Raw genomic sequence first — 72,089 nt, 5'->3', positions numbered from 1 at the left:
CTAAAGGGAAAAAGATTTTAGCTGATTGAGGAAGAACTTTCTAATGGTCCAGCTCTCCGTGATGGAAAGATTGCCTCTGAAGAGTGTAAGCTCTCTGTCTCTGGAGGGAAACTCATCAAGACTGGTCAACTTTTATTGAAAATGCTGTAGAAAAGTTGAGAAAGAGGACAGACCCTTTCCACTTTTAGCATTATGATTCTGAATCACTTTACTCCAGGCCTCATCTTTAAAATAATTCCTGAGGTCCATTGCTGCTCTGTAATAATGATAGATCTTTAAAAATGTTGCCACATTAAACAAAGGCAGAATTATCTAATATTGTAATGATGATACATAAATCACTTTCAACTAGTATAAAGTTAAAAAAGCATTAAAATAACTATAACTATAATAATTTGTTTTTCATACACAACATAAAAAGATATAAACTGTAACATTAATAACCTAAAATTTGAAGGGACAGAGAAATAAAAGTATAGAGTTTTTCTATGCAAATTCAAGTTGTTCTCCACTTAAAACAGGATAACTATTAGGTATTTTATGTAATTCTCATGGTAACCAGAAAGGAAAAACTGTAATAAATACATAAAAGATTAAGAGTGAAGAATCAAAGCATACCACTACAAAAAGTCATCAAATCACAAAGGAAAACATCAAGAGAAGTGGAAAGAAACTACAAGACAGTCAGAAAACAATGAACAAAATGGCAATCATAGGTCCTACCTATCATTAATAATTTTAAACATAAGTGGTCTAAGTTCTTCAATTAAAAGACACAGGATAACCAAATGGGTTAAAAAAAAATGATATGTTATCTATAATAAAAACTCACTGTAGCTTTAAGGACACATACAGGCTGAAAGTGAAGGGATAGAAAAGATACTCCAAGCAAGTGTCTACCAAAAGAGGTCAAAAGTGGATATACTTATATCAGACAAAATAGTCTGATATAAAATAGTCAAAATAGTTAAAAATGGTCATGAAGGGGCTTCCCTGGTGGCTCAGTGGTAAAGAATCCACCAGCCAGTGTAGGAGACAGAAGTTTAATCCCTGATCTGGGAAGATCCCACATGCTGCGAGGCAACTAAGCCCGTGCACCACAACTACTGAGCCTGTGCTCTAGAGCCTGGGAACTGTAGCTCCTGAGCCCATGTGTCAAAACTGCTGAAGCCCACTTGCCCTAGATCCTGTGCTCCACAACAAGAGAAGCCACTGCAGTGAGAGGCCTGAGCACTGCAACTACAGAGTGGCCCTGGCTTCCCTGCAATCAAAATAAAGCCCACACAGCAACAAAGACCCAGCACAGCCAAAAATAAAGACATAAATAAAAATTCTTTTTTAAAACGGTTATGAGAAATATCTATTTCTGCTTTGTTGACTACGCAAAAGCCTTTGACTGTGTGGATCACAATAAACTGTGGAAAATTCTGAAAGAGATGGGAATACCAGACCACCTGACCTGCCTCTTGAGAAATCTGTATGCACGTCAGGAAGCAACAGTTAGAACTGGACATGGAACAACAGACTGGTTCCAAATAGGAAAAGGAGTACGTCAAGGCTGTATATTGTCACCCTGCTTATTTAACTTATATGCAGAGTACAGCGTGAGAAATGCTGGACTGGAAGAAGCACAAGCTGGAATCAAGATTGCCGGGAGAAATATCAATAACCTCAGATATGCAAATGACACCACCCTTATGGCAGAAAGTGAAGAGGAACTAAAAAGCCTCCTGATGAAAGTGAAAGTGGAGAGTGAAAAAGTTGGCTTAAAGCTCAACATTCAGAAAACGAAGATCATGGCATCCGGTCCCATCACTTCATGGGAAATAGATGGGGAAACAGTGGAAACAGTGTCAGACTTAATTTTTTTGGGCTCCAAGATCACTGCAGATGGTGACTGCAGCCATGAAATTAAAAGACGCTTACTCCTTGGAAGGAAAGTTATGACCAACCTAGATAGCATATTCAAAAGCAGAGACATTACTTTGCCAACAAAGGTCCGTCTAGTCAAGGCTATGGTTTTTCCAGTAGTCATGTATGGATGTGACAGTTGGACTGTGAAGAAGGCTGAGCGCCGAAGAATTGATGCTTTTGAACTGTGGTGTTGGAGAAGACTCTTGAGAGTCCCTTGGACTGCAAGGAGATCCAACCAGTCCATTCTGAAGGAGATGAGCCCTGGGTATTTCTTTGGAAGGAATGATACTAAAGCTGAAACTCCAGTACTTTGGCCACCTCATGTGAAGAGTTGACTCATTGGAAAAGACTCTGATGCTGGGAGGGATTGGGGGCAGGAGGAGAAGGGGAGGACAGAGGATGAGATGGCTGGATGGCATCACTGACTCGATGGATGTGAGTCTGGGTGAACTCCGGGAGTTGGTGATGGACAGGGAGGCCTGGCGTGCTGCGATTCATGGGGTCCCAAAGAGTCGGACACGACTGAGGGACTGAACTGAACTGAACTGAACTGATGAGATTTTTAAAAAGTCATTATACGGTTGACCTTTGAACAATGTGGATTTGGATTGAATGAGTCCACTAACATGTGAATTTCTTTCACCAAATGCACTACAGTACTACATGATCCACAGTTGGTTAAATCCAGTGGATGCAGAACTGCAAATATGGAGGACTGCCTATAAAGCTATATGCAGACTTTCAAGGCTACAAAAGGTTAGTGCCCCTAACACTTGCATATTTTAAGGATCAATTATATAATAAAAAAGGGCCAATTCATGGAGAGGATATAACAATTTAAAACATTTGTTACCCAACATTCAGAGCACCTAAATATATGAAGCAATATTAAAAGAACTAAAAGGAGAAATAAACAACAATACAGTGATAGTAGGAGACTTTATTATCCCACTAACAACAAGGGGTAAAACTAATAAGAAAGCAGCAGATTTATACAACACTATAGACCAATCCTAAAGGAGATCAATCCTGAATATTCATCGGAGGGACTGATGCTGAGGCAGAAGCTCTAATACTTTGGCCACTTGATGCAAAGAGCCAACTCATTGGAATAGACCCTGATGCTGGGAAGGATTGAAGGCAGGAGGAGAAGGGATGACAGAGAACAAAATGGTTGGATGGGATCACTGACTCAATGCTTATGAGTTTGATCAAGCTCCGGGAGATGGTGAAGGACAGGGAAGCCTGGCATGCTGCAATGAAGGGGGTCGCAAAGAGCTGGACATGCCTGGGCAACTGATCAACAACATAGACTAGTTACAGGCCACACTGAACATTCTCCAGGAAAGATTACATGTTAGGCTACAGAATAAGTGGTTACAACTTCAAGAAGGCTGATTTCACATCATATATCTTTTTCAATCGCAATGGTATGAATCAATAACAGGTGGAAACTTGGAAAGTTTGCAATACATGGAAATTAAACACATACTGCTAAACAACCAATGGGTTAAAGATGAAATCAAACAGAAATCAAAAATATCTTGAGGCAAACAATGGAAATACAGCATACCAATATTTATGGGATGCAGCAAACACACTTCTAAAAGGAAAATTCATAGCTATAAACACCTATGTTAAGAAAAAAGAATAATCTCAAATAAATAACTTTACATTTCAAGAAAGTAGAAAAAGAAGACCAAATTAAGCCCAAAGTTAATAGAAGGAAGGAAATAATAAAAGACTTGAGCAGAAATAAGTGAAATGGACAATAGAAAAACAGTAGAAAAGATCCATGAAATTGTTTGTTTTTGAAAAACAACTAAAATTACCAAACCTTTACCTAAACTAAGAAAAATAAGGGTCATCCAAATAAATAAAATGATAAAAAGAAGACATTACAACTGATACCACAGGTGCAGAAGGATCGTAAGAGATTGCTATAAACAATTATACAGCAACAAATCAGATAGTCTAGAAGAAATGTTTAAATTCCTAGAAATGTGAAACCTACAAAGACTGAATTATGAAGAAATAGAAAATCTGAACAGGCCAATAGTAAGTAAAGGGATTGAATTAGTAATCAGAAACCTCTCAACCTCCCGGTAGAAACCAGACAGCCTCACTGGTGAATTATATCAAACATTTAAAGAAGAATTAATGCCAATCTTCCTCAAACTCATCCAAACTTGAAGAGGAGGGTACGCTTCCAAGCTCATTTTATGAGGCTAGTATCATTCTGATACCAAAGCCAGATAAAGACTCTAAAAGAAAATAAAATTACAAACTAGTAAACCTGATGAACTTGATATAAAAATTCTCAACCAAACTCTAGCAAAACTGAATTCAACAACACATTAAAAGAATCATGATCAAATGAAATTTATCCCTAGGGTATAAAAACAGTTCAACATACACAAAGTCATATGTATGACACATCACGTTAACAAAAATGAATGGTAAAATCATATGATCATCTCAAAAGATGCAGAAAAAGCATTTGCCAGAATTCAACATTCTTTCATGATAAAAACTTTCAACAAATTAGGTATAGAAGTAACATATTCAACATGATAAAGGCTATATATGACAAGCCACTGGTTAACATCATATTCAGCAGTGAAAAGCTGAAAGTATTTTCTCTAAGATCAGGAACTAAACAAGTGTTTTATCCAAGATCTCACCACTTCTATTCAACCCGCTACTGAAAGCCCTAGCCAGAGCAGTTAGGCAAGAAAAAGAAGTAAAAATATCCACGTTGAACAGGAAGAAGTAAAATTGTCTGTATGCATATACAATGGAATATAATCCAGGCTTTTTTAAAAAAGGAAGGAAATCCTATTTGCAACAACATGGATGAACCTTGAGGGTATTATGCTAAGTGAAATAAGTCAGACAAAGGACAACAAATGCTATACGATCTCACTTATATGTGGAATCTTAAATAAAAGTTGAACTCCTAGAATCAGAGTAGAAAGGTTGTTGCCAGGATTGGGAGGATGGGAAAAATGGAGAGATCCTTGTCACAGGGAACAAACTTTCAATTATAAAGAAGTTCTGAGGATCTAATGTACTGTATGGTGACTGTAAGTAACAATACCATATTTTGCAAACTTGAAATTTTCTGAGTAGGTCTTAAATCTTCTCACCACAAAAAAAAAAAAAAAGAAACTATCTGAGGTGATGGATGTGTTAACTTTATTGTGGTAATCATCACACTACATATAATATATTAATATATAATTTTTCATGTTGATATTCCATTTTAAGGAAAACCATTGGATTTCCATTAAGGGAAAGGGAAGAGAGGCCAGTAGGGAAAATTATAGGAAAAAGTAAAATAGCAGACTGCATTGTCATTATTAGAGATAAATAAGAGGTCATTATTATTATTATAAATAATAATGTATCTGCATGTATCATTCATTTTGTCTAATGTTTTATCTATTCATGCTTCTCCCTCCAGAAATAATTTGCCTTCACATGGTATATAATCCAGTTTCCCAAGCCGCTTTAGGAGATGCCAAATATTTAATGACACCCCATCTAGAAACAATAAATACATTTGAGTCAGTCAGACTCCTGGGGAAAGGGATACTGAAAATTTGATGAAAGGGATTAATAAATTATAACCAGGCTATTAAGATGTGAATCACTAAAGACTCCTGACACTCTTTTCCTTTTTCTAATTAGAATTAAGAAACAAATAAACAGACTCACTTCCCTGTGCTTAGATTTCCTCCCCTTCCTTTCCGAGGCCAGTTGGTTGGTCTAGTTCATGAACTTTCATTTAGATGTTAGGATGGCTTTAATCAGTCTGCAGTAAGGGTCTGGACTGCTCAGAGGCAGTACACGGGTGCTTTAAATCAGATGCTGTGACCATATTGGTGAGATGCCAGTCACACAGCTGGGAACAGGGAAGAGCCAATTTGTAGGCCATGGGGTTTCTTCCCAATCAAAGTGCTCCTACCAATGGATCTCAGGGCCTGCTTCAAGCTGGCATAGACCCAGGCTTCCTAAAAGGAACCTTAAGATTGTCTCATCCACCCCTTTTTTGTATAAGCAGAAATTTACAAAAGTTTGAAACTTCTCTCAAAGGAGAGGGAGCAGGTTGCCCAAAGTTACACAACTTTTGATAGCAAGGCTCACTAAAGAACCTGGGTCTCCCGACCCCTGGACCGCTGCTGCTCTCTCTCCATCTATTTCTATACCTATTGCAGGGGCCCAAAACCAACAGCTCTGAACTCCCCCATCCAGTCACTGGACCACCTCTAGGACACAGCATCAGAGGACAGCTGTAGGATCTCACTTACATGTGGACTCTTAAAAGGCTGAACTCATAGAATCAGAAGACAGCTAAAGCCTCAGGTAATGGAAGACTATCCTTGCGCCCCACTGTGGGTGAAAGATCCATGGCTCCTCCCTCTGAATACCTCATGTGGAGCCCTGACATCACACTCATTTGGTATGAGTGCCTACACTCTGTCACTCACCTTTGCATCCTAGAGCTGGACCAGTGCCCAGGAAAGGAGTCCATGGGGTAAAAATCACTTAAATGAAAGAATCATGAGAGTTTATCTAATTTCAGAATAATTTCTTTTTTTTTTTTTTTTTTTTTAGTGCACAGTGTTGCAATGTCAAGATTGGTTAAAAATCTGTTTTCCTCCAATATTTCATGGATTCTCCTTCAAGACAAGTTTTCAATAAACTTTTGCTCAGGTTTACTATATTGATGCTAGGTAAAAAGGAAAGTAAACACAGGAGCCATCATCCTCAGGGGCTCACAGTCTAGTGAAGGAAACCCATGTCCAGATGGTTGTGATCTGGGGTGAAGGTACACCATGAGAGGGTAAATCATTGAGGGATGTGCAGATCAGAGGCATGGCAGAAGTGACACTGAGCTGAGGGTTGACGGATAAGTCAGTGATGACAAGGTGATGACAAGGAAAGGTGTTTCAGACAGAAGGAACAACATGTACAAAACCATGAAATGAGATGGCATGAGAAAGCATGCCCAAAGATGTAGGGAAGAAGGAAATTGGCAAATCTTATACAAAAGAAATCCCATTTGTTTGTTTCTCTGCTTGTTTGCTTTCCCAGAAGAGGTCATTGTTGAATAGAGGAAGAAGGATTGGATTTGGAAATTGAATAGCTCAAAACAATAATGAGTCTGTTTATAGTAGCTGAGTTTATATTGTACATGCCAGGCTCAGTTACACAGCTACCACATGCTGGAGAATATATATAACCCCTCACCATTTAGAGCTGGGGAAACTGATGCTCAGTGAGTACTAGCAGGACTGTTTTGCTTCTTGCTCCTGTTTGTTGAGACCCTGGGATGTAGCGTAATCCACCACTTAAGACACAGTACAAGGCTATGTGATCCCGATCCTGGTAGATGTTTTCTTCTGTCATAAAAAGCTGCAGTCTCTCCTTCTTCCCTGAATGTCCACGATGACTTCTGCCAGAGGATACAGGAATATCGCAGAGCCTTCCAAAGCATGGGAGAACACTGCTCCACCCACTCTCCTGCTCACGCGCCTCTCAGCAAACTTTCCTCATAGGCCTGGAAGTGTGCCCCTTGGGGTGTGGGGGAGCTGGGATTGCCCTGCCTCTCCCATTTTCCCAAGTACTTGTTCCCCCTGTCCCATCCACTTGTGTCCTCTTCAGATACTCCCATTCACTCAGCACTTCCAGCTCCTCAGATTCACAGTTACTGCGTCAAACTTAGAGCCTCTCACCTTTTCCGAGGAGGCCCCATCCCCTTGCACACAGAATCACTCCTTCCTCTGGGCACTCCCTGCCCTTGGGGGCTTCCCTAAGAGTTGTCAGAGCTCAGTTTATTCTGCATCCACAGAAGACTGAGACTCATAGAAGGCAAGGACTCTTTGGACTCTTTTGCACCAGTTGAGTAAACAGTTGGCCTCTGGGCCATCAATGGGCTGAATCCAGAGGAGATTCAAGCCCTGACTCTGTCCCTTCTTGGTGCCAGGAACAGCCTGCATTAGAAGCTAGTGAAACAGGGTCCTTGCCGGTCACCATGCAGGTGGAATGAGGCAGGCAGGTGCACCTGGGTAGACTTCTTGCTCTGATATACTTCTGGAAGTTCCATGGCCCATCCTCACCTCCAACCCAGCATGGAGCCAGGAGACGGTAATGGAATGTGACCAGTGTTCTTGAGCAGCCCCACTGGCCTGCTTGGTCCAATGCATGTATGTCCCCAGTGCATCCTGCCTGAAGCATTTGTCCTTTCTAGAAAGTAGAAAGAACTGCTCCCTATTTCCTGTGTATGTATTTTCTCCCTCCTAATTGTATTCCTTTGGTCCTTTTAATGATACTTTGCATGAAAGTGGTATAAAACATGTGTTCATATGTCTTTCTTGCATCCTACTGAAGCTTTTAAATAGGTAGATTTCTTCTAAGAAACATTTTTCTTTTCTGAAATAATTTTTCTATTTCTTTATTTTTGGAGGTTGTGGCAGGGGAAGGCACGCCATGCAGCATGTGGGATCTTCCTCTCCCAACCAGGGATGAATTCCGTGCCCCCTACAGCAGAAACTTCGAGTCTTAACCACTGGACTGCCAGGTAAGTCCCTCAGGAAACATTTCTAATGGAGGAATGCTCAGTACTATGACCCTTTCAGTGCTAATTGGCTCATTCTGTCATCACTGAATTTGAAAGTCAGCTCCTCCAGGTACCATCTGATTTTGAACCAATGACAACCTGAGTCAGTTTTCTCATCTGTAAAATGGGAGTAATGACACCTTTTCCACATTGTGTTCAGTTGCTCAGTCGTGTTCGACTCTGGGACCCCATGGACTGCAGCATGCCAGACTTCCTGGTCCTTCACCATCGCCTGGAGCTTGCTCAAATTCATGTCCATTGAGTTGGTGATCCCATCCAACCATCTCATCCTCTGTCATCCCCTTCTCCTCCTGCCTTCAATCTCTCCCAGCATCAGGGTCTTTTCCAATGAGTTAGCTCTTCCCATCAGGAGGCCAAATTATTGGAGCTTCAGCTTCACCATCAGTCCTTCCAGTGAATATTCAGGGTTGATTTCCCTTAGGTTTGATTGGTTTGATCTCCTTGCTGTCTCAAGAGTCTTCACACCACAGTTCGAAGGCACCAATTCTTTGGCATTCAACCTTTTTTATTATCCAGCTCTCACATCCATACATGAGCACTGGAAAAACCATACCTTTTACTATACAGACCTTTGTAGGCAAAGTAATGTCTCTGCTTTTTAACATGCTGTCTAGATTTGTCGATTATTTTCTTCCAAGGAGCAAGCATTCCATAGCGTGGTTGTAAACTTGAGAAATAATTACAAATTGCACTTAATAAATCACTGTCCTACTGTGTTCAGGAAAGGTTTAAAGTGTAATCTACATAGACACTTCCTTCTACATTAGCTTTCTAATCCTCTGGAAAAAATGGTTCAAACCCCACATATTCCAGAAATAAGTCAAGTAAATATTAAAAGTGCCTATTATATCAGAAACTGGAATTCTTTATTTATAAATATTTGTTGACATGTTCTATATGACAAACATAGAAAAACACCAGTTTGCAACTCTGTGGACCTCAGCAACATGTTTGTCAGTGTCGATGCTATAAAGTGAAATTTATTCTTAGAAAATATTTCCCTATTTGGCTGCTCCGAGTCTTAGCTTCAGCAAGGGAGACCTTTGATCCTCATTGTGGCATGTGGGATCTTTGCTGTGGCCTGCAAACTCTTAGTTGCAGCATGCAGGATTTAGTTCCCTGACCAAGAATGGAACCTGGGCCCCCTGCATTGGGAGTGCAGAGTCCCAGCCACTGGACCACCTATGACTGGTGGTGCCTGGAGACCCCTGGACTTTTCTTTTTAACCTTAGTAAATTAGTTTCACTGAAAAGATGGACAGCAAGCCACAATGAGTTGTGATGTAAAGTTGCCATGACTTACACATCCCCTCCATGCTCTACACGAGTGTGTCCACATCAAATCTCCAAATACAAATATCAGATAGTGGTTTCCAGGCAAATACATCAGGCAGAGCTCATATCTCCCAAGTCTCAACCACCACTAGGCCAGAAATGATAATCATTTAAGAATGTTAATTGAATGCTATAATTACAGTCAGTGCATAATAGGCATTTTGCACTGATGTTGTGCACCGCCAAGAAAATATTTACTTGGCTAACTCAAGTCCATGACCAAGTCTATTTTTTTTTTTCACAACAGAAATAATGCTTTAATTTGTCATCACCAGACACACCAGAGTGAAGTCTCTTTGATATTTCAAGCATAATCAAGATGTCTCTTAGCTTTTGCCTCTTTTGTAAGTCATATGCTTCCTTTCTTTGTAGGTTCTATACCTAAGTCTTATGTGGATTCTTTTGTATTCCTTACTGGCTTTTAACGAGATTAGCTCTTTACTGAAGTTTTGTTTGGGGGCAAGGCAGGAGAGGTTAGCTGCGGAGGAGATGGGGGGCATGAAACTTTGGTTCAACTTTCTTGTTTCAACGTCCCTTTCATCAAATTCACTATTTCCCTTGCATGCAGATGCTTATTTTCCTTCATATTTTTAGCCAACACTGTTCACAGCAAAGCCTTTTAAATCACAGGCTCTCTCGCAAACAGCAAAGGCTGCCTCCTCAGCCTCCTTCCACCCATCCCACCTTGGGCTTGACCAGCAGTTGGCCTCAGGTTGTAGAAATGGTAGACCCATATGATTTGCCTTCAGCACCAACTTCCCAGTCATCTCCAGGGATGCACTGTTCCTCTCCAGGGTCACTCCTATTCATCTGTGACCCATGCAGCCCTGGACCAGGTCATTCTCACCAAAGGCTCCTTTTGGGGTAGGAATTCTCATATTTAGGAAATTTCTCTCTTGCTCAAGCCCTGAGGCAGTCTCCGTGCCTCTCTTACTTTCCTCCAGATTTCACAGTATTTGGTAGGTATGCTTCATAGTTTGTGGCCTTTTCCTCTTTCATTGAAGATAAAGGGCTTCCCCCCCCCCTTTTTTTTAAATTTGTTTTTGGTGGGTTTGTAAGAAGAGCGAGAACTAAAAATGCCCTTGTGCTACAGTCTTCACTTAGAGTCCTAATTGCCTTTTAAAACCCAAACCCTTCACTTATTTTTTATCCTTTTTGTATTGTGTGTACTTCTGCAAATTGCTTCAAAGCACGCTATGGAATAAGGTGGCGGTGCATGTACATACATTTTTACATGCCACATTCATCCATTTGCCTCTCCCTAAGCAGATGACACTACCCTTATGGCAGAAAGTGAAGAGGGACTAAAAAGCCTCTTGATGAAAGTGAAAGAGGACAGTGAAAAAGTTGGCTTAAAGCTCAACATTCAGAAAACGAAGATCATGGCATCCGGTCCCGTCACTTCATGGGAAATAGATGGGGAAACAGTGTCAGACTTTATTTTTTGGGGGGCTCCAAAATCACTGCAGATGGTGACTGCAGCCATGAAATTAAAAGACTCCTTGGAAGGAAAGTTATGACCAACCTAGATAGCATATTCAAAAGCAGAGACATTACTTTGCCAACAAAGGTCCGTCTAGTCAAGGCTATGGTTTTTCCAGTGATCATGTATGGATGTGAGAGTTGGACTGTGAAGAAGGCTGAGCGCCGAAGAATTGATGCTTTTGAACTGTGGTGTTGGAGAAGACTCTTGAGAGTCCCTTGGACTGCAAGGAGATCCAACCAGTCCATTCTGAAGGAGATCAGCTCTGGGATTTCTTTGGAAGGAATGATGCTAAAACTGAAACTCCAGTACTTTGGCCACCTCATGTGAAGAGTTGACTCATTGGAAAAGACTCTGATGCTGGGAGGGATTGGGGGCAGGAGGAGAAGGGGACGACAGAGGATGAGATGGCTGGATGGCATCACTGACTCGATGGATGTGAGTCTGGGTGAACTCCAGGAGTTGGTGATGGACAGGGAGGTCTGGCATGCTGTGATTCATGGGGTCCCAAAGAGTCGGACACGACTGAGTGACTGAACTGAACTGAACTGAACTGAAACTTTGATTTATGTTCTTGTTTTTTTTCTTTTGGAAGCCTTTTCATTCTTTATTTCCTTTTCTCTCATTTCTCTCATCCAATCTGGAAACTCTCCTATTCTCTAAAAAAGCTCAAAGAGATATTCTTTGAGCCTCTCTTCTCCTCTAGCCAGAAGAGCAAACTGCACTTGTCAGAGACACAATTAGTTCTCTCCCTTCACGGCCAAACCGTGCGCCCTAAATCTCTAAAGATTGGTTCCCTCATTGTCCGTGCATCCTGACTCTCCACACAAACCACCAGTGACGTGGCTCCACTCACAACTCTCAGTCACTGCCATGGAAACTGCCTCTTGCTGGTCTTGATTGAAAGGGCTTCTGGGAAAACTGCTTGTAGGCACTCCACACCACTCCCCTTCTCTGTAGACCTGCTGCATATTAGAGACGAGCCCCTCGTTACCTGAAGGGCCCCTCATTTCTTCCACCCACATCCCTGTGGGGCTGTTGAGCAATATAAGCATGGCATAGCAGCATCCTGCTCACCAGAGTTCCCACCTGCTTCCTGCACCTGTTTTCTTAGGTTCCTGATCCAAGGAGAAAGAAAAGATGAGTCAACCTTGCATGTATGTTTATCCTGCTGGTGGGATGTCATTAAATATGGAAAATCATGCAAATAGAGTTCCCAAAAAATGGATCTCTGGATAGTAAATTCCCCCTGGATTTACTGTGTTCACAGCTGGGAAACCTGGCTCCTCAAAAAAGACACTTTCAAGATCCAGAATAAAGGAGGGAGGATAAAGCCTCGGCCTCTCAGTGGTGTGAACAGAGCTGCAGATGTGAGAGCCTGGGTACAGGGGCAATAACTTCTAAGGCTGCCACTCACCAAGACCTCCTACTCACAGCAATTGTAAGAGGAGCCATCCAGTCCTCCCAATAATCCTGCCAATGATTACTTCCATCTTAGACATACACATATTGAGGATTCTGGTAAAGAATGGAAAGAGCCATATTTTTTTTTAAAAAGGGTGATTACACCATTAATGATTATTCATTAAATCAAAAATGTCTTCACATGTGCCTTTGAGTAAGTCTTACAGGAAGCTACCCTGAGTCTGAACCTTTAAGCAATTTGAGGTTAGAGATCAATCTCTCCTGAAGCCCTTTTGGGTAAGAGAATAAAGCCTATTTCTCTCCCAGGCCAACACACTGCTTCCCAATGTCAGTCATTGATACAAAAGGTCCCCTACACAAGTCGCAATATCCAAACATATCATGCCAGCTTCATTTTTGCCACTGCAACTATAAATACGATTAAATAGTACTTTCCAACTATATCAAAGATCTTAAGGTTTTTGAACCAGCCAACAACTGAAGCCTAAACAGGCAATGTGCTCAACTCAGTTTCTTTTTTTGAACTATGTAAAGACAAAAAGTTAGTATTATGAGAAAAAAAATATTTTCTCCTTGATGTTTTCTCTTTTTAAAAAATTATTTTATTTATTTTAATTGGCAGCTAATTACTTTACAATATTGTGGTGGTTTTTGCCACACATTGAACCATGTAAAGACAAAAAGTTAGTATTATAAGAAAAAAAATATTTTCTCCCTGATGTTTTCATAACTCCCTCTAGTATTGAAAAAAGTGAAAACAGTACATGAATGCAGCCCCAGTACAGATCCCCACAGTCTGCAGGGAGTAAGAAGAGGGAGCGCTCTGAGAGAGCTGCAGCTCTGAAAGTGCAGAAGGCTGTTAATGCTGGTGCCGGCAAGTGTCAGGGAAAAGCAGAGAACTGCACCCTCCAGGGATGCATGGAAGGCACATTTATTTAGTCTGCAGATTAAGGGAAAACTGTTGCATGGTCTCATCCACAAAAGCAAGAGATCCAGTATCTTATCCTAATAGCTCCCTCCCCTTCCCTAAACTGTATGACAACTCCAAGAGATTACACATTTTGAAACTCTTGTTGGGTAGGGAAGACCTCCTATGGCTCTCTTGCTTGGACCCTGGAACTAGCCATCCATTCAGAGCCCCCATCATGTATCCAGTGTCCTCCCATCTATCCAGTGCCCACCACCATCTGTCCAGCGTCCCCCACCATCTATGCATCCTGGTCTAGTGCTGCCACGCCATCCAGACCATGCATCTCTGTCTAGTGCTGCTACTCTTTCATGCAGAGGTCTCGCAGGCCAAAACAGCCCTTGAGAATGAGGTCATGATTTTCAGTACCCAGTTCTCTTTCATGTACCTTCCAATGCCCCATACCCCAAAAGGAGCAATGCTAGAGCTGGTTCCAGCATCTCCCCACTGTGAAATCTTCAGCCATCTTCCCAGGAACTCACCAGGGTTCAGGCTGCTTACTTCTTCAACCTCACTAAACTATGTGAACATTCCACTGTTTTCTTCCACAGATGTATTTATGAGTTCATCAGAGAAGGCCCAGACCTCGGAAAAACAAAGCCCAAACCAATCCAAGTGAAATAGTTTTATTTAGTAGGTTCAGGGGGGTTTAAGTAGGTACTTACAGAGTGCCTGGTAGATGTCAGGTATTAGTCATAAGTTCTTCGATCCTCACCACAATGCTTTGCCATAGATAGAGAAGCTTCAGCAACCTAGCCAAGGTCACTCAGCAAGAGCTGAGACTCACATTCAAATAGGAATCATCAATGTCTGGGGTCTGAAACAATACATTCTGGCTTTACTGTTGTGAATTTCTGTGAACCACAGAAGCACAGAGTTGAGAAGGCAGGCTTCAGGTGGACCACTTCCCCTGCTGGTACCTCAGTCCCCTCACTGTGTTCCTCAGAGGAGTGGGCGCACTCATCCTTGGATGGGCCTCTGGAACGGACAGAGTCTACCTTCCTTCGGTTCCTCCTGGACATGCTGGCTCTGGCCTTCTTCCTCTTGACAGCATCTCAGAGTTCAAATGAAAGCTCCCCTGTCATCTTTCCATCACTCTTTTTCAACCTAGTCATCCCCAGTTTCTTCTACTTTTTCATCTATGACTGATTTCAACCATCTGCCTTTTATTTCTGGGGTGAAGCTGGATCCTCAGGGTGTTTGAAAGAAGTATCAACTATTGTCAGTGACATTACTGGGCATCTGTGTTGAGTGAATCCTCACCCAGTTCTTTGGGAGACTCTTCCAGGTGCTAGAAACTTTCAAACACGACTCAGATGACTTAGGAACATCCTTGAAAACCTCACATGGTGGGTAACAAGATGTTTACCTGTAATTACCTCAGAGCAAAGGTTAAGCACTTTGGAATATTGCAGACATTTTCGAAGATTATTTGCAAAATTTGCAAGAGGGAAAAATATGAGAACATCTGTTCTTTAAAATCACTGTAAAATATTCATGTACAAGTAACTTAAAAATATTGAGCAGTAAATCTCTTTGGAGTTAATTGGGTACGTGAGTTCAGAAAGTCTCTGCTGGGAAGAGAATTTTCCTTCAGAGTCCCTTCCTAACTCTTTTTATCCTACAATTTTCTTTATAATACTACACCTTTCCTGGGGGATCATTGCCATGATATTTAAATAGGAGTTTTTTTTAATAAGGAATTTTAAAATAGATCTTTCTTGGCAAATCAGAGAAGCTCTTTTGGAACTGTTCTAGTCTTTGGGATAAACGGTATGTAAAGGAGTGTTTGTGCTGTGAACCCAGAGATTCACCTGAAGCCCCATTGTGCCCTCTACAGAGCAGTTGTATGTTTATGAATTTCATTCTAGCCTCAAACACAGAAAGGCCCCTGAAAGGCCCCTGGTACTTGAACATTTTGCATCCTTTCTAATGCCTATGTGACTCTCCATTTGAGGACTCTTGTAGGAGTCAGGCAATCTTGACATAATCTTGGTGACTTTAGGGTAAGGTCAAGATAGAATTCTCTTAGATCATAAAAGATCTCCAGGCCTCTTTTATATGCCATTCTTGTTGGCAGAGTTTGGATTGGATTCTACTGAAAGAAAACAACTACAGACCTGACCCACTTTATAAAATTTTTGATGCATAAATAAGATTGCCAAATTTAGAAAATAAATAAATAAATAATGGCCAATTAAATTTCATATAAACAACAATTTTTAGTATGTCCTGAAGACTTATTTCATATGGCAACACCATATCCAAATTCAGTGTCAACTGCCCTATGTTACTTTTCCTTAATGAACTTTAGTGATATCTCTATCATGGAATAGAATAAAAATTGCATCTATTTTTTTTTTAAATCTCTATGAAAGACGTAACAAATCCTTTCTTGACAAAAGAAATATGTGCCAATTGAGGCATATGGCTAGTCTCACCCAATGTATGTGCCTTGTACAGAATTGGAATCTGGGCCTCCACTCACTTCTTACGAGCTGATAATTAGGAGAAACTACAAATGAGCTCAAAACCAAAAAAAAAAAAAAAAAAAAAGATAAAGGGGGAAGGAAATGATCTGCACCTGAGGAATTGTGACGAGGCAAAGGATCTCCATACTGTTGTTTTCTCCTGCATCTAGCAATGTTCAAAACACAAAAAACACTGTAAAATAATGTATGGATGAATAAAAATCATTCTAAAGCCTCTTTCCCAAGCCTCTGCTATAAGGCATCTAGGGGCCTTTCAGATCTCAGTGTTGTGTTAAGCTCTAAAAAGATGAGACTAATTAGGCTTTAAAACATGTGGCTGTGTGAGTGAATGAGCTTTGACAAGAAAAAAATTTCTCTTCCTTAAATAGGACTCTGCTTCTGACCTGAGATGAAATAAATAAAATAGGCTGAAGTTTGAGAAGCCATGTAACAGTTTCCCAGTAGAGGCATTCATGATGAAACAGTCTCAAAAACAATGGACACAACCAATACCCCAACCTTGCCCCATAATTTTTTTTATTAAAAGGGCCACCCCATGCTGAAATGTTAATGTACGCAATAGAAAGCCTGGAATCAGAGAACCTGAATGGAAGGAATGTAACAGAGTGGAGGGAAGAGGGATGGGATGGGATAGGACAGAAGGCATGGAAGTGGAACACCTGAACTGATGACCCCATAAAGGCACTGTGTCTCTTATGTCTCTCTAGCATGAGAATTTTGCAATAAGAATGTTACAAGTATTTTTGAGACACCTGCTAATGTACTGACCAGAAAGTTTGCTCTAAGTAATCAGGCATTAGGATAGATGTTCTTTAACTGCTATTAAGTGAAGAGTTACTTAATGTTCTTGTGCAAAGCCTGGGAAACCAATGATTCAAGTTTTAATCACCTCAGCTGAGTGTGCACCGAACTTGTTCCCTCTCCTACCATTCTTTGATCCTTGAATTTTATTTGTATCTGATCAATTTCTTGCAAAGTAGCATATGTAAAAGTGTTAATGGCAACTCTTTGTGACCCCATGAATGTATAGCCAGCCAGGTTCCTCTGTCCATGGAATTCTCCAGGCAAGAATAGTGGAGTGGGTAGCCATTCCTTTCTCCAGGGGATCTTCCCAGCCCAAGGATTGAACATGGGTCTCCCACTTTGCAGATATATTCTTTACCATCTCAACCACCAGGGAAGCCCACAAGAAAAAACAACTGGAATGGATAGCCATTCCCTTCTCCAGGCGATCTTCCCGACCCAGGAATCAAATCAGGGTCTCCTGTATTGCAGGTGGATTCTTTACCAGCTAAACTTTCAAGGAAGCCCTCAAGGACTGCAGTGCAGGAGATCCCGGTTCGATTCCTGGTCAGGAAGATTCCCCTGGAGAAGGGATAGGCTACGCACTCCAGTATCCTTGGGCTTCCCTGGTGGCTCAGACAGTAAAGAATCTGCCTGCAATGTAGGAAACCTGGGTTCAATCCCTGGGTTGGGAAGATCCCCTGGAGAAGGGAACAGCTACCCACTCCAATATACTGGCCTGGAGAATTCCATGGACAGAAGAGCCTGGCAGTCTACAGTCCATGGGGTCGCAAAGTGTTGGACATGACTGAGCGACTTTCACTTCATTTCAATTTCATGAGATGACACTAGCTAGAAAAATGCAAGTAACTAGTCCATATTTTTTCTATAAAAGAATTCTTTCCATATAAAAGAACCATAATCCCTATTTTCCATGATTCGGATAGAAAAATGTTTATCTTTTATCACATAAGTGCATAATTTAATAGATTTTTACTGTTATTTTGCTTACCCTAATTTACTTTGAAGCTTCTTCAAAAAACTCAATGTGGATATTTTATTTTCTAAAATTTATTGAAGCAAATAGGGACAATGAATAGTCTCCAATACTATATATTAAATTTTAAGAAGATATTTTCTGTGCTATACTAAGCAGAAGACAGCTATTATATAAAATTACTTAAAGAAGCAAAGAAGCTTTTGCAATCTCTTTTGCAGCAAGTTCTTCAGCACTACACATATAGTTGCCTTAATAAAATGTTTTTATTTGATCTGAAATTTTATTTGAAAATGAAAAACAAATTTTTAACTTAAGTATGTTAAATAGGTCAATCTGATCAATGTAAAGAACTGAATTGCGTTGTCTTTGGAAATATCTTACCAATCCATCCTTATCCAAAAATGTATGTAAGGTAATATAACCCAAAACACATGTACAAGGATAATTTAAAATATTAAAAGGGACAAACCTTTTATATATTCGAAGTCAATAGACAAGTTCTCTTTAGGATTTTTGGGCCGGGGGCAAAACATACAGTCTCTTCAACCATTTCCCATATGTTGTGGTATCAGCACCTGTTAGGGACTAAGTGTGTCCCCCAAATTCACATCTTGAAATCCTAACCTCCGATGTGATAGTATGTGGAGATGGGGCCTTTGAGTAGTGATCAGGTCATGAGAATGATCTCATGATGGGATTAGTGCCTTTATAAAAAGACCCCAGAGAGCTGCCTTGTCTCTTCCACCATGTGAGGACACAATGAGAAGACTGCAGTCTATGAAGCAGGAGGCCAGTCCTTAGCAGACACCAGATCTGCCAGCATCTTGATCCCGGACTTCCCAGCCTCCAGAACTGTGAGAAATAAGTATCTGTTGTTTAAACCACCCAGTCTACAGCATTCTGTTGTAGCAACACAAAAGGGTTAATATAGTACCCCTCCACTCTTTATCCATACCTAGGAGTACGTCAAGGCTGTATATTGTCACCCTGCTTATTTAACTTATATGCAGAGTACATCATGAGAAATGCTGGACTGGAAGAAACACAAGCTGGAATCAAGATTGGCGGGAGAAATATCAATCACCTCAGATATGCAGATGACACCACCCTTATGGCAGAAAGTGAAGAGGAACTAAAAAGCCTCTTGATGAAAGTGAAAGTGGAGAGTGAAAAAGTTGGCTTAAAGCTCAACATTCAGAAAACGAAGATCATGGCATCTGGTCCCATCTATTTCGCCTTCATGGGAAATAGATGGGGAAACAGTGGAAACAGTTTCAGACTTTGTTTTTGGGGGCTCCAAAATCACTGCAGATGGTGACTGCAGCCATGAAATTAAAAGACGCTTACTCCTTGGAAGGAAAGTTATGACCAACCTAGATAGCATATTCAATAGCAGAGACATTACTTTGCCAACAAAAGTCCATCTAGTCAAGGCTATGGTTTTTCCAGTGGTCATGTATGGATGTGAGAGTTGGACTGTGAAGAAGGCTGAGCGCCGAAGAACTGATGCTTTTGAACTGTGGTGTTGGAGAAGACTCTTGAGAGTCCCTTGGACTGCAAGGAGATCCAACCAGTCCATTCTGAAGGAGATCAGCCCTGGGTGTTCTTTGGAAGGAATGATGCTAAAGCAGAAACTCCAGTACTTTGGCCACCTCATGCGAAGAGTTGACTCATTGGAAAAGACACTGATGCTGGGAGGGATTGGGGGTAGAAGGAGAAGGGGACGACAGAGGATGAGATGGCTGGATGGCATCACCAACTCGATGGACATGAGTCTGAGTGAACTCCGGGAGTTGGTGATGGACAGGGAGGCCTGGCGTGCTGCGATTCATGGGGTCGCAAAGAGTCAGACACGACTGAGTGACTGAACTGAACTGAAACATGCTCAGGCTTATAAATGACCCACTTACAGTGTGAAACCAAAACCTGGCCACAGAACAATGGAAAACTGGCAGGTCACCCTCCTTGTTCTGGGCACCATATTACTGGCATACAATGCCATCTATTTTTGTCACCTTTTTGTCATTCCAAAACAGCTGTACAAAAGATCTTATATTTTACTTTATTGTTGCTTATTATTAAATGAATATGAAAGTTAATATAAAGTGTCAAGATAGCATGTTAAAGTATTTTAATATGCTTTTGTTTTTCCCACACCTTGTACATTATATTTGCTCTTTTCAGCCAGAGGGTCATTGCCTTGAAGAAAGTAAGGATTGTTAAAGCTGGATTGCCAAGAGAAAGATGTCAGTTCAAACTTAAACTTTCAAACGATGATCTGAAAGTTGTAAGAATCAAGAATTTCATTTTCAAAAACGATATTTTGGGGGAGATGAAAAGATATATGGGCTCCAAAGAGCCAAATTTACAAGGCTCAGTTTTTAGTGTTTAACATAAACCAGTAAGCAGATAAGAATGCAGGATGTGAATGAGAGTAGGAAATAGCATGGCCTTTTCAGCAGCTCTGAGTCCTCCACTGGATCTCAGGAAACATCTCAATTTCTTCCAAAGCATATGCAGGCAGGGAGAGCTTGGAGGGGCGGTGCAGCGCTGTCCTCAAGTCCTCTCTGCTTTCACACATCATGCCTTCACACCTACAAACACATCTCAAAAGACCTATTAGGTCACTTCTCCCAGCATACCTGATGGTAACTGGGCACCTCTCCCACCCACCCCAACATCCTGGAGTTACAAACCTCTCTGGGATTCTCCATCATCCATGATTTTTAACGAAATCATGTTAATTATCTTATTTAAGTATGTATACATTTTAAAAGCGCACAGAGCATACATGTACAGCTGGATGGATTTTCACATGCAGACAGATCAGGAAACAGATGATTCACACCCCAGAACCCCCAACATGTGCCCCTCCCAGTCATTAACACCCCCTTCTCAAAGGTAAGCATCATTCTGTCTTCTATCACCATGTTTTCTTATTGCATTCTTTTGTATCCAGCTTCTTCCACTCAATATTATGTGTGTGTTTTTCATCTATACTGTCACCTGTAGCTATTGTCTTTTCATTTTCATTGTTGAGGAGTATTCTACTGGATAGTATGTCACAATTTCTTTATTTTTCCATTAAGCTGGATATTTGAGCAGTTTACAGTTTTTTAAGCTATTACAAATAATGCTATGAATATTCCTAATCATGTTTTATGGTGCCAACATGTCCTCAGTTCTGTTGGATTTATACCTAAGAGTGAAACTGCTACTGGATCGTAAGCTATTTATATATTCAGTTCTAATAACTGCTGACAAAGTTTTCCAAAATAGTTGTATTCATTTGAACCTTAGGAAGCTACAGTCTTTGCAGGTCCAGGTAGTTGAATATGAGTAATATCAATGGCTTAACCTCCAATTTACACTTCTACCAGAGATCCAGTTACTGCACATCCTTGTCAACATGTGATATTGTTAATGTTTTAGATTTAGCCATTCTAGTGAGTGTGTACCCCACTCCAGTACTCTTGCCTGGAAAATCCCATGGACGGAGGAGCCTGGTAGGCTGCAGTCCATGGGGTCGCGAAGAGTCAGACATGACTGAGCGACCTCACTTTCACTTTTCACTTTCAGGCATTGGAGAAGGAAATGGCAACCCACTCCAGTGTTCTTGCCTGGAGAATCCCAGGGTCGAGGAAGCCTGGTGGGCTGCCGTCTATGGGGTTGCACAGAGTCGGACACGACTGTAGCGACTTAGCAGCAGCAGCAGTGAGTGTGTAGGGCTTCCCTGGTGGCTCAGAGGTTAAAGCGTCTGCCTGAAATGTGGGAGACCTGGGTTTGATCCCTGGGTCGGGAAGATCCCCTGGAGAAGGAAATGGCAACCCACTCCAGTATTCTTGCCTGGAGAATCCCATGGACGGAGGAGCCTGGTGGGCTACAGTTCACAGGGTGGCAAAGAGTCAAACTGAGTGATTTCACTTTCACTTTCAGTGAGTGTGTAGTGTTACTGCTTTCTGATTTATTGCCAAATTCAGATTTAAATTGAAGAGAGTAGGGAAAACCACTAGACCACTCAGGTATCACCTAAATCAAATCCCTTATGATTATACAGTGGAAGTGAGAAATAGATTTAAGGGCCTACATCTGACAGATAGAGTGCCTGATGAACTATGGAATGAGGTTCGTGACATGGTACAGGAGACAGGGATCAAGACCATCCCCATGGAAAAGAAATGCAAAAAAGCAAAATGGCTGTCTGGGGAGGCCTTACAAATAGCTGTGAAAAGAAGAGAAGTGAAAAGCAAAGGAGAAAAGGAAAGATAAAAGCATCTGAATGCAGAGTTCCAAAGAATAGCAAGAAGAGATAAGAAAGCCTTCCTCAGCGATCAATGCAAAGAAATAGAGGAAAACAACAGAATGGGAAAGACTAGAGATCTCTTCAAGAAAATTAGAGATATCAAGGGAACATTTCATGCAAAGATGGGCTCTATAAAGGACAGAAATGGTATGGACCTAACAGAAGCAGAAGATATTAAGAAGAGGTGGCAAGAACACACAGAAGAACTGTACAAAAAAGATCTTCACCACCCAGATAATCACAATGGTGTGATCACTGACCTAGAGCCAGACATCCTACAATGTGAAGTCAAGTGGGCCTTAGAAAGCATCACTATGAACAAAGCTAGTGGAGGTGATGGAATTCCAGTTGAGCTCTTTCAAATCCTGAAAGATGATGCTGTGAAAGTGCTGCACTCAATATGCCAGCAAATTTAGAAAACTCAGCAGTGGCCACAGGACTGGAAAAGGTCAGTTTTCATTCCAATCCCAAAGAAAGGCAATGCCAAAGAATGTTCAAACTACTGCACAATTGCACTCATCTCACATGCCAGTAAAGTAATGCTCAAAATTCTCCAAGCCAGGCTTCAGCAATATGTGAACGGTGAACTTCCTGATGTTCAAGCTGGTTTTAGAAAAAGCAGAGGAACCAGAGATCAAATTGCCAACATCCGCTGGATCATGGAAAAAGCAAGAGAGTTCCAGAAAAACATCTATTTCTGCTTTATTGACTATGCCAAAGCCTTTGACTGTGTGGATCACAATAAACTGTGGAAAATTCTGAAAGAAATGGGAATACCAGACCACCTGATCTGCCTCTTGAGAAATTTGCATGCAGGTCAGGAAGCAACAGTTAGAAATGGACATGGAACAACAGACTGGTTCGAATTAGGAAAAGGAGTACGTCAAGGCTGTATAGTGTCACCCTGCTTATTTAACTTCTATGCAGAGTACATCATGAGAAACGCTGGGCTGGAAGAAACACAAGCTGGAATCAAGATTGCTGGGAGAAATATCAATAACCTCAGATATGCAGATGACACCACCCTTATGGCAGAAAGTGAAGAGGAACTAAAAAGCCTCTTGATGAAAGTGAAAGTGGAGAGTGAAAAAGTTGGCTTAAAGTTCAACAATCAGAAAATGAAGATCATGGCATCTGGTCCCATCACTTCATGGGAAATAGATGGGGAAACAGTGGAAACAGTGTCAGACTTTATTTTTTGGGACTCAAAAATCATGGCAGATGGTGACTGCAGCCATGAAATTAAAAGACGCTTACTCCTTGGAAGGAAGGGTTATGACCAACCTAGATAGCATATTCAAAAGCATTTTTTTGAATTTTTTGAAAAAAAGACATTGCCAATGAAGGTCCATCTAGTCAAGGCTATGGTTTTTCCAGTGGTCATGTATGGATGTGAGAGTTGGACTGTGAAGAAAGCTGAGCGCCGAAAAATTGATGCTTTTGAACTGTGGTGTTGGAGAAGACTCTTGAGAGTCCCTTGGACTGCAAGGAGATCCAACCAGTCCATTCTGAAGGAGATCAGCCCTGGGATTTCTTTGGAAGGAATGATGCTAAAGCTGAAAGTCCAGTACTTTGGCCACCTCATGTGAAGGGTTGACTCATTGGAAAAGACTCTGATGCTGGGAGGGATTGGGGGCAGGAGGAGAAGGGGACGACAGAGGATGAGATGGCTGGATGGCATCACTGACTTGATGGACGTGAGTCTGGGTGAACTCCGGGAGTTGGTGATGGACAGGGAGGTCTGGCGTGCTGCGATTCACGAGGTCACAAAGAGTCGGACACGACTGAGCGACTGAACCGAACTGAATTTTAATTTTCATCTTCATAATGGCTAATGATCCTAAACCCTTTTTCGTGTCCTTATTGGCTATTTGGATATTTTCTTTGAAATTCTGTTCAAGATTTTTTGCATTTTTAAACATTGGGTTGTTTTTGTTTTTCTTATTGATTGTACATGTTCCTTTTACATTCTGAACACAACTTCATTGTCAAATACACTTATTGCAAATATCTTCTCTGACTTAGTACTTTGCTTTTTACTCTTTCAATAGTATATTTGATGAACAAAAGTTTTTAGTTTTAATATCATCCAATTTTCCTTTTTGTTGAGTGCTGCTTCCACCCTAATGTCTATTCCAAAGTCATTAATGTATTCTCCTATGTATTAATGTATTCCAATGTATTAATTAATGTATTAATGTATTAATTAAAGTCATTAATGTATTCTCCTATATCTATGTCTCCTATGTCTATTCCAAAGTCATTAATGTATTCTCCTATGTTATCCTCTAGAAGGTTTCTAATTTTAATTGTCTTATTTTTAAGTATAATCCACTTGGAATTAATTTTTGTATAAGATGTGAAGTAGATGACCAATTCATGATTTTTCCATATGAATATTCTGTTGACCCAGAACAATTTGTTAAAGAGAAAAATCTTTTTTTTTTTACTGTACTTCAATGTCCCCTTTGTCATAAATCAAGTAACTGGACAAGTGTTAGTCTGTGTCTGGACTTTCTATTCTATACTGGGTTTGTTTATCTCTCTCTTACGAATACAAACTCTTGAAGTTACTATAGCTTTGTTTGGTAGTGTAGCCTTCCAGTCTTTTAATTCAAGATCACTTTAGGTATTCTTGGCCCTCTGTGTCTCCCTATAAATTTTGGAAGTACCCTGTTATTTACCCACACACACATCTGCTGACATTTTGATTAGGTTTATAATAATCTATAAACTAACTTGGGGAGAAGAGATAATATTGAGTCTTCTAATCCATGAAGTGGAATAGACTTCTATTTGCTTAGTTACTCTTCAGTTCAGTTCAGTTCAGTCACTCAGTCGTGTTCAACTCTTTGCGACCCCATGAATCGCAGCACGCCAGGCCTCCCTGTCTATCACCAACTCCCGGAGTTCACTCAAACTCACATCCATCGAGTCAGTGATGCCATCCAGCCATCTCATCCTCTGTCGTCCCTGTCTGCTCCTGCCCCAAATCCCTCCCAGCATCAGAGTCTTTTCCAATGAGTCAACTCTTTGCATGAGGTGGCCAAAGTACTTGAGTTTCAGCTTTAGCATCATTCCTTCCAAAGAAATCCCAGGACTGATCTCCTTTAGAATGAACTGGTTGGATCTCCTTGCAGTCCAAGGGACTCTCAAGAGTCTTCTCCAACACCACAATTCAAAAGCATCAATTCTTCGGTGCTCAGCTTTCTTCACAGTCCAAATCTCACATCCATACATGACTACTGGAAAAACCATAGCCTTGACTAGACAGACCTTTGTTGGCAAAGTAATGTCTCTGCTTTTGAATATGCTATCTAGGTTGGTCATAACTTTCCTTCCAAGGAGTAAGCGTCTTTTAATTTCATGGCTGCAGTCACCATCTGCCATGATTTTGGAGCCCCCAAAAATAAAGTCTGACACTGTTTCCACTGTTTCCCCATCTATTTGCCACGAAGTGATGGGACTGGATGCCATGATCTTCATTTTCTGAATGTTGAGCTTTAAGCCAACTTTTTCACTCTCCTCTTTCACCTTCATCAAAAGGCTTTTTAGTTCCTCTTCACTTTCTGCCATAAGGGTGGTGTCATCTGCATATCTGAGGTTATTGATATTTCTCCCGGCAATCTTGATTCCAGCTTGTGCTTCTTCCAGTCCAACGTTTCTCATAATGTACTCTGCATAGAAGTTAAATAAGCAGGGTGACATTATACAGCCTTGACGTACTCCTTTTCCTATTTGGAACCAGTCTGTTGTTCCATGTCCAGTTCGAACTGTTGCTTCCTGACCTGCATATAGGTTTCTCAAGAGGCAGGTCAGGTGGTCTGGTATTCCCATTTCTTTCAGAATTTTCCACAGTTTATTGTGATCCACACAGTCAAAGGCTTTGGCATAGTCAATAAAGCAGAAATAGATGTTTTTCTGGAACTCTCTTGCTTTTTCCATGATCCAGCAGATGCTGGCAATTTGATCTCTGGTTCCTCTGCCTTTTCTAAAACCAGCTTGAACATCTGGAATTTCACGGTTCACGTATTGCTGAAGCCTGGCTTGGAGAATTTTGAGCATTACTTTACTAGCGTGTGAGATGAGTACAATTGTGCAGTAGTTTGAGCATTCTTTGGCATTGCCTTTCTTTGGGATTGGAATGAAAACTGACCTTTTCCAGTCCTGTGGCCACTGCTGAGTTTTCCAAATTTGCTGGCATATTGAGTGCAGCACTTTCACAGCATCATCTTTCAGGATTTGAAAGAGCTCAACTGGAATTCCATCACCTCCACTAGCTTTGTTCGTAGTGATGCTTCCTAAGGCCCACTTGACTTCACATTCTAGGATGTCTGGCTCTAGGTGAGTCATCACATCATCGTGATTATCTTGGTCATGAAGATCTTTTTTGTACAGTTCTTCTGTGTGTTCTTGCCACCTCTTCTTAATATCTTCTGCTTCTGTTAGGTCCATACCATTTCTGTCTTTTATCGAGACCATCTTTGCGTGAAATGTTCCCTTGGTATCTCTAATTTTCTTGAGGAGATCTCTAGTCTTTCCCATTCTGTTGTTTTCCTCTATTTCTTTGCATTGATTGCTGAGGAAGGCTTTCTTATCTCTTCAATGCAGCAAATGCTTTGAGAGAAGAACTAATGCAGAATGATTGGCTCAGTTCAATGAGTTCTCCTTCTCTCAAGGGTCTTGAAGCCTCAAGTCCTGGTTACTTAATAGTTCATCAACACCTTCAAATATAATACAAGTCACTAGCATAGACATCTAGATATAAAAACCATGTTTACAGATTTGTTTATTCTTCAAGCATGACCACAGTGATCTTCCTAAATCATATATATCATTTCAGCCTTAAAGACATCTGAAAGTAAAAGAAGATTTACATTTCATAGTCCATTGCTGAATTCTCCAGTTAGGATCAGATGCTCTGAATCAGGCTGCATGGATTGAAATCCAGGCTCCATCACTGATTGATGCTAGCTGGGAGACCTGGGACACATTACTGTTTAATCCTTAGTTTATTATTCTGTGACATGAGGATAACTGTCTGATAGCACATTCCTGGTGCATGGTGAACACACAGAGTGACTGTGTGAGGAGCTCTCCCTGCATTCTTGGTCTTCTCTTCCGTAGTCTTCCAGAAGAGCTGTTCCCTGAATACATTCCATAATCTCCAACCTTTGTGTCTATAATCTGATGTTTTTAAAGGAAATTGAGGCTTGCTACAATCACAAAGTAGCAAAACTGTGTTGTTTACATTAAATAAAACAAAACATAAAAATCCTGCAATTTATTGCCATGTATCTAAAAAGACCACTACCCAACTTGTTGTAAATGTTATCCATTTTCTTGGTGTTATATTTCTGTCTGGAATTGCTAGATTCATAATTACCACCAAACAAAACTACTTCTTCAGAGATGGATACATATGATGTATCATGTCTTCTGTATATATTTGGGTTCTTTTCTGACCTATTTTCCCATGTTTGAGATTGCTACTCTTGCTAGATATATTTTTTCATGTTTATTATTATTACCTTTTAATTGCTAAAAATAATCTCTCAATGTCATAATCTTATCAATACTTCTGTGCATGTCCTCTGCTGGCATGGGGGATTTAGATGCTATAGATATTTTTAATAAATTATTTTAATTTTCTGGTTGTAAAAATAAGGTGCATTTTTAAGCTTATTTTCATGTTAACATCATCTCTGTGTGATTAATTCTTAATCTATTATTAGCTTTTTCTCCTTCCTTATTGTCATCTTATCCCATTTGTTCTTTTCATTAAAACCTCATCGTTGTCTCCCTTTTGGCAGAAACATTTTAGCTTTGCATATTCTAAGTAGGTGATATTATCTAGCATTATTTCTTACATACTGAATACTGCATTAATTTACCACCTCTAAGCAACTGGGCCGATACTGTTGTCTTATTTTTTTTGACTCCTATTGTCTTCGTGTCTTAGTTCAGGCTGTTAAATTGCCAGAGACTGGGTGGCTTAAACAACAAACACTTATTTCTCACAGTGCTGGGGGCTGGGAAGTCCACAATCAAGGTGCCAGCAGATCTGGCATGTGGTGAGAGCCAGCTTCCTTGTTTGCAGATGGCTGAATTCTTGTTGTCTTCTCCCTTGGTGGAGAGCAGAGAGACAGGAAGCAAGCTCTGCCCCATCTCTTTGTCTAAGAACACTAAGTCCATTCATGACAGCAGAACCTCTCCAGCTACCATCACATTGGGGTTAAGATTTCAACAACTGAAATGGAAAGTGTGAAAGGGACACAAGCATTCAGTCTGTAACACTGAAGGTTTGATGTTAAAAATCCCTTCTTGACTTACAATGATGGTTTCACTATCTGCTACTTAATTGTTGGTTTTGGGGGATATTTACCAGACCTGCTAATTTAATGGATTAGTTGTCTCATAAGCCTATTATTAAATTGATTTTTAAAAATCAGTTAATAGTAAGGATTCACTACATGATTTCATTATTATTATCTTACAATAATCATGGCATCACTGACTCGATGGACATGAGTTTGAGTAAGCTCCAGGAGTTGGTGATGGACAGGGAAGCCTGGCGTACTGCAGTCCATGGGGCTGCAAAGAGTCGGACATGACTGAGCAACTGAACTGAACTGACAATTATAATAATAGCCAGAATAGCAATAATAATAAAGTTGAATGCTCATTACATGCCCAGCCCTGTGCTAAATGCTCTGTGTACAACATCCCATTTAATCCTCCTGAGGTCAGTATCACTCACACATTCTTCATATGACAGCACCAATGCAGACACTAAGCGGCAGAGTGTGATTCAAACCCAAGTCCTTCTGACCTCAGAGTCTGTGCTCTGCTCTGTTTAATACTAGCTCCACATGACCCGGCTGCCTTTCATTAATGCTGATAATTGGCTAAGCTCATCAACTCTGGCCTTGACTTCATGCATGCATGCTGCTGCTGCTAAGTCGCTTCAGTCGTGTCCGACTCTGTGTGACCCCATAGACAGCAGCCCACCAGGCTCCCCCATCCATGGGATTTTCCAGGCAAGAGTACTGAAGTGGGTTGCCATTGCCTTCTCTGACTTCATGCATGACTCTTCTGTTTATTCTGTTTTACTGTATAAAATCTTCCAGCATTTCTTTCAAGCATATAAAATAAAAATAAATCTAATGGGAATTTTTATGACAAGAATCAAAATAAAAATTCAGAGTGTCAGGTCACACCATCATTTGAACTATATTTTAAAATCCACACAATGTTTAAAATCATTTCATGTACGTACTTGACTTTCCTTTAAATGTTCCCCTGTGCTGTTTGACATGTAGGTGCCTGGAGGTTTAGTTAACCAGAGAGAGAGAGAGAGTTACATGTCACTGTTTTAGAACTTGTATTCCACCTTCTGGAAGCAAAGGAGGAGATGACAAGAACCCTGAGTAGCACATGTTTCCCAGTCCAGAGACTTGTGCCACCAGACAGATCCCTAATTGAAAGAGCAGTTGTTGGAGGACTGTGTGGAAATGGCCACCTCACCTACCTGGGCCTCAGTCTCCCAGGCAGAGGCCACACGTGTCCAGGTGCTTATTGCGGCTGCCCCCTTGGTCCCATGTGGCCTGTGACTAGCCAGAGCCTAGGTTCTTGAACAGAAAGTCCTCTTCTAGCCCTTCTCCTTCCTCAGAACTGAGCTCTTCCTGGCTGACCATTAGACTCCTACCGTTGCTAAATTTCATCCTCAGGGTTTCATTCCACCCTGTCCACATGATTATGAGTTTCTATAATCCAGTATTCTTGCTTTTTTTTCATCTTCAAATCTGTAAGATGCATTTTCAACATCTTCACATAGATTTTACTTGCAACATTCAATAGGTCCAAAGATGGAGTTTAGAAGCATAGAAAAATCCTCCCTGCAGGTTTAGCCTCAATGCCTGAATAATTAACAGGCCATGGATACACTTGAGCTATAAAAAAAAAAAAAAAAAAAAAACAAAAACACGCGAGAATATGAATATGTTGCTTTCCTATGCCAGAGTCCCCCCTGGTATAGCTCTCTGGGGACTCTTTTTTTTTAATTATTTATTTATTTTTATTTGTTGGCTGATTTGGGTCTTAGTTGCGGCACAGGGGGTCTTTCACTGTGATGTGCTGGGCTTCTCTCTAATTGTAACACACGAGCTGTCTAGCATGTGTGCTTAGTTGCTCCACAGCATGTGGGATCTTAATTCCCTGACCAGGGATTGAACCTGTTTCCCCTGCATTGGAAGGCATATTCTTAACCACTGGACCACCAGAGAAGTCCCAGAATTCTTTTAAGGTGACTGTAAAGCTTCCATGTTGGCTCAGACAGTAAAGAACCTGCTTGCCAAAGCAAGAGACCTGGGTTTGATCCCTGGGTCGAGAAGATCCCCTTGAGAAGGGAATGGCTACCCATTTCAGTATTCTTGCCTAGAGAATTCCATGGACAGAGGAGCTTGGTGGGCTATAGTCCATAAGACCACAAAGAGTAAGACATGACTGAAAGACTTTCACTTTCACTTTAAGCAATATTTGGGCTTCCTTGATAGCTCAGCTGGTAAAGAACCCACCTGCAAGGCAGGAGACCCTGCTGGAGAAGAGATAGGCTACCCACTCTAGTATTCTTGGGCTTTCCCAGTGGCTCAGCTGGTAAAGAATCTGCCTGCAATGTGGGTGACCCGGGTTCAATCCCTGGGTTCGATCCCTGGGTTCGATCTCTGGGTTAGGAAGATCCCCTGGAGAAGGGAAAGGCTACCTACTCCAGTATTCTGGCCTGGAGAATTCCATGGACTGTATGTCCATGGAGTTGCAAAGAGTCAGACACAACTGAGGGACTTTCTACTTCACTTTGAGCAATATTCAGGCATTTCTGGGCCTTCTGGAGATGGGGGGACTTCCCAGGTGGCACTAGTGGTAAAGAGCCCACCTGCCAATGCAGGAGACTCAAGGGACGCAGGTTCGATCCCTGGGTCAGACGATCCCCTAGTGAAAGAAATGGAAACCCACTCCAATATTCTTGCCTGGGAAATCTGCATGGACAGAGGAGCCTGGCAGGCTACAGTCCATGGGGTCGCAAAAAGTCAGACACGACCGAGCACAAGACAGAGAGAGCTGGAGATGGGACCATCCAGGAGTACCAAAATTTTGCCCATATTTTAATACCTTCCTTATTCTTCTGGCACTTAGCAGATCTAGAAACAGCCTTTGTATTTTTTCCATTCATTTTTGCAATTCTCAGATTAAGGAGAGTTTTATCCATAATGACACATTCTTCTAAATCGCTGTCATTCTCTTATTTTCAGCTTTGTTTCAGAACCTTTTAAAATGTGTGTTCATCAGAGAGACCACGGGGTAGCTATACTCATTTGTTTAAATTTCTGTAAGAACAGTGTAGGCAAAAAGGATCATTATCCACCACTGACATTTAGCCTTTGCTTCTTGGGTCCACTTTCTCTCTCTCTGTCTTTCAACTCTGCTTGGACCACTATGCCACAATCACGCCTGGTACTTCTGGATCTTCCAGGTAAATTTAAGAGAAATACTAGCCTCCTCTCCACTCCTTTAACTCACCAAGCTACTTCCTGCCTTGGGGCCTTGGCATGTACTGCCCCTCTGTCTGGAACACTCTCTGTCTTCCATCTCTACCCAACATACATTTCCCCACTGCAGCTTCATCCTTCATCTGCCTCCTCTCTCCTCTCATCCCTCAGGTCTCCGCTTTCCTGTCCCTTCTTCAGAGGGTCATTCCCACCCAGAATGCCCCTCCTCCAGTCTAAATGATATCTTCGATCACTCTCAATCATATCATGCTGTCCTTTTCCTTCACACCTTCTATCACATTTCCAATTATACATACCTTCATGTTTATGTATTTCACACCCAGCTTTCCTGCTTTTACTCTAAGCCCCATGAAGTCAGAAATGTGCTTCCATTGGAACTGCACACCCAGCCCAAGGCATGAAAAAGCCCACAATCACTATTTAACTGGGTGAATGAATAAATGATCAAATGCTGACTATTCTAGGAACATTTTCCTAGATGACAGAAGAAAACAACAAACTTGAAAATTCAGTACCTGAAGAGTTTCGAGAATTCTCTGTGTTAATTTTACTGTCAAGCCTAATTAGCCTGCCTAGGTTGTCATGTGACGGAAACTAGTGCTAGGGTGATGGACCTTCCCAGTCTGCTCAGGGCTGTCTCATCTGCAGCACACCAAGTGTCTCACGCTAGGGGACATTTCAGTCCCAGCATAACCCGGATGGGTGGTTGCCCAACCTAACACAGTCCATATCTTAACCCCACCTGAGATAAGAGAATAACAAATTTTTCTGACCTCTGAATGTTTTGTTTCAGCACCAAGAATGATGAATTGTTGTGGCCTTTCTAGGTGGGCAAGCATCTTCTCTTCTCCTTAAATGCAAAGACACATGTTGACTGGAAACAAAATCTGGGCCTGGGCTCTTATTTTGGTTGGTGTATTAAACTCAGCGACCATATATTTTGCTTTTGCCTGGAGTGGCTGTTGCTAAATATGGTACTATTTTTTATGTTGAGCTATATAGGCTAACATTTTTCTTCTTCCATATATTGTTAAAATCTTTTCTTCCCACGTGGACTTCAAGCATTTCTGGCCACTAATTATCTGTGTGTGTGTGTATGTGTGTGTGTTGGTTGCTTCAGTGGTCTCCAAATCTTTGTGACCCCATGGACTGTATGTAGCCCGCCAGGCTCCTCTGTCCATGGAATTCTCCAGGCAAGAATAGTGGAGTGAGTTGCACTGCCCTCCTCCAGGGGATCTTCCCAACCCAGGGATCAAACCCGGGTCTCCTGCTTTGCAGGCAGATTCTTTACCACCTGAGCCACCAGGGCAGCCCTCCAGCTGCTCCCTTATTTGGGTTTGTCTTTGCAGGTGTTATTGAGTTGTTTCTATGATACATCTTCAGGAACAGAATTGTTGTGAAATTTTTTCTTCATTTTCTTCTTCTTTTCCTTCTATTTTATTTTTCACTTCCTTCCGATTTACCTGTACCCTGAAGAGCATTCCTACTCTGCCAATCTTCAGGGCCCTCTCTTATTTTAAAGCACAATTTATGGAATTTCTTGGGTTTTCCTGGCTTTATCCTCATCCACAAACCTGTTTTATGTTTCTTCCCATTGGCTGGAAATGATTTCCAGTTTGCTGATTATTGTTTCTAACGTCCTTTTTGTAATTCTTTGAAGACTGTGATAATACAGAGGGGTTGATTCAAAATCTTCCTGTTTCTAAATTTCTGAGAAACATTTCGTAAATCATTTCTTTTCTCTGACCTTCCTGTCTGCTTCCATTTTATTCCATCTTATAATAGTAATCACTAGTAACACCATTCGACGGTGTCTTCTTCCATTTAGTTGCCTTTCTTTCTTTCCTGGATTAATTTGTTAACTAGTAAACTATTTTATCTTTATGGGTTTACCTGCCTTGTAACTCAGCAGCCTTCATGAGTCCTCCTCTGCTTTGAGTTTTAATAGAGTTCTATTTTTATAGGGGGAACCCCACAAATTTGAGTGCAAGGGCTTGTAATTCACTCTCACCTTATCTTTCCATTTTTGCCACTTCGAGTTGGTTATTAAGACAGAGTCCATGGCAACACTGTCCACCAGGTTCTGTCTCCTCTGGACTTTAGACATGGAGGTTCAGGGCAGCCTCACCTTTGTGAATCCAGATTCATAAAGCAATGTGATGTGTTATGATATAGAGTCTATCCAGGACTTGGGGGGAAAAAATTCTATAACTAGTCATCTGAAAATCAGTAAATAGGAGCTCTGTGTGATAAGGTGCTGAAGAGAAGCATTTGGCTACCAGGAGGAGTGTTTCTAGCTCATGAATAATCAAATCAATAGGAAAACATTAATAACCAAAATATCCTGCAAACACAACAGACTCAAGTTTAACGGGGCCTCCTTAAAACATGCCAAAGGCCATTTTCATTGACTTCAAGAAACAGATACACACTCAGGAAACCTTCAGTAATGAGGAGCTTACTGGGTGGATGCAGTAGCTACTCTGAGCCAGTGCTCACCTTGTCTGTCTGTCTGTCTCTCTCTCTCTCTCCTGGGGTTCTGCCTTCTCTTGGCCTCTCCTGCTCAGCTGTCCCAGGCAGAGACAATCTGATAGGACCAGACGATTGGCATTCAGTGGGAGTTTCTCTGTAGGCAGCCTTTAGCTCCAGCTGGTCCAATCCAAACAGCAGAACTTGTTCTGCTCAAAGCATGAAGCTTTTATAAACCATGAAAAAAAAGTTGCTAAGAGGCTACTTTACTTGGAAGGGAGCTGCATAACTGGCACCTTAGAGGCTGTGTAAGGAAAAAAGTAAGAGTATGAACAGCTGATAAACAAACAAACAAACTAGAAGTTCTGGCTAAGTTAGAAAGGAAGTAGAAGAGACTTCTGGGCTTTTCCTCTGACACTTACTGCTGTCTTTCATCTCCATGCCTTTTGCTTTGACGCGTGAGGTTGAATTAAAAAGTCAATGTTTGTATATCTTTCCCTTACAAAAACGGGTATTTCACTAACTTTCATTTAATATCTATTACTTGAAATGCCATAGGCTTCTTCTGCCAATTTCTGTATCCAAATTCCACCTATCCTTTAAGGCCCAATTCAAATGCCAATTCACCATGAACCCCCTCACCCCACCTTGAGTCTTCCAGCTAAAAGGAACCATGCTGCCCTCCCAAGTCTCTGAATATTAATTTACCAGGACCCTAATCACCATCCACATTGTATTGTAGGTGTTCTTCTACATGACTGACTTCAACTTCTAACCATGAGCATCATCTTTAAGCCTACCTCCCCTCTTCTCCAGCATCAACTGGCACCACATTGAGCACAGACTAGGGGCTTATGGCAGGCAGAGTAATGATTCACAGGGTACCTTACTTGGAAAAAGGGAATCAAGGCTTCATATGCAATTACAGTTGCTAATCACCTGACCCTGAGAGAAGAAGATCATCGAGATAGGCCCAATTTAATCATAGACATCCTTGAAAGTGGAAGAAAAGCCAGAAGAACCAGAGTGATACAATGTGAGAAGAACTCAACCTTCCATGGCTGGCTTTGAAAATGGAGGAAGGGGCTATGAGGCAAGAAATGCAGGCAGCCTATAGAAACTGAAGTCAAGGAAAAAGATTCTTCTTCCCTAGTGAAAGTCACTCAGTCATGTCCAACTCTTTGCAACCCCATGGACTATACAGTCCATGGAATTCTCTAGGCCAGAATACTGGAACGGGTAGCCTTTTCCTTCTCCAGGGCATCTTCCCAACCCAGGGATCAAACCCAGGTCTCCCGCATTGCAGGTGGATTCTTTACCAGCTGAGCCACCAGGGAAGCCCTAGAGAGGCCAGAAAGAACACAGCCCTGCCAACACCTTGATCTCACCCACTGAGACCCATGTCTAACTTCTGACCTACAAAACCATAAGATAAAAACTTTATGTGGTTTGTGGTAATTTGGTATAACTAGCATAGAAAACAAATATGAAGTTTTTATTTCTAAACAAGAATTAAATCAACTCAAATTTCATAGAACCTTACATTTAGAAGATTTTTCTTTATTTATGGAGATAAGTAGGAATGGAAATCTTTCTTTTCATTAAAACACACATTCATAATTATATTTTTTTAAATATTTGAGAAAGAAGAAAGATCATTCTAACCTCCCCAAGGTGTAATTGCTTTCATTTTTTTCTTCTTTTCCATCCCTGATCATCAGCACATACAATTTTACACTGAAATAACAGCATTTATAGCAGAAATATAATTGTATATTCCTTTACATTTGACACCATTTAATAAATGTTTTCATAGCTCTGTGTGGTCCTCACAATTGTCCTTATAACCACTGCCTGTATTTTAGTAAGCTGGGATACTAGAATTTACTTTCATTCCTATTTGGTGGGTCCATTGGGTTCTTTCGAGTATATTTCCTTACACTTAGATAAAATACTAGAATTAATATTTGTCTTGATTTAGGCTTCTGTTTCTGTTGAGTTATTTGTGGGGCAAATTTCCATAATGGAGATAACTGAGAGAAAGAGTCAGAGTGGTGGTTATGGCTTTTGACAACATCACTGGGGAGAATCGAAGAAGGCTGCAGGAAGCTCACCAGTCCACAACTGTCTTGGTCAGCATTTGGGGCTTATCATAATTGTTTACATTGCACTGCCTTTGATTCCTAGTCAGAATTAACATGTATCCATTTGTTATATTTCATTAGCTATATTATTATTAAGCAAAATATGGTTACGGCTTTGGTTCATTTAAATACCAGGGACTTGATAGTTTTTACTATAAATAACACTTTAAAAACATTCTTAATGCAATTCTGAACTTTCTGTCAAATTTATATATATGTATGTTTTGCCATTTAGTCTGCTTTTTTAAGTTTGTGGTGGTGGTTGTTTATTTGCTCAGTTGTGTCTGACTCTCTGTGACCCCATGACTGTAGCCCACCAGGCCCCTCTGTCCATGGGATTTCCCAGGCAAGAATATTGAAGTGTATTGCCATTTCCTTCTCCAGGGGATCTTCCCAACCCAGGAATGGAACACAGGTCTCCTGCATTGCAGGTAGATTCTTTACCAACTGAGCCACCAGGGAAGTCTTTTTAAGTTCAGTTATTCAACCAAACCAACACATCAACAACAAAATGAAACAACTTATATGCTATCTAAAGTCTACGTAGTAGACAAGGCAATCAGAATAAATTTAAAAATTTGAGTATTGTATGAATAACCTGTTATGGTGGCTTTAATTTTAATCTGATAACTGACTACATAACTTATTAATAGCAATTTATTATTTGTGGCAAATTTTTGGTAGCTCATTTAATTTTCCTTTATCTCCCAACAGAGCTATAATTTGAAAATGAGCAAAAACCTTAAAATCAAATCAAGGAAAAATCAAACTCTCTTAACATTTTTTTTCTATTTACAAAAATAGCCTGTTTATTTTATGAAATTTCAAATAATAGAAAAGAAACTTAAAATAAATGAATTTCAACTCTGATCTCATCACCCAGAAATAATTGCTAGCTATGGAGTTCATATATTGTAATAGTTGTTGTTTAGTCACTAAGTCATGTCCGACTCTTTGTGACACCATGGACTGTATCCCACAAGACTTCTCTGTCCATGGGATTTTCCAGGCAAGCCTGAAGTGGGTTGCCGTTTCCTTCTTCAGGGGATCTTCCCAACCCAGGGATCAAACCCGTGTCTCTTTATGTTTCCTGCACTGGCAGGCAGGTTCTTTACCGCTAGCACCACCTGGGAAGCCCCTCTGAAAATTTAAAATGACAGAAAAGAATGTTTAAATAAATGAATTTCAGCTCTGATCTCATCACCCAGAAATAATTCCTGCTAAGGTGAGGTGTATTCTCTTTCAGTCTTTTTGTCAAGTGTGTGTGTGTAACTACATAAAAATCTCAACAAAAATTTGATTATACTACTTTGCATCATACTATTTTATCACTTAGTATTTTTGTATGATTATTCTCCTATTTCATTAAATACTTTTGAACCAACCATATAATTGAATAGCATAGTCTACACGGGCTAATTGGGCTCTACCTTAGAAGCAGTTCAAACTCCTAGGAAGTTCGAAGGAAGTCTTCTCATTCCTTAGTGGAAGGATGAGTCCAGTTTTTCTGCCCCTGGCTCTAAGATCAAGTTCATGGAGCCTCCCAGGAGCAGCTGACAACAGAAGGATGCCTCTGTGGAGAACCAAAGTTCTCCCCGTGACTCCACTCTGTCACGCACCCTCGTCCACCTCCTACAAGTCCACACACGTTGTGTTCCAAGGCATTACTTTTTAGGAGATGTTTTCCTCTTGTTTCTGCAGCTGTTTTTAATCACAAGCTTTGGGTACTACATCCCAAGGAAACCCTGGCAGAGACAAAGGTGTAAAGAAGGAAGAGACAAGGCACTTATCGGAACCATTAGACACACTGTTTACGGAAAGGGAACTTATCCACTTCACATGTATTACTGGGATGTGACAAAAAAGCAGAGAAGGCAAGGCCAGACTAACTTGGTGTCAGTCCCCACACTGCCATTTAATTGCCAGTTGGGTGACCTAAGGAAAATCCGTTAATTGAACTTTAATTTCCTCCTCTGTACAAAAATAAATACACCAGTAAATTATAAGGGTTAAATGTTTATGGAAAACCACTTTGTAAATTATAATGAACATTCCTGTGCCTTGAGAAGAGAGGAAGAAGGAACTTCTAGGGCATTCTTCTTCACCTCTATTTTTTATTCATTAGTAGTAGTGTTAGTTGCTCAGTTGTGTCCAAATCTTTGCGACCCCATGGACTGTGGAATTCTCCAGGCAAGGAAGCCCTTTCATTCATTATACTTCCACAAATTATCAGCAACAAAATGAACTGTGTGTGTGTGTGTGTGTGTGTGTATCTGAAACTCTACAAAGGAGATTCGATAATTCAGAAGGAATTGAAGTTTTGAGAAAAGTTATGCTAAGAGCTGTAACAAATACTCAAAATACAGTGGACAAAACAAAAGTTTTGCTGCAAATGGGAACATCCAACACAGGGGTTTCTGGTTGGTGGACAGTCTTTTAGGGACCCAGGCTCCTTCCCTACTGTGGCTCTGTCCTCATCCCCTGCATGCAGCCAGCAGGTTAGAAAATAAATGAAGGCATACATCTACTTCTTAATTGCCACAGTGAGAAAGTGACACCCATCAATTCTACTTACATTCCCTTGGCAAGAATCCACTCCATAGCAAAAGAAGCTGCGAAACACAGCCTGAGCTTGGTGGGCAGCTATCCAGTCTGCAATATAGATTAATATAATTAATAGAAGGAAACAAATGCAAGAAAAGATACTAAGATGAAGCATTGCCTATAGTTCTGGGCTACAAGTGAATGATATCATTTTCTTTGTGATCTCTTAGTCTTATTTACAGCATACTCTTTCATAAGCATATAATTGTATAGCATATTCTTTTTTATATTGAAGTATAGTTGGTTTGGTCTCCCCAGGTGGCTCAATGGTAAAGAATCCACCTGCCAAGCAGGAGACACAGGTTCAGTCCCTGGGTAAAGAAGATACCCTGGAGAAGGAAATGGCAACTCACTCCAGCATTCTTGCCTGGGAAATCCCATGGACAGAGGAATCTGGTGGGCTATAGTCCATGGGGTCACAAAAGAGTCGGACACAACTTAACAACTAACCACAACAACACAGTTGGTTTACAATATTATGTTAGTTGTATGTGTACAGCTTAGTGATTCAGTTATTTTTTCTGATTATATTACATTATAGGTTATTACAAGATATTGAATATAAGTCCCTGGGCTATACAGTAAACCCCTGTTGCTTACCTCTTTTATGTATAGTAGATTTTAATCCCATACTCCTAATTTGCCCCTCCCCCTCCTCTTTGGTTGGAGAAGGCAATGGCGCCCCACTCCAGTACTCTTGCCTGGAAGGTCCCATGGGTGGGGGAGCCTGGTGGGCTGCAGTCCATGGGGTCGCAAAGAGTTGGACACGACTGAGCGACTCCACTTTCACTTTTCACTTTCATGCATTGGAGAAGGAAATGGCAACCCACTCCAGTGTTCTTGCCTGGAGAATCCCAGGGACGGGGGAGCCTGGTGGGCTGTCATCTATGGGGTCACACAGAGTTAGACACAACTGAAGCGACTTAGCAGCAGCAGCAGCAGCCTCTTCTTTGGTAACCTTAAGTTTGTTATAAGACTCTATGTGTGTGAGTCTGTTTCTGATTTGTGTATAGATCCATTTGCATAATTTTTTAGATTCCACATGCATTTTGTAGAATATTTGTCTTTCTCTGGGTGACCTACTTCACTAAGTACAATATTCTCTAGATCCATCCATGTTGCTGCAAATGGCAATATTTCATTCTTTTTATGGCTCAGTAATATTCCATGGTATATATACCATATCTTCCTAAGCCGATCATCGGTCAATGGGCATGTGGGGTTTTTGCATTTCTTGGCTACTGTAAACAGTGCTGCTATGAACACTGGAGTGCATGTACCACTTCAAATTAGAGTTTTCATTTTTTTCCAGATATATACCCAGGAGTGGGATTGCTAGATCATATGGCCAGTCTGTTTTTAGTTTTTCAAGGAGCCTCCATACTGTTTTCCATAGTGGCTGCACCAATTTATATTCCTACCAACAGTGTAGGAGGGTTCTCTTTTCTCCACATCCTCTCCAGCATTTATTATTTGTAGACTTTACAGGATACTATTATGGTCCTGTTTATGAGGGTCATCAGAGGAAGACTACCTTGCTAAGTTGCTTCAGTCGTGTCCGACTCTGTGCGACCCCATAGACGGCAGCCCACCAGGCTCCCCCGTCCCTGGGATTCTCCAGGCAAGAACACTGGAGTGGGTTGCCATTTCCTTCTCCAATGCATGAAAGTGAAAAGGGAAAGTGAAGTCGTTCAGTCGTGTCCGACCCTCAGGGACCCCATGGACTGCAGCCTTCCAGGCTCCTCCATCCATGGGATTTTCCAGGCAAGAGTACTGGAGTGGGGTGCCATTGCCTTCTCCTGAAGACTACCTTGGCTGATGTATTTATTTGTTGATTTTTCATTCATTCAAAAAATATCAGTCAAGTACCCCTTATGAGCAAGTAACCTATACCCACGAAAAGCGGTACATTGGAGGCCTGTGCTCTCCCTCTATCCTGAAAACTTCAAGAGAAGAGCTGTTATGCCGAAACGCCTCTGTCCCATTCTAATACTGAAAAAGATTTCCAGGTCAGCCTGATCATTCAGATATGGCCTCTGCCTCTTACAGTTATATGGCCTTGGGCATGCTGTCTAGCTTCTCTGGGCTCCTGCTTTATTTGTAAGAAGAGGCTGCATGAAGGAGTGCCTGTAATGTCTTAGCACAGTGCCTAGAACACAGTGAGGGCCCCACACATATTGTCTCTGTGACCATCATCACCACACCTTCCTCAATACACCCCACACTGTCGACTGTAACAACCTCTGCTTGAATGTGCAGTTTGGGGAACTGGGCAAAGAATTTGTTATTCAAATAAATAACTTTTCCTGAATGCACTAGCTGTGAAATCTGCCAGTGAGGATGTGCGAAGTGTGATTATTTCGATGATGGGAAATTGGAAAGAGAATGTTCTAAATTGTGGCTTGCCAATCCTTTTCATAGACAAATATAATATTAATAGATATCATTTATTAAATACCCACTTCTGTGAAAAATGCTAAACTGGGTTCTTTATATATTCACTTTAATTCCCACTGTAACCCCATGAAGTAGGTGTTATTGTCACCTATTTTACAGAATGAACAGCAATAACACTGAAGATGAATATCAGAGGGGCTTGTAATTTGCCCAAAGTCACACAGTTGGTAAATAGAAGAGTCGGGATTTGAGCCCAGCTGTGTCCAGCTCCAGGTCTATTCTCTGCCCAAGGGGAACCCTACTTCCCTGGTTCCTTTAATAGGGCTCTTTCTTGAACATGTGAGGAGTCACATTATTCACATGACACATCATTGTTTTCAAACGCCATGCTCTCTCATAAGCCTCATACCACCCTGTGAAATAAACAGGGCAAGGATTACCGTCCACCCTGGACAGTGAAGAGAAACTGAGACTCAAGGAGGCCTCTCTGTGTTGTGTGAGAGAGTGGGTAACAATAATAGCGAACATTTCCTGAGCACTAGCTTCCTGCATGCCTGGCATGGTGAGAAGTACTTTGTATACATTTCTCACTGAGTGCCTTTAAAACTCCAAGAGATGAGTGCCTTTATTATCCCTACTTTGCACAAGCAGGAAAGGACACTTAAATATTAGAACCCTGAGCCAGCCAACTAGAATGCAATGGAAAAGACAAAATTGAAACATGTTTTAAACCTAAAGAGACTGAGAAATTCTGTTTCCCATGCCCTCTGTCTGGGAAAAAAAAAAAAACAACAAGTCATCCATCCATCCAGTATTTCCTGAGCATCTACTCTGCGATATGCGGCAGTACCCAGGCAGACAATGGCCCTGCTCCAGCGGGGTGCAGCTTAGTAGGAAAAGATAGATAATACACAAGGAAACAAATTGGTAAATAATATACCTTCTGATAGATATACTGTTATGGAGGACATAGAACAGATTAAAGGGGTAGAGGATGATGGGGAGCAACAAGTTTAGATAAGGTGGTAATATATAGCCAAGTACCTCCCACATTTTGGGCTCCAAAATCACTGCATACGGTGACTGCAGCCATGAAATGAAAAGACACTTGCTCCTTGGAAGAAAAGCTGTGACAAACCTAGACAGCAGCATTTAAAAAGCAGAGATACCACTTTGCCAACAAAGGTCCATATAGTCAAAGCTATGGCTTTTCCAGTAGTCATGTATGGATGTGAGTTGGTCCATCAAGAGGGCTGATCACCAAAGAACTGATGCTTTTGAAATGTGCTGGAGAGGACTCTTGAGAGTCCCCAGGACTGCAAGATCAATCCAGTCAATCCCAAAGAAAATCAACCCTGAATATTGGAAGGACTGTTGCTGAAGCTGAAGCTCCAATACTTTGGCCACCTGATGCAAAGAGCCAACTCATTGGAAAAGACCCTGATGCTGGGAAAGACTGAGGGCAAAAGGAAAAGGGGGAAGCAGAAGATGAGATGATTGGATGGTGTCATTGACTCAATGGACTTGAATTTGAGCAAACTCTGGGAGATAGTGGAGGACTAAAGAAGCATGGTGGGCTACAGTCTATGGGGTCGCAAAGAGTCAGACACAACTTAGTGACTGAACAACAACAAATCCCACATCCAGCCATGCAGACCTCTTGGGGGAAGGTTCCCAGCTCAAAAAAGCATGAGTGTGTTGTCTTTGACGTGTTTGGAAGAGAATAAGGAAGCTGGAGTGGCGATAGGTATAGTTAGAAATAGAGAAACAATAAAGACAGGAACACAGAGTAAGAATCATAGGAAAGGGTGGCCAGTTGTCACTCAGGAATGGAGATGAAAACATACTAAATTACAAATATTAACAAATCAAATCTAAGAGTATATTTTAAAAATACAGTGTATCCAAAGTGAGCTTATCCAAGGGGCAAAGGGCAGTTCAGTATTAGAGAAACGAATCCTGTAATTTATCACAGAGATGAAGTAACGTTATCTCAATAAACACAAAAAGGATTCAATAAAATTCAACATTCAGAATTATTTTTTTTAAATCTCAGTAAGTCAGAAATGGAATGTTAAGTTCTCAACATAAAAAAAGGATACCTATTAGAAATCATCAATAATGAAATACTTAGTGGTGAAATCTCAGAAGCATTCCCACTAAAGATAATGGCAAGACAAAAGTGGTTGCAAACACTGATACTAGACATTATTGTCCCAAAGCCAAAAGACAAGGAAAAGAGGGACATAAAGCTTGAAAAGGAAAAAGAAAAATTCACTCTTTAAGATAATATGACTGCCTACCTAAAACATCCAAGGGAATCAATTGAAAACTATTAATATTAGCACTAGTAAGAAAGTTCAAAACTATGGGTATATACATCATATACCTAATCCAGTAACTTGCCTATATACTAGTATTAATTAAATAATTTTAGAAGGATTCAATTTATAACAAAAAACATAAAATTCCTAGAAAACAAATATAATTTTTAAATGTTTAAGATCTATTTGAAGATAAAATAACATGAAAACCTTTTAAATATCTGAAGTTTTAAAAATGATTAGGAAGACGTAGTATTGAAAATATACTGATTTATCCATCAGTGCAATTCCAGTCTAAATTAACAGGATTTTTCATTCAGGTCTTATCCTTCCAGATGTCAAAACACACTTAAGCTATAATAATTAAACTAGCCTAATATTGGTGCAGGTATTGATGACTAGATCAATGCAACAGATTAATAAACCAAGAAACAAACCTAATTATATGAAAATGAACTATACAATAAAGGTGGTAGTTCAAATTACTAGAGAAACTATGGACTAATCCACAATTGAGACTGGACCAATTATCTATTCATTTGGGGAAAAAATTAAGTTAGATTCCTAACTCGCACCATTCATCCACAGAAAATAACCCTCAGATGAAGTTTGAAGAATAAAACTATAAAAATATTAGAGGAAAATATAGGTGAGTATTTTTTATGAATTTAGAATGTCAGGGCCTTCCTAAGAAAGAGACAAAAATCTAGAAATTATAAAAATTTCATAGATTTATGCTCATAAAATATATAATATTCTGTAAGTCAGAATATACCATAAACCAGGTTATAAGATAAGCCAAGTTTAAAAGACTGAGGAAAAATATTTACAACACACTTAACTGGTAAAAGATTAATATCCAGAACACACAGAATTCTAACAAAGCAGAAAGAAAAAGACAATTGACAAAGTAAATTGTAAAAGCTGTAAAAGTTTATAAAGGAAATAGACAATTGACAGAAAATTAATAACATACAATAACCATGCAAAGCTGCATTAGTCAGGGAAAAGAATTATCTGACAAAAAGTTAAAAAAAAAAAAAAAAAGATACCAAGTGTTGGCAAAAACGTGGAGAAACTTTCTCATATACACTACATATGTAGACTGGTGAAGCCAGTTGATGCATGCCATTTGAAAACATCCATTGAATCTTAAATGTACATATCAACAGACCCAGCTATTCCATTCCAAAGACTCTTAAAAAAAAAAAAAATAGTTGTTTGTGTGCCCCACACAACTCATTGTACAAGTTTTTGTACATGGATCCAAGAATGTTCATCACAGTATTGTGTGCAGTAGCAAAAAAATAAAACCGTAACCTACTATTAATAGGGAGGGGAAGAGTTAAGTAAATTATGGCCTACCCATTCCTCAGAAAGCAGAGTACATTAGCGATATGGCAGGAGGAAGAGCTCCCCAATATATTACTTAGTGAAAACAGCAGGCAGCAAAAATATAGGATTAATATGTGAACATGTGTAAATGCTCCAAGAGGGGAGACAGGTATCCACCACACTTCTTCCAAGGGTGGGGAGAGGTGGGGAAAAGCGACCGCACCTCCTTTTCTATATCACATCTGTGTCTTTTAGCTCTTTTACAAAAAGAATTGAATTGTATCATTTGAATAATAAAGAACATCTTAAAGCATGCATTACATATCATCACTCCAACTATGTAACTGAAGGATGGGATAAAAGAGAAAGAGAAAGCAGTGTATTGTAGGTTCACTTCTCAGGGCTTCAGGTCCCTGGCCTTGAGAGTCAGACCCATGGATGGCAAGAAAGGGAGGAAGGGGTACAAATTGTCTAGAAAAGGCTCAGATGAAAGGTGACCCATCCTCCTGGTCACCACGTATTCCCCCTTGGTCCTGGGTGGATCTGCTTCAGTGTCACTAGTCAGTGGGCCTGCTCTCCATCTGACCTATCAAGGACACCCCCAGTTCTTCATTCTCACAAGATCCTTTAAGATGACTTCCTATCATTTATGACATCGGCTTGCATACTCCTTGTTATATGTAACTCTAGGATTTGAACTAAGGTATCTGGTCAGGCTTTCTCGGGACAGGTTGTCTTCCTCAGGTACTTCAGTTTCCTGGTTTACCACCCCCACCTGCACACCACCCTTGCCCCAGTCAGCACAGCTGGAAAAAAAATTTAACTTATATTATAACCTCAATACATGGCAGCCAATAAATCATTCCTTAAATAATTACAAGCCTGCAGGAATCAATATTTAGGACTCCAGAATAAAATTCTGAATTGCAAAGTCACTATTACCATTATTAATTATTAAAATAATTAGTGGGCATAATATTTCACATTATCAAGCATTTTCAATTGATTATTCAAGTGACCTTTACAATAACCCTGTGAGCTGTACAAGATAGGAATTATTTTCCCATTCTGTATGTAAGTCAGAAAATTGAGGCCCGTAAAGGGAATGTGATTGCCAAGATCCCATCGCTAATAAAAGGCAGAGCCAAGACTGAATACAGGCTTTTGGATTCTAAAACATGTACTCTTTCTACATAAATCCAGCTCATTGCAAAATAATCAGTAATAGCACATTTATGCAAACTCTCACCTGGTAAATTTAATGCTCACGAGCATTGTCCCTAACCCAGAAATGAGGAAACCTAACGCCTGGGCCAGCCCCCAAACCAGCTCCGTTAGAGTCTCAGCTCTGGGCCCAGCCTTCATTCTAGAAGCCTTTGCCTCAGTAAATTGTTCCCAGTCCGACTCAATGGCTTCTCTGCCCCAGCAGACTAGAAATAGAGAATTGAGCGGGTGGTAGTGGGGGCAGGAGGAACCTTTGAGTCGCAAGCTGTGCTGTTCTCTTTGTTTTTACTCAAACATGAATCTTTGTTCTACGATGCAAATTTTGAGAAGTTGATGCCAATCTGCTCTGAACAAAAGAATTTTGGTCTGAAAAAACAAAGCTTGAGATGGGAAGTCTGGCTTTCCTAGTTGCGCTTTTGAGCATCTGCCTCTACCCAACAGCCCCCCCCCTCCACATTGGGTCTCTCCCAAAGGTAGGCACGAACTTTGAGGAAAACTTCTTGGGTTGCTTACCAGTTACAGAAGACAGGGAGAGAACAGGGTGTTATATTCAAGGTTACTAAAATAAATATCCTCACAATACTTAGGAAGTTGAACCAGCTAACCCCAAGGGCCTTCCCTCGACACCTCAGAGACCTTAGGGTACTTGGTTTCAGTGGGGATTTATCAAAGGCTTGACCTTTTACTTTTTCCAAATGTAGTTGCCCATTGGCTTTATAGCCATATTGTTGTATTAATGATATTAAGTATATATATTTATTAAGCAAATAATTATTCAACTAAAGTGTACTTTTTCCATGTTTTCTTCTAATGCTCACCCATATACCCCAAAAAGGTAGAAATGGACCAAATTTTTATTCTGCTAGCTTACATAAGCATTTGTGCCTATTGGTGTGTAGATTTTCTAATCATTTTAATAGCTATAAAGAAAGCTGAGCACAGAATAATTGATGCTTTTGAACTGTGGTGTTGGAGAAGACTCTTGAGAGTCCCTTGGACTGCAAGGAGATCCAATCAGTCCATCCTAAAGGAAATCAGTCCTGATTATTCATTGGAAGGACTGATGTTGAAGCTGAAACTCCAGCACTTTGGCCACCTGATGCGAAGAGCTGACTCACTAGAAAAGACCCGGATGCTGGGAAAGATTGAGGGCAGGAGGAGAAAGGGACGACAAAGGATGAGATGGTTGGATGGCATTGCCGACTCAATGGACATGGGTTTCGGTGGACTCCGGGAGTTGGTGATGGACAGGGAAGCCTGGCGCGCTGTGGTTCATGGGGTCACAAAGAGTTGGACACAACTGAGCGACTGAACTGAACTGAACTGAATATTTAATTCATGGTTATATCTCAATTTACTTAACATTCTATTGTTGGCCTTGAATCTATTCATAATTTTACTGAAACTACAAATAATGCTTCTTTGAGCTTCTTTATCTTCTGTTGAATGATTTACTTGCTCTAAAATATAGTTCTTCCTAGGTTTTGATAAACGTTAAAAATTAAAGTTAATCCACTAACCTCAATATTGGACATTAACTTCAATTTTGCTACTATTAATCACACCTATATTAGTAGGCTATTTTTTGTATTTTAATATCTTCTTTCTCAATCTCTAGTTCAGTTTTATCTGTTTTAAAACAGCCTCACTGATCTTCCTCACAATCACAGGGATGGGGATATTTTAAAACTTTTAGAAGAAATGTATAGATACACATCTCATATTTTAAGTTCAGATGAAAAAATATATATTACCTGCCAGCTCATATGATAAATATTAAATAAAGAAGTCAGTCTATATCTGCCACTTTCAGTAGTGAATTTTCCTCTGTATCAAAGAAATTAATTTTTAAAATTGAAGTATAGTTGATTTACAATGTTGTATTAATTTCTTCTGTACAGGAAAGTGATTCAGAAGATATATGTTTATATATTTATTCTTTTTCATATTCTTTTCCACTATGGTTTATCACAGGATACTGAATGCAGTTCCCTGTGCTATACAGTAGGATCTTGTTGTTCATCCATCCTCCGTATAACAGTCTGTGTCTGCTAACCCCAGTTCCCAGTCCTTCCCTCCTCCCCTGCCCTTGGCAGCCACGGGTCTGTATCTGTAAGTATCTGTATCTCTGTGTCTGTGAGTCTGTTTCTGTATTATAGATGTGTTCATTTTTGTCATGTTCTAGATTCCCCATATAAGTGCTATGACACTGTATTTGTCTTTCTCTTCTGACTTACTTGACTTAGTATGATAATTTCTAGGTCCATCCATGTTGCTGCAAATGGCAAGATTTCATTCTTTTTTATGGTTGAGTAATGCTCCATTGAGTGTATATCCTCCATCCTCTTTATCCATTCATTCATCGATGGACATTTAGGTTGCTACCATGTCTGGCTCTTGCAAATAGTGTGCTATGAACACTGAAGTACATGAATCTTTTCAAATTATAGTCTTGTCTGGATATATGCCCAGGAGTAGGATTGCTAGATCACATGGCAACTCTATGTTTAGTTTTTGAGGAAGCGCCATACTGTTTTCCATAGTGGCTGCACCAACTTACGTTCCTACCAACAGTGTAGGATGGTTCCCTTTTCTCCACAGCCTTTCCAGAATTTATTATTTGTAGAGTGTTTAATAACGGCCACTCTGACCAATGTGAGATGGTCCCTCAATACAATTTTGATTTGTATTTCTCTAATAATTAGCAACGATGAGCATTCACAACCTAGGAATATGCTTTATATGGATTAAAGTTGGGATGAATTTTAAATAAGCTTCCCAGGAGATACTTGTCAGGAGGAAAGTTTGAAAACACCTACTTTAGAGCTTTGGGTCAGGGGGTGAAGGCCACAGGGAGTTAGCATTTCCACTCACTTGAGAGAATTCCTAAACAATCAGACCCACCTAGTGGTAAAAAGATTGCCAGGGAGTCACCCCCTGTCATTGGAAGTGTTTCTCTGGAGATCAGATAACCACAGCCATCTCTCTGGGAGACTCCAGGGTACATCACAAAAGTTCTGGTCCCCTCTGAACTTGGGCGGCTGTCTTCTCACCACATTTCCAAGACTCTACAGGGCTCTGATATAAGCAGATGGAACCAGAGGCCTTAAGTGTCCTTTCCACTCTAGCACTGCTTGATTCAGAAATTTCTAATAATAAAACAAATAATTCCCTATGTAGTTCAATATCTTCCTATTCATCTTTCCAAGAAGACATTATAAGGACTTTTGGTTTGTAATACAACTGGAAAATGAAAGCTAGTTGAGACTTGTAATAATCAGGATACTCTTGGTTTCTTAGCCACCTCCTCTGATGCTCACATCCAGGAGGCTGCCCTCCAGCCTCCAGTAAGGACTTGGTACCTGAGTGCTCCCTAACTTCTTTGAGCATCTTTGGACATCTTTATCTTCTATTGAATGATTTACTTGCTCTTAAATTCCAGAAGGGAAAGTATTGGATTGAAGGACATGAATACTATTATAGTACTTCCTAGGATCACAGGATCATGAAAACCATTATCTTTACCAACAACTTATACTAAACTCTTGAGGAAACTGAGTCACTGGCATAGCTGGGGCTGAAGTCATGGACTCTTGACTATAAGGCCCTTTCCATGAGTTCAACTTATTATATCTGCTTGAGGAGTAAGGCAGCTCAAATCTGAGAACCTGTTCTCTAAAGAACTAACCTCCAAAGTGCTTTGGTTAGCCCAGGTATATATGTAGACTCCAGCCTTCTAGGGAGACTTCATACTTACTCATCGTTATACTAAATATTCAGCAAAATGTGAAGATTTGTGAAACACAGGGGCCTGGGGGCAGTGAAGAGCAAGGAGACAGGTCACAGCCTGCACCTCCTCTCCAGCTACCCTCTGTCACTTCAGTCTTTAAAGTGTGGCACGGACCAGCAGCATCAGCATCACTTAGAAGTGGGTTAGAAATGCAGAATGCCAGGGCAAACCCCAGACCTAATGAATCACAACCTATGTTTTAACAAGCTCCCTAAGTGACTTGCAGGCATCACACATTAACATTTAAGAACATAAATCTAGAGCACTCATAGAGAAAAAGAGCATTATTTAATATTTTTCTGATGATAAAAGTAATGAAAACTCATTGTGGAATATGTGGAAAATGTTCCCTCACCCCACTCCAAGGCTCTAAGAAGGAGTGAGGAGGAAGGTGGCTTGAACAGGAACGTAGTCATCCTCTTGCACGTGGTGAAAGCAAAGCCTCTCCCAGATCTTCATGTAATTAAGGCGGCAGCCATCCTAAATCCAGTATGACTGGCCTGGGGTAGAGTAGGCGGCCAACTGGTGACAGACAGAACATGGAGAAAGTGGCAAACACAACTCTGAATAATAACATGTAGCACTTACAACTTTGCAGGGAGGAGCAGTTTTGTAAACTATGGGGCAAGCAGGAAAACATTTCTCTTCTTTCCCAAGACTTTCATCTGGACTGACCATGGGAACTGGAGAGGAGTGCTGGGTGGGAGTCTCTGGGGAGCTATCCAGACCAGAGAGTTCAGGTCGAGGAGGGCAAGGGACTTTGGAGGGAAGGACAGGACTCCGAGTGGGGTTCCCAAGATGAGGGAGATCTGAAGAGTAGTGAAAGGATTAGGGTGCTTTTAGAAAGGAGAATAAAGAGGAGCAAGGTTAGGAAATGAGATGTGTTTACCTTTCCCTGAAGATGGGAAAAGCAGAGACTGAGCAGCAGGGCACTCATGCCACCTCCATCCTCCAAGGCCAAGGTGACAGCCATCATAACCCAGTCTCAGATTCTGCACACAGGTTCATGGAGCAATACTCAATTCACATGGTAATACTAAAATTCTCCCACATGGTTAGAAATTCTTTCAAAATATCAGTTTAAAGAGTATCATTACTACATTTTATTTAAGTATTTCCCATGTTTAGATGGTTAAATTATTTTTATTTTTTACTATTATACATGATAAGCCTCTTTATTTTCACACCTTTATCCATAAGCCAAATTCTTCACTTTTTTATTTAGGTAAACTTTTTAAGTCACAGTAAATTTAAAAGTACACAATTCAAAAATGTACAGTTTAATGACTTTTTATCAAGTCGACACTCCATAGAACCACCACCCTGATCAAGAAACAATATTACCAGAACCTCAGTTCCTGTTGTAGCCTCCTGTTGTACACCTCCTCCCAGGGTAACATTATCCAAACCTTCAATAGGTTGAATTATATATACTCACATATGTCTTACCGATATATATGTAATATTCAAATATAAATATATACTCACGTGTATCTTATATGTACATGTATGTATATTTGAATAATACAAATGACACACACATGTATATTGTGATATGTGTGTGTGTGTGTGATTTGTATTATTCAAATATAAAATTGTACAGATCTTGCATCTGGTTCTTTTTGCCTGACATTTTGTTTGTGAGATTCATCCATGTTTTTGCTTCTTGCAATAGTTGATTCATCTCCATTTCTTTTGTATTTTGTTCAGCATCTCTACTTCTTAGCACAAGAATTAGGCTACTTCAAGCTACTCCATCTTGGCCAGAAAAAGAAGTCCACTTATTTCTTTTGTTAAATTCTAAGTAGAATTTCTGGGCAAAAAGAAACAAGCAATTTCTTAGGACATAGCATGCTACATTCTGCTAATTACTTTCCATAAAGCTGTGACAATTTATACTCAAGAAAAAACGTTCCAATTCTTTTGAGAGATGAGTGTCAGAAGTTGTCCTAATAATAAAAACAATTTAAAAATACTATATTTTAAAATAGTATAATATATTTTATAATTATATAATGTATATTTTATATAATATATATAATATAAAATCTATATGATATATATTTTTAAAGTTATAATATTTTATTGTGTGTTTTAACTAATATGTTATAAATACTAAAATGCTGATTATTGTTGTTTAGTCGCTCAGTCCTGTCCAAATTTTATGACCCCATGGACTGTAGCCTGCCAGCCTCCTCTGTCCATGGAATTTCCCAGGCAAGAATAATGGAGTGGGTTGCCATGCCCTCCTCCAGGGGATCTTCCTGACCTAGGGATCAAACCAGCACCTCCTGCATTGGCAGATTCTTTACCATTAAGCCACCACGGAAGCCCCTGAAATGCTGATATCACATATTATAAGACCCTATTAGCTAATTTATTATTAAGTTCTTACAGAACTCTGAGAGGTAAATTTTATTACTGTCCTGTTTTAAAGATGAGGAGACTATGGGCTCAGAAAAAATGAAGTAACGAGCTAAGTCACATGCTTAAAGAACAGCAGAGCATGGCCTTGGGCCCAGGTTCTCTGCCTCCACAGACAGTCCTCCTTACCCAAACCAGGGTGTCTTATCTAAGTTACTAAAGAGGTATATCCCAGACACTGCAGGACAAAACTGGATGCCACGGAGAGGGGCATGTCACCCCTTGGTATGGAAATTAGCATCCATCAAAGCCCAGTTCAAATGTCACCCCCGCTTCCTCATAAGAGCCTCCCTGCATCCACCCAAGTGGAGCCCCACCCCTGTACCAGGAAGGGGCTCTTGCCAGTGGGATACTGAAATATCTTTGCTGGGACCATTTAGTCCAGAAATTGTAAGTAGGAGGCATACATTAGTAACACTCTTCCCCATCATTCCAATGCAGACATAACTAATCAATCACCCTCTAGGCACAGTCTACCCCTCTGAGCCCATCTCCACCTCTCCTAATATACTGGCTTTGTCTCTGTTCCTTGGACACCCTGACTTCCCATCCTATCTTGCAATCTGCACATCTGCCACAACCAGATGGCCTCATGCCTGGACCCATTTTGTCACTGAGGTCTCAGCTCAAATACCACCTCCTCACAGAGGCTTTAGCTGACCCGCTCCACACCCCAGTCTAAAATAGCATCACTGTCTCTGATTTATCTTTTGTAATATCATCATCTTTTCAATGTGATGTATTTAGTTGTCTGTTTTTGTTGCTGTTACTGCTACAATTCCCTGAGAACAGAAGTCTCTCCTGATGTGTTCAACTATCCCCAATACCTAGAAGAGTCCCTGGTACTTACTAGTTGCTCAGTTAGTAGCTGCCTGCTGAGTTAGTTAATAAAGATACATTTTTAAATCTTTCCAATCACAGCATTATGGCCATTCTCTGCCAGGGATAAGAATTGAGACAAGGGATAAAAAGTTTCTTCTAAGCCTAACTTCTTTGACATCCCCATATTACAGATGGGGAAACCAAGGCCCCAAACAAGAGGCATGTCATTCTTAAAGCCAAAGAATGAGTGAAGGGGAGAGCTGGGACTGTACCAGCTTCTCACATCCCTTGATCCTACCACCCCTCCCCACCACAGAGTCATGCTGGAAAGACTTGTCATAACTGTCACCCACAAAGCAGAAGAGTAGGCCCCCCGTGCTCTAGAAGCTTGTCTATGGATTATGCACCTAATTACCAGCTGCCTTTTTTTTTCCCCGTTCTGTGGGGAAAAGTCTGATCACATATAAGATTTTCCCTGTGTTTCCGTGGATACAAAACGATCCTAATTTCAAACTCCCTTGTAAATGACAAATGAGTGAACTTATTTTTAATAAAAACAAGGAGAATCATACATGTGAACTTAATAAAATCTAATTTGGGCAATTTGGAGCTCATAAAACAAAACCTGTATGTTAAAACTAGCAATTAGCTTTGTGAAACAAGCTACAGTGAATCTTTGGCATTGAGGAGGGTTGGGAGCCAAAAGACTCAGAGATAAGGAAATGTGACAATAATGTGGGAAAGCGGAACAGGCTGGGATAACACAGTTCTCAGTGTCGGATGATTCAAGTTCAAGACCCCAGATTTCCACTTAGCTCTATATCCTTGAGCAAATCACTTCCCCTCTTTAGAACCTTGGGTACTCGTTTTTTAAATGGGGTTAATAAAACCTCCTTTACTTAGTAGTTTGGTTGTACAGACAGATAAGAAAATAAAAAGGGACTTAGTAGGATGGTTGTACAGACAGATAAGAAAATAAAAAGGGACTTCCCTGGTGGCCCAGTGGTTAAGACTCCATGTTTCCAGTGCAGGGGGCACGGATTTGATCCCTGGTCAAGGAAGTAAGACCCCACATGCCACATAACAAAAAGAAAGAAAGAAGGTGAATGATCATGAGCTCTGTAAAAGTGCCCAACGATTTTTATCATCTCACCCATCTATATTCTTCCCAGCAAGGAGGGGAAAGGAGGATCATGGACAGTCTAACCTGGGTCAGGGGATACAGAGTGAAGTGGCTAGAGGGCAGGCGTGTAACCCTCCACATTCACCAGCATTAAGGCATCGGGGACCTACGACAGGCTGGGGGTGGGGGGAGGGGTAACTCCCAGAGGTGGTTTACAGGAACCAGAAGCAAATCCACAAGTCAGACTGAGCCTGGGGACTCTCTTGTCTCCGACAAGTGGTTACCAAGGCCCCACACATCTGTCTCTGATAGATCCCTTTCACATACAGGTCTTTGCCAGCAGGCTGTATCCTTAACCATTTTGCAGATGAGAGGAATGAACCTCTGGAACTCAGGTCCCACAACTAGGTGGCCCAGTCCAGAATCAAGGCAGGTTTCTGATTTCCCTCTCCTGGCTGCTCACCCTCACCTCCCAGGGCTACAAAAGCACCTGACTGTAAGGCCAAGAACCTGGTCTCTTGGTCCCTTCATCTTCCCCAAGGGCTCTCGACACTTCTATCGGAGCTGCTGGAGTCACATTCCCAAGAGCAAGGTCTTCATCACAGAGGCCCCAGCAAGCAGCAGTTTTTCCCAGCCTCTCTCCTGAGCAACCACCACTCCAGGCAGAAAGTAATTTTTTCCTAGTGCCTTCCCAGAAGCAAAGTGGATAATTAATTGCACTGAATAACACATTAAATATACTAATAATTGGGTAGTCACAGCAAAATGATTACTTTGAAGAAATATTACCGATTCCCTGTTGTACTTAACATTTCTCCTTATTTATCATTACCATTTTAATCAATAATAGTCACAATACTAATAAATCCATCTTAATTTTAATTGTGTTCAATTGGATGTACCAGTACTTGAGTATTCTGAGCATACTTCATTATTTATATTAATTTAAGATCACTTAAAGGCAAATTACAGAGTTTGTACTTTCAAGTGGGTAGGTAATTATGACAAAGTTTCTCCAGATTCAGCATTTTCAAGCACTGAGGATGGCGAGGTGTCAGACACCTGCCCTTTTCTATTAATGTGAGGGTCAAAGATGGAGAAGATGAAGGAAGACTCTCAAAGTCCCCACTTGAATTAGCATATCCTGGCCCTTTAAAAAAAAAAAAAGGCTGGGGTCTCTGAAAGTATGATTAATGGCTCAGCAGCTTTGCCTTTACTTATGCTGTCTCATGCTTCCCTGGTGGCTCAGTGGTAAAGAATCTACCTGCCAATGTAGGAGACGTGGGTTCAATCCCTGGGTCAGGAAATCCCCCTGAGGAAGGAAATGGCAACCCACTCTGGTACCCTTGCCTGGGAATGCCCATGAATAGAGGAGCCTGGTGGGCCACAGTCCATGGGGTCGAAAAGAGTCGGACCCAACTTAGTGACTAAACAACAACAACATGCTGTCTCGTCATGAACTCAGCACTCATCTGTTCGTCCACCAACATCAGGGCCAACTCCACTCTAGGAACCAGAAGGCCAGGAGACTGAAAGAGGTTCAGATAAAGAGTGGCAGCGGCCAATGGGCAGATGAGTGGATAGCACGCAACGGAAGGGCTCGAGGAGTGCTTCTAGAGCAGAGGCATCTTTCTAGGTCGTGGAATGGCCAGGGATGGGGCAGCAGATCCCATTTTTGGCGCAGAGCCAGCTCCAAGGTTTCCAGCAGAATGAGGGTTTCCAGAGGTAACACAGCGATGGCAGTGGAGAAGGACCAGAACAATAGTGGCAAGGCAAAACTGGACCTGGGACATGGCTCTGATTGGACTACTTGGGATTAGTGATGCCAGAATGAAGGAGGAAAGCCAGGAAGAAGAAGCCAGGTGTAGGAGGTAAGATGAGTTACCTGCACTTAAAGGGCCACGGAGCAGCTAGGTGGAAACACCTAGCAGACAAAGCAGAGATGCTGACTCAAGTCCAAAGGAGGGGTCAGCACTAGAGAGAGGTCTGGGAAGCCTCAGGAAGAGAGTCCCATGGGAGATAAGGGGACACTGTGGGCCTCACTTCACAGGTATGTACATGCTAATGTGCACAGCCCCACAGTCGGTAGAGCGCCCAGTCTAGGAAGCTCCCTCTATCCTTTTCTGCCCAGGTCCTAGCATACAGGGCATATCTTTTTAGTCAAGTTGTCTTGAATTGAAACTACACAACAGCTGTGTTGTCACTGGCCACCTTCTGTGAGAACAGCTGGTGCCTAAGCGGGTGGGTACAGGGGCTACATGTCCTGAGCAGTGGTCCTGAGAGCCATGGGTCTGTGTGGGCTGTGTCTCCATGGCCACTCCACATAGCTATGGCTCTGGAGTCCTGGCTCTGGCAACAAATTGCTAGGGTGGTTGCAACTGATGCTAACAATTTCTAGAAACCTAGAACTTGAGAACGGAGAGGAATTCAATGGGAAAGAGGCTCCACCTCCTGGTAATAATTCAAAACCAACATTTCTTCAGCACTTTACAGTCGATAAGCTATGTCAGCTTTTAAAATCTCAGTTAGCTCTAAATCTTGACCTGGGTGGAAGTTACCTGAGTGTATGCATATATGAAAAGAAAAATCATCAAGCTTACAATTAAGTTTTAGGACACTTTATTCTGTTACTTTTATGGCATTAAAAAACTCTAAACATTCAAGTGGATGATAAATAATATCTCATTTCATCCTCACACTCATCCTATGCAGTCAGCATCTTTGTTATCCTCGAGTGAAAGAACCTGAGGGTGGGTGACTCACTCTAGATTGAGGGCTGGTGCGTGGAATGACAGGAAAGCTGAAACTACTGGCACAGATCCCTCTGGTCTGATCTGGATGCTGGGGAAGATACCAACATTTACAGGGCTTGGAAGGGTTGAGGAGGGAGTGATCTTGGCACCAAAAGGCCTTGTACAAGTCTTTGGGACTGAGGTCTACTGTCTTCAGCAAGCCCTTTCTCTCTCTAAGACCCAGGTTTGGCCTGGGGAGATATTTTTTCTGGGTACAGGCTACTTTTTTGATAGAAACATGCATTGGGCAAAATTTCAGGAGTCTCAGCATCTCACTAGTCCTCCAAGTTGCTCCCCACTGGTCTATCCAAGCTTCCTTGGGAGTGTGTACCAAATGCATAATACAAAAGAAAATCAACCTGAGGTTGCCAAAAGCTTAGACGTCACAACTTATTGTTCATTCAAAAGGCAGCAGCAACCAAGCATCAGAATCTACCAGGTCCTTGGACCTCTGGAGGGGAATTGAGCTGACTACTTCCTTCTCTGCCTAGTGTGGGAAACAGACTCTTAAAGCAAACAAAGGCCATAGAATATGAGAAGCCAAAGAAGATGCAAAATACTGTGGGAACCTTGAGCAGAAAGTAACCAGTTCAGCCAGGGAGAGTGCAAGGGGTGTGACTTGAGCTAGGCTTCTATGTATAAATAAAAGTTTAACAGGCAGGAAGGAAGGATGTGCTTAGGCAAATACCCAGAGGTCGAAGACTTGGTGAGGTTGAGGAGGGAGGAGCTGGGGGTGAGGATGGAAAGGAAAGGAAGGGATCAACCAAGAAGGCAGTCTGGTTCCTCAATCTCTGTGTCCAAGCACCCACTCACGATACCCCTGTGCCTCCCAGAGGCTGGAAAGTGAACCCCTAAAAGTGTTTGCAATCCAGATGCGGCAGGCTTCTGTTCTCATCTTCATGACAACAGCCAGCCACAACTCGCCACAGCCCAAAGTGGAGCTGTCCAGCAGCGCTGTTCATGCAGCTTATGGCACTGCCTTTGATAAGCGGGAACTTTTCTCTCAGGAGTCTGGGAAAAGTAGTCCACTTCGCTTCTCTCCAAGTTTCTAACTTCAAGATGGGATTGAAATCTCTGTCAGCTATCAGCTTTCAACGTGATGAATGGGCTCTTGGTTTCTGTATACATGTCTGGAAGGTCCAGATCCCCAAATGAGGCAACTGGGGGAAATGGCATTTGACAGACATAAGGGACACAGACTGACCCACGGCTCCCCGGGGATTGGGTTGCAGACAGGCCTCCGACAACAAGAAGAAAAATTTTTAACATCTTTTTACTAAAACTAGATGCTCTTGAAACAATATTCTCCAGGCTCGAGAGACCAGGGATTTATTAAGATATCGGCAACTGACTCTGAAATAATTCACACTCATAGATGTATGTTCTTTCTCATTCACTATCCTCCATCCCCCTTCACCCAGCCAACCCCTCTCCCCATTTAACCTGACACACTCCAGGTAGAGCAAAGAAAGCTCCGGACCTGTGATCTGAAGATCAGAGTTCAAATCTCCTCTCTGCCAAGTTTACTATGAGGTCCTAGGCAAGACTCCCTGAGGAGCCTGTCTTTCTACCTGCAACACTGACGTGAAAGCAGCTCCCCCCAGGGTTGATTGATACATTATTCATCTCATTCACTGTATACCTCTGTGCCATACCCTGTTCTAGAGCCTGGGGCTCAGAGGTGACTATAACCTGCCCCTACAACTCTAGAGGTCCAACGGAGAAAATAAGTGCCCTGTTGCTTTGCAAATTACACCACCAGTACATCTTAATTACCAATGTTAATCTCAAAATGCTTGCAAGAGAAAACCTCTATCCTGTTTAGGATTAAAGGCTTGGAGTTAAACCTGAGTCACTATCTGACAAGCACAATATCCTTAAACTTTCTAGCCTTGATTTTTTCCATCTGTTAAAAAAAAAAAAAAAAGGAAATGGGATTAATAACAGTTATTTTGGCTGTCTGAAGGAGAAGTTGAAATAATGCACCCAAAGTAGTTTACAGAACTGGCTGGTACACAGTACGGGCGGAACCAATGTTAATATGACGATGATCACTTTAGGAGTATGAGATTTAGCACAGCTATCCCAAACCAGTTTCCTTACCGTGAAGGGGATGAGAATTCTGCCTTGGGTGCCACGTGGTGCCATGGGTTTCTCTGTTTATCCCTAGAGGCTTCCTTTCAGCGTCTTCTTCCCCAGCAGCTGCTCTGTCAGCAGTCCATATGCCGCCTCAGCTACAGAGCAGCTTTCAGCACAGGGCTGCCAACCCTGTAGAAGAACTTTGACGAGGAGTTCAGGGGCACGCGCGCTGTCATCAATCACTCCGCCCCCTGCTCCGCCAGCCTCCGGAACCCTTCCTGGAAACGGAAGTGGGCAGGCGAGCGGCAAGCAGCTGGGCCCGGTTCCGGGCAGGGTGTGCACGTGGCAAGGAGGCCAGCTGGAAGAACAGGAGGGGACAGATGCCTTGGGGGCCCGGATTTGTTCCTGCAGGAAGAATGCAAGGAGCTAATTGTCTCATTACCCGGGAGTGATCTCTCCATGGCCCTGCCAGGCCGTGTGGAAAGAACTTAACCGTGTGTGCATGTTAAAAGTCGGTGGGCGGCTCTGGGAAGCAAGCAGGAGGCTGCCCTGGGCCTGTGTTTCTCCTAAGCCTGTGCTGCAGAGCGCGTTCAAGCCCTGGGCACCCAGACCTTGGAAATACTGCTTCCAGAAATTCAGCCACAATCAACTAAGCTCCACATCCCTTCAGCTTAGTTGATTGCTGGAGAAAACTCCACCTTGTGCCTCCCTCTCCCCTCTCATCACACTTGACATGAACATAGACACACACACACACACACAGCCTACCTTATACCTTATTTAATACTTATATGTGATCATTTACCCTGAGCAGTGATCTGATTTCCATTCCATTCCTTAACATATGAAAGTACCTGAGTCCCGGCTTGCCTCTTTTCTACACTGGTTCTCAGCCTTTGCCGTCCTGGCCCCCCAGCTCTGTAGCTTCCTGTGTACTCAGCCTCTTGTATCTATCTATCCATCATGGTCAGCGCCATCCTTCAGGGGCCAGTTCAAAATCCACCTCTTCCTTAGGCTTTCATTACATGTATCTCCTTCCTTGCTACCTCTGATTTCAGACTGCCTGGTATTAAAAGAAAGTTAATTGACCTTCAGTGCAGTTCCTAAGCTTTTACAGATTTCCACCCACATGCCGCCATCTCTAATTCCTCCATGACAGCCCTGTGAAGCAGGCATGCAAATGCAGTTCCCCCATCTCACAGTGTGATCAGATGGATGATGCGAAGAATATTTACAGCCCATTCCAACATGCTGTCTGCTTTGGGGGAGCCCTTGAAACACAGGAGACTAGACCTTACTATCTGCCACCCCTTGGAGACTTAATTCTGGAGTCCTGGCTGTAGACCACTGCTAGAATCACCCTTTTATGCTCCTGTCACCCGTTAAGAGAATTCTGGCCTCATAATCTCGCGTCCAAGACACAGATGGGTTGATCAGTGTAGAGAGACACAGTTATTGTATGTTTAACCAAAGAGAAGGAGCTAATTTCTTTTTTCTCACTTAAATCTGTATGGCCACCTCCTAGCTAGCTGTAAGATGGTGCTCACTTCTAGCCTCACATTCATGTTCTAGGAAGAAAGGGAAAAAATAAAAAGAATAAGCAGCAGCAGCAAGATAGAAGGGATAGCACCTACATCAGAAAAGCAAAACTTTCCTGAAATACCCAACACACTTCCACTTACATTTCAGTGAGCAGAACATGTCACATGACTATCCTCAGCTGCAAGGGAGGCTGGGAAATGTCATTTGGTTAGTTCAGCATATTGCCATCCCAAACTGTTTTAAGGTTCTGTTAATACAGAGAAAAAGGAAATGACACAAATGTGAGATTGTGACTTAAGATGTGTCTTCCTCACTAGGGAATAGGCTCCATGAAGTCAGGGAGCATGGGTGTTTAGGCCCACAGTTGTATTCCCAGAATCAAGTGTACTGCCTGGCACACAGTGGGTGCTCCATAAGTATGTGCTAATTGGTGAAATGACTGAAAGAAATGACCGCGGGAGTAATCATTTTTAAAGCCTTTTAGGATCTCGATAGGCTTCCCTCATAGCTCAGTTGGTAAAGAATTGGCCTTCTATGCAGGAGACCCAGGTTTGATCCCCAGGTCGGGAAGATCCCCTGGAGGAGGAAATGGCAACCCACTCTAGTGTTCTTGCCTGGAAAATCCCATGGACAGAGAAGCCTGGAGGGCTACAGTCCATGGAGTCGCAAGAGCTACCTAGCTACTTAGACTAGGATCTAAATGGGCTCAAATGCCAGGCCCCAGATTGACTCCTGTCAACCCTTCCATACATATGCCATATTTGCCAGAGTTCAAAGGCCTCTTCCCCTCCAGGTTCTGCCAGCATCCCCCTGTGTTCTCTCTCTGTTACCTGGATAACCTTTAATGCCCATTCTTAGATCACAATAAATCAAATCTGCAGCAGCTTATTCTGGGTCATCAGCTCCATATTTTAGTTCGTAAGTTAATAGCCGATTATGAAGCACAAGATAAAGAGTACCCAACATTGGTACATATCATCTGTAATTACAGAGACAGGATTGGGTGTGTCTGTGCATAACAATTGACTGCAATTCATGTTTTTAATGCAAGTATTTATTGCTAGATACATATCATTTTGAGGAAAGGGTAGTTTTAGTCCTCTTAATAGAAAAGACACCTGCATAGATAAGAAATACCACCTTCATAAAATGCTGTGAATTTGATAAATGAATAGAAGCATAAAATTTAGCCCGAAGTGCTCTAAGATGAACAGGTTTTAAAATAGTTTTTAAAAATTTAATGACAAAAAAGAACAGACATAGAACTCCTCTTTAAAGGATTAAGTTTTAGATGAACTGTTTTTAGGAGGGAAAAAAAACCAACTTCAATTTAATTAACCAGAACCCCCAGGAACTGGTTGTGTGATCTCTGGAATCCCGGGCCAGAGGAGGTCAGGGGTTTGATGGCCTTTGGTTCCACAGTAGACTGCAGTTTCTCCAGGAACAGGGTCAGAGCTGGGAATCTTGTGCATTCTTCATAACACCTGGCAATGCTGTTAATTTGACCCATTAACAGCACTTTGTTACAGTCTGTTCAGGATTTCATTGATTCCTCAGATTCTTGATCCTTTGAGATAACGGAGGTGTAGCCTTATTAGCCTTAATTTAGGAACCTCAGTTTCTTATCTGTACAATTAGAATGAAAGCAGCCATTCTGTCTGCCTTTTCAGTCTGTAGGATCACATAGAGGAAGGATGTGAAAACATGGTATAGAAGGGAACACACTGTATCTGTGAGAGAGGGATTTTTAGGGTCAGTAATGATTTACATGGGGAATATCTTAGTAGGACTGTTTGGTTGGGCAATTACATTCCCAGAACTGAACATGGGGCATCAAGTAGATATCAGTGGCATGCAGGTTTACACTCGTTCAGGCTCAAATAAGGGCTTCCCTGGTGGCTCAGCGGAGAAGTCGATGGCACCCCATTCCAGTACTCTTGCCTGGAAAATTCCATGGACGGAGGAGCCTGGTGGGCTGCAGTCCTTGGGGTCTCGAAGAGTTGGACATGACTGAGCGACTTCACTTTCACTTTTCACTTTCATGCATTGGAGAAGGAAATGGCAACCCACTCCAGTGTTCTTGCCTGGAAAAATCCCAGGGACGGGGGAGCCTGGTGGGCTGCCTTCTATGGGGTCACACAGAGTCGGACACAACTGAAGTGACTTAGCAGCAGCAGCAGCTGGTGGCTCAGATGGTAAAGAATCTGCCTGTGATGCAGAAGACCTGGGTTCAATCCATGGGTCGGGAAGATCCCCTGGAGAAGGAAATGCCAACCCACTCCAGTATTCTTGCCTGGGAAATCCCATGGACAGAGGAGCCTGGCAGGCTGTAATCCATGTGGTTACAAAGAGTCATACACAACTGAATGACTAACACTTTCAGGCCCAAATAAGAAAGGACTGTTGTCCACTAACAGAGGCTATGTGATGATGCCCAGGAGTCCGAAAATCTGAGCTTTCATTCTGCATCTGACACTCTTGCTCTGTGACTTTTTTTTTTTTTTTTTTGCTCTGTGACTTTGAATCAGTTGTTTCCATCCTGTAAACTTAAATCTGCTTCTCTGAGCAATGGAACTACCCGATCTCTGAGGACTCTCTCCCAGCTCTAACTTTGTCATTCTGATGCTGCAGAATCCAGATTCCCAGCGTGGGGTGGGATTAGGAATGGTTCAGATGTACCTGCACCCCGAGATCCTCTGAGGCCTTTTTCAACTGCCCCTGCCCTGCCTAGGTCAGTGCTTCTCCAGTGATTTTTCTCTAGCATTTCACCACTACTCCTCTGACCAAGAACCTTCCAGAACTGCTAGGACAGAGCTGAAATGCCACCTCTGTCTCAAGCTGTGTGGGAAGGTTACTGCCCACCAACAGCATGACTGAGGGGTGTTAAGGTGACATTCAGGACTTTGTCAAAGCAGTTCCAAGAGTGTGCAAACAGGTGCTGGCTTGTTAGAAATAATTTCCTTGTCTCACCACTCGGACCACATTAGTCATTCAAGTGCTGAGGAACAATATAAATTCCTGTCATCCTGGTTTATGTGACCACTAAGATTTATTCCAAGTGACAGGTCATTAAGGTTTCTTCTCTTTATATTTTTTCTCAGATTCACTGAAAACTCATATTTCTGCTCCACGTTATAGACTGCTAACAGCTCTGTTTTTGGTCGGGGAGTCAGCAATAAATCTGACTTTAATAAACTGACAAAAGATAGCTATCCCAGAGACAGTCTGAGCCCCTATTCTTCATCTCCTTTTATAAAGTGCATTTGTATTGAGACTTCTTCCACATAAAAGCCATATTTGCCATCTAAATATTCACCTCCCCCAACAGATGTTTTGCTGCCCTAAAGCTGACCCCATAATCACATATTGTTAGAGTCGGAGAGGGGGTCTTCCCTGGTGGCTCAGATGGTAAACAATCCACCTTCAATGCAGGAGACCCAGGTTCTATCTCTGGGTTGAGAAAATTCCCTGGAGAAGGGAATGGCTACCCATTCCAATATTCTTGCCTGGAGAATCCCATGGACAGAGGAGCCTGGTGGGTTGCAGTCCATGGGGTCATAAAGAGTTGGACGCTACTGAGCATTGAACACACACACACAGAGTCAAAGACCTAATAACAGTTGATGTGGGTAGGGAAAGATCTGAAGCTCTGCTGGGGACATCTAATGTCTTCACTTTTCACTAAAAAAATTGAGTTAGCAGCAAACAGATGTCCGCCCTCAGGGGGCTGACCTCCCCTTCTGGTGTTCTTTGAGCCACGCCATACTGTGCCCCCAGAATCCTTCCTGCTTGCTCGAGGTGCAGGGTTTAGTGCAAGCATTCTCTGAAGTTCTCTGGGAAGCCTTAACCTGCTGCAGACTGCGTGGCCACAGGGAGGTCTAAAAACTTTCTGGCTGGTACTGGAGTCCTCACCACTTTGTCTTTGTCCAGCCCCTATCCAGTTGTGAGTGCCCAGATGGCAGTTCTTCCATAGAGCCGGCATTCAGAATGATTGAGGGGATTTCAGATTAATCCTTGGGGGCTGATGTTCTGGCCAAACTCTAGAGAGCGTCCCTATGGAGGGGCTGGGAAGGATCTGGCCTCAAATCCTAGCATCCCCTCCAGAAGCAGCTGCCCTGTCCTGGAGATGAAAGTCCAACCCCTCTCTTACTGGAGCTCTCAATATACCCTCAGAACCTGGTCAACTCCACTCCCAAAATTGTGGAGCAGAAAAACAACTTTTAGAAGATTAGCATGCAAACAAACACTCATGTTCTCTATAAACTTCTGTCTTCAAACTCTCTTATAAACTGCTGCCTCTGAGCCCTCTACAAACTCCTGTCTGGATTTGTAAATAACAACCATGTAAGGATTATTGAGGAAACTCTGGAGGCAGAAATGTATAGACATTCCCTAGGATCTTCCTAGTTGAGCAAAGCTTATAAAAGCTCTACTGTGTGCTCTGTCACCCTTTTTATTGTTTTGTAACCTCAGCCATAAAACTAGGAGCAATCCTTATTTACCAGCTCTTTCCCTGCACATTTCTTCAGTCTCCAAACAAAATTTGATGTAAACAGTGGGAAAATTAACTGTATTGAACAAAATTAGAAAGTTCTAAAAATAGAGCTGTTTTTAAAAACAGAATGGGCTGCCCTGAGCAACAGTGAGTCTCCCAGGACGGGAAGTATGCAGGCAGAGACTGAAAGAGTACACACCAAATTATCTGAACAGGAATTCTTGAAATCAGGTAGGGAATTGGGTTAGACAACCTTCCAGTCCCTCCAAATCAGAAACTCTGGAACTCGAAGATGTCCATTCACTCAGAGCTCTTCTGAAGGCCTGGTTTGTGCCAGACTGTGTCCTGGGGAGAGATGAAGGAAACCCAGACCCTGGAACTCTGGTTGAGATCCCTGATTGATAAGAAGACAGACAAACCAGCACCCAACTCAAGTGCAAGGCAAAATGATGCAGGTATTACAGGGAGGTGACCAAAAGCCAGCAGAGGCGGCTGAGATGAAGATTCACCTGGGACTGAAGAAAGTTCCACACGCCCTGCATCCTTGGGCTGGAGGACTCTGGCTGTGGGGAAACTGTCCACGTATTTTGTGTATTTTATTAAGCGCTTATTCAGTGCTGGGCACTTAGCAAGGTGTCAATTAATCTATGTAACAGTCCAATGAAGCAGGCGCTATCGTTTTCTCCCATTTTAGGTATGAGGATATGAAGGGTAGAGGGGTTATGTGATGTGCCCAAGGCCACATGGCCTAGGGAGAGGCCAGGCCACACACCCTAGGGAGAGGCCAGGCCCCAACATGAAGCCAGGTGTCTGCTTCCACATGTTCTTAATGCTATTCTGTTTCCTGGGCTAGTTCCTGTCACTCTTCAGGCTTCAGGGTCCCTGTAAAAGCCATGAAGTCTTTAGACTAAGCCCTATGTCATGCCCAGCATCCTGGAAACCCCAGGAATGATCTGTATTCCCCTTCTGGGATGGGGCTGAGAGGGAATGAGGCCTTCCTGGGCCAAGTCAGTGCTGCACCCAGTCTCTGAGATAAGGGTTCCTGGGCCTTGAGCTCCACTGTACCTCGGAGAGGCTCCTTACACATGGCTTAAGCTTCCTAGAGCTGCCCATGAATCCGGAACAGAGAAGGAAAGCCTCGCTCCATGAGACTCAGATACCACCAGGAATTGTCCATAAATTCCTCTGACTTCCAACTAGAATCCAGTCTGGTTTCCCAGAGCCAGGAGAGAGAGCTTCACAAGCCCTGGCTGGGGAGGGCCAAGCTGGGAGTCCCCGGAGCTCTTGGGGAAGAGGCTTCCACTAATATGTGGGCAGGCACAGGGCCAGGTGAGGAGCTGCAGGTGAGCTGCAAGGCCACTGGGCAGCCCGTGGCCCTGGGTGAGTGCCTGAGCTGCAGCGTCATGAATAGAGGTTTATAATGTCCATTTAACTGAACTGGAACTGTGTTTCCTAGAATTCCCTCCTCTGTAGATCCAGGTTACCTCTGGTCACAGGAACCTTTTACATGAGATCTGGAAGGTGGAAGGGAAGCAGCTGCCACACTCTTTCTTATGCTCAGAAGTGCAGGGCACAAGGTCTCACCCACCTTGTTGCTTTCCACCTTGTTGCTGGCTCACTGGGGTGGCATGGGACAGCACCCAGATCCTCCACCCCTGTTAGTCCTGCCCATTTTACTCCCTGATTCCCTGGGCCAGCTGAGGGTTGTGCTCCACAAGGAAAAGCAAAACTTTTCCTATAAGCCATTCCTGACTTCAAAATTGGAGTCTCAAAGGAAGTGAGACACCAAGTAGACTCCAGCCCATCGCTCAAACTCTAGCCCATTCCTGCAGGCTCCAATTTATCCTTGATCCCCTATCTCCTTGCCATCATTCATTCCCAACTGCCTGCTCTGCTGACTTGAGGCTCCAGCCCCAGATGCAGAAGTAACAGCCTCACTTAGCCAGACCAGTTCCCATGTTTACGTAGGGTCAAAACCCTATAATTAACTCTGCATCTCATACATTGTGCTAGTGGTTCTGCTTCTCTGATTGAACCATGAATGATACGCACAGGGGCAAGTGAAACAAGGCTGGGCTTTGGAGGGACTGAAGAAGGCATGGACTTGATGCCAGGATCAGAGCAGAAGTCAGGTTCTCAGAAGCAGGACACAATTAAGCCCCTGAACTCCTGAACATAGGCTCAACGGCTGCCTCATTGAAATATTGCTCTCAAGACCTGAAGAAACTGAGCCCATCAAGAACAAGTGGCTTCAGGTGTTGGGAGGGCTGGGACAAGTTGGGGTCACAGCAGGTCCTTGTATGGCTTAGATATCGCCCTGTAGCTGCTACAGATACACATGCATGCATTCATGCATAAATACACAGCATGTGTGGTCTTCCCTGTCCAAGCGGTATTTTCAGAGCTTTCTTTCACTCCTCCTTTTTTCCTTTCAGTCAATGCTGGAAACTTTAATGACTTTTTAAAACCCTAAAATACAGTATATACTGAGTCTGAGCATCTGTGGAGGTTAAGAAACTGGAGAAGAGGCTCTGACTCCCTTTCTGGAGAAAAGCAGCAGCAGGCAGCAAGGTGGGAGGAGCTGGAGGGGGCACTTGAGACCGCCACTCACAGGTAGAGGACAGCCTGTGGCCTGGAGGGCCCAGCATGTGTGGCCCTGAGAAGGCCAGCAGAGCCTCATGCCTTAAAGGAACTGCAGGGGAGCAGGAAGCAGGGTGATTTTGGTCCCTGGGGCAGAGGGTTGGTCCTAGGTCCTAGGGAGAGGTTTGCTCAGAAGCTCCCTCCCTCTGCTCAGGAGAAGAGCATAACCCTGCTGTTTTGTTCCCTATCACTTAATGAGACAGAACCACCTAGGCCTTGCCAGCAGGAGAGAGATTCCAGCGATTTTACCCAATGATTGATCCAACGAAATCATGAGCAGGCTAAAGAAAAGAATAAATATTTTAACCAGCACTCAATAACCAGAAAAAAGTAGGCAAATAAGAGCACGAAGAGCAGGGGCCCCCCTGGAGCAGGACACTAACAGAATCGAGTGTGAAAATTTAAAAACTATAAGAACCCAGTGAAAAAGTGAAAGTGTTAGTCACTCAGTCGTGTCCAACTCTGCAACCCCATGGATTATAGCTCGCCAGGCTCCTCTGTCCATGGATTTCTCCAGACAAGAATAATGGAGTGGGTAGCCATTTCCTTTTCCAGGGGATCCTCCCAACCCAGGGATGGAACCTGGGTCTCCTACATTGCAGGCAGATTCTTTACTGTCTGAATCACCAGGGAAGCCCTGTAAGAACTCTTAAGGAGATTCAATTAGAGAATAAAAAAACACTTTCTGGGTCTAAAAATATAGCTTTCTCATCAAAACTTTTCATACATAAACTGAAAGAAAAGATAGTTGGTTCTAAAAACAGATTTAGTATCCTGTACAAGAAATATCTCACAACAGAGCAACAAATTCAGAAAGATGAAAACCATGAAGGAAAATACATGACACTTGGACGACAGATAACTGGCAAGTGATGCAAGTTCTAGAAGGAGAGAAAGGAATAAACGAAGTCGTCATAAAAACTAAATAAAGAACAAAGAGTGTTCTTATCTAAAGAAAGATAAACTTCAAAATTAAAAGGAATTTTCAAGTCCTAGACACATTTTTTTCCAGTTTTACTAAAGTGTAATTAACAAATAAACACTATGGGGGAGGGAGTTGGGAGGGGGTTCAGGATGGGAGACACATGTACACCCATGGCTGATTCATGTCAATGTATGGCAAAAACCACTACAATATTGTAAAGTAATTAGCCTCCAATTAAAAAATTAATTAAAAAAACAAACATTTTATATATATGTATGTATATATATGGTATACAGTGTGATGTTTTGATTTATGTATACCTTGTGAAATGGTTACCACAATAACCTAACACCTCACACAGTGATAATTTTTTTGTAGTGAGAATACTTAAGATCTATACTCTTAGCGTATTTCAAGGATCCTATATTATTGTATTACTAAATTCTTCAAGAGATGGGAATACCAGACCACCTGATCTGCCTCTTGAGAAATTTGTATGCAGATCAGGAAGCAAAAGTTAGAACTGGACATGGAACAACAGACTGGTTCCAAATAGGAAAAGGAGTTCGTCAAGGCTGTATATTGTCACCCTGCTTATTTAACTTATAGGCAGAGTACATCATGAGAAACGCTGGACTGGAAGAAACAAAAGCTGGAATCAAGATTGCCGGGAGAAATATCAATAACCTCAGATATGCAGATGACACCACCCTTACGGCAGAAAGTAAAGAGGAACTCAAAAGCCTCTTGATGAAAGTGAAAGTGGAGAGTGAAAAAGTTGACTTAAAGCTCAACATTCAGAAAACAAAGATCATGGCATCCGGTCCCACAACTTCATGGGAAATAGATGGGGAAACAGTGGAAACAGTGTCAGACTTTATTTTGGGGGGCTCCAAGATCACTGCAGATGGTGACTGCAGCCATGAAATTAAAAGACACTTACTCCTTGGAAGGAAAGTTATGACCAACCTAGATAGCATATTCAAAAGCAGAGACATTACTTTGCCAACAAAGGTCCGTCTAGTTAAGGCTATGGTTTTTCCAGTGGTCATGTATGGATGTGAGAGTTGGACTGTGAAGAAGGCTGAGCACTGAAGAATGGATGCTTTTGAACTGTGGTGTTGGAGAAGACTCTTGAGAGTCCCTTGGACTGCAAGGAGATCCAACCAGTCCATTCTGAAGGAGATCAGCCCTGGGATTTCTTTGGAAGGAATGATGCTGAAGCTGAAACTCCAGTACTTTGGCCACCTCATGCGAAGAGTTGACTCATTAGAAAAGACCCTGTTGCTGGGAGGGATTTGGGGCAGGAGGAGAAGGGGACGACAGAGGATGAGATAGCTGGATGGCATCACTGACTCGATGGACGTGAGTCTGGGTGAAGTCCAGGAGTTGGTGATGGACAGGGAGGCCTGGCGTGCTGCACTTCATGGGGTCACAAAGAGTTGAACACGACTGAGTGACTGAACTGAACTGATCTCATCTATAGTTCCTATGCTGTATAGTAGATCTCTAGAATGTATTCACCCTCATAACTGAAACTGTGTACCCTGTGACCAACATCTTCCCATTTCCCCCACCCTCAGCCTCCAGACACAGTTGACGAAAGAAAGAGGCTTTGACACAGCTTGGTTTAAAAAAATCTGAGTTTCAGTTTCTCCACTGTATAATTACTATCTTTTCCCTTGCAACTGACAAAAAGGAGAAATCAGATTAAAAAGGAAGGAGAACTAAAGCCAGACTAGAATCAGACTTTTCAGTCACAAATAACTACTTAGAAGAATAACACCTACATGGTAAATAAAGATGTTTACAGCTATGCAAGCATTCTCAGGGTGTCACCTATTTGAGGAACATATTTAAGAAACTGCTAACCAAATGGCAGCTCCAGCAGAAAGATAACTAACAGAGAGAAAAGGGTGGTGAGCCACACTGGTAACCTTGCTTCATGGCTTGTGTCCATTTTGCTAGGTTGTTAAATATTTTTAATACAACTTATATATATGTATGAATGTATGTATATCTGTGCTTCCCAGATAAATATATATGATGGCACTAGTGGTAAGGAACCCACCTGCCAATGCAGGAGACTTAAGAGAGATGCAGGTTCGATCCCTGGGTCAGGAAGATCCCCTGGAGGAGGGCATGGCAACCCACTCCAGTGTTCTTGCCTGGACAATCCCCATGGACAGAGGAACCTGGAGGGCCACAGTCCATAGGGTCACAAAGAGTCGGACATGACTGAAGTGACTTGGCATACATACATGCATGCATGTATATATAAATAGCATGAGTGGAGGCTTTTATCAAAAGTTTTAAGTGAAGAATTTTAGAACAGGTAAAGCTAAACCTAATAATATCCTTTACTGAATGTTTAAAATCACTTGAGCAAAACCTAGAAATGAAAAATAAAGAGAAAATTGAGAGTAAAGAAACAAAACCTTTCTAAATATTTCCTTTCATTTTGCTATTAGGAGAGAGGCTTAAGTAAATAAAGCAATCTGATTGAAGCAACAAAAAAGACCTAGCAAATATGACTACAACCTACAACATACCTCACTCATTAAAATTAAGTCATAGGTAGAAAACTCATACTTCCACAAATAGAAACAAGACACTATTTTCTCGAACATCTAAGTATTTAACATCTATTTTCTCGAACATCTAAGTATTAAATCTAAGTATTTCTAGAAATCAGTCATGTAGTTAACCAAGAAGAAAATCTTAATAAAATTCTAAAAGGAGAAATTTTCTAAGCCGTACTCTCTGACTACACATTAATATAAAGATAAAGATACTATCTTAACTACTTGGACATTATAAAATGTCCTTCTAAATAATGATTGCATCAAAGCAAGTATGAATTATCTAGAAAGTAATAAAAATTACAATGCATGTATGCATGCATACTCAGTCGTGTCTGACTCTTTCCTCTGTCCGTGGGATTCTCCAGGCAAGAATACTGGAGTGAGAGCCATGCCCTCCTCCAGGGGATCTTCCTGATCCAGGAATTGAACCCCTGTCTCCTGTGTTGGCAGGTGGATTCTTTA

At 41.8% G+C, this 72,089-nt stretch overlaps 1 long non-coding RNA gene across 2 annotated transcripts; it reads right to left on the bottom strand.

Annotated features, from left to right (window-relative positions):
* Positions 1-20,134: 20,134 nt before the first annotated feature.
* On the bottom strand, positions 20,135-59,601 carry LOC129651620 (uncharacterized). 2 transcript variants are annotated; one of them, XR_008714247.1, is made up of 3 exons: positions 59,465-59,601; positions 39,102-39,178; positions 20,135-20,638 (listed from the first exon to the last, which is right to left on the bottom strand). It is a non-coding gene; the product is annotated as an uncharacterized LOC129651620 (long non-coding RNA). The 2 variants fall into 2 exon arrangements; XR_008714249.1 differs by lacking the exon at positions 20,135-20,638 and adding an exon at positions 37,960-38,271.
* Positions 59,602-72,089: the final 12,488 nt, after the last annotated feature.

The sequence above is a fragment of the Bubalus kerabau genome, chromosome 4, assembly GCF_029407905.1.
Source record: "Bubalus kerabau isolate K-KA32 ecotype Philippines breed swamp buffalo chromosome 4, PCC_UOA_SB_1v2, whole genome shotgun sequence".
Classification (NCBI taxonomy): Eukaryota; Metazoa; Chordata; class Mammalia; order Artiodactyla; family Bovidae; genus Bubalus; species Bubalus kerabau.
Note: the sequence above shows the minus strand (reverse complement) of the source record. Positions and strands in the feature narration are given on the sequence as shown.